The sequence below is a fragment of the Labeo rohita genome, chromosome 1, assembly GCF_022985175.1.
Source record: "Labeo rohita strain BAU-BD-2019 chromosome 1, IGBB_LRoh.1.0, whole genome shotgun sequence".
NCBI classification, from domain to species: Eukaryota; Metazoa; Chordata; class Actinopteri; order Cypriniformes; family Cyprinidae; genus Labeo; species Labeo rohita.
In genome coordinates this window covers 39,434,585-39,506,364 of record NC_066869.1, presented here as the reverse complement: position 1 = coordinate 39,506,364, position 71,780 = coordinate 39,434,585, and the positions used below count along the sequence as shown (strand labels likewise).

The 71,780-nt window shown below is 35.5% G+C and overlaps 6 protein-coding genes across 16 annotated transcripts in view; 3 read left to right on the top strand and 3 right to left on the bottom strand.

The window, feature by feature from the left end:
• rbpja (recombination signal binding protein for immunoglobulin kappa J region a) overlaps nt 1–6,064 on the top strand; it is an 8,479-nt gene extending 2,415 nt beyond the window's left edge. For both annotated transcript variants that reach the window (XM_051113969.1, XM_051113979.1), the window contains exons 5-11: nt 199–373; nt 452–589; nt 747–859; nt 1,077–1,217; nt 1,393–1,548; nt 1,647–1,750; nt 4,516–6,064. In XM_051113969.1, coding sequence (XP_050969926.1) covers nt 199–373; nt 452–589; nt 747–859; nt 1,077–1,217; nt 1,393–1,548; nt 1,647–1,750; nt 4,516–4,858 — 1,170 coding nt within the window. In that variant the 3' untranslated portion in view covers nt 4,859–6,064. The remainder of the gene's footprint in view (nt 1–198; nt 374–451; nt 590–746; nt 860–1,076; nt 1,218–1,392; nt 1,549–1,646; nt 1,751–4,515) is intronic.
• A 7,672-nt stretch (nt 6,065–13,736) lies between these two features.
• On the top strand, nt 13,737–26,147 carry stim2a (tromal interaction molecule 2a). Of its 3 annotated transcripts, XM_051111088.1 has the most exons (13): nt 13,737–14,033; nt 14,246–14,389; nt 14,583–14,713; nt 17,069–17,183; nt 17,283–17,394; nt 18,480–18,595; nt 19,047–19,224; nt 20,296–20,473; nt 20,551–20,712; nt 21,684–21,784; nt 21,946–22,184; nt 22,413–22,596; nt 23,389–26,147. In XM_051111088.1, exons 2-13 carry the CDS (start codon nt 14,272–14,274, stop codon nt 24,734–24,736), a joined length of 2,982 nt encoding a protein of 993 aa, XP_050967045.1. In that variant the 5' UTR covers nt 13,737–14,033; nt 14,246–14,271; the 3' UTR covers nt 24,737–26,147. The 3 variants fall into 3 exon arrangements, with proteins under 3 accessions (XP_050967045.1, XP_050967037.1, XP_050967053.1); XM_051111080.1 differs by having other exon boundaries at nt 13,737–14,389; XM_051111096.1 differs by lacking the exon at nt 23,389–26,147 and adding an exon at nt 22,967–23,073 and having other exon boundaries at nt 13,737–14,389.
• A 2,206-nt stretch (nt 26,148–28,353) lies between these two features.
• LOC127166088 (uncharacterized) lies at nt 28,354–29,980 on the top strand. Of its 2 annotated transcripts, none has more exons than XM_051111182.1 (5): nt 28,354–28,404; nt 28,497–28,874; nt 29,101–29,250; nt 29,371–29,408; nt 29,488–29,980. In XM_051111182.1, the coding sequence occupies exons 2-5, from the start codon at nt 28,544–28,546 to the stop codon at nt 29,599–29,601; spliced, it is 633 nt and encodes a 210-aa protein (XP_050967139.1). In that variant the 5' UTR covers nt 28,354–28,404; nt 28,497–28,543; the 3' UTR covers nt 29,602–29,980. The 2 variants fall into 2 exon arrangements, with proteins under 2 accessions (XP_050967139.1, XP_050967133.1); XM_051111176.1 differs by having other exon boundaries at nt 28,360–28,408.
• Nucleotides 29,981–32,790: 2,810 nt separating this feature from the next.
• On the bottom strand, nt 32,791–42,859 carry LOC127166038 (piggyBac transposable element-derived protein 4-like). Of its 7 annotated transcripts, none has more exons than XM_051111117.1 (4): nt 42,576–42,859; nt 35,751–35,936; nt 33,533–34,744; nt 32,791–33,389 (listed from the first exon to the last, which is right to left on the bottom strand). In XM_051111117.1, exons 2-4 carry the CDS (start codon nt 35,903–35,905, stop codon nt 32,870–32,872), a joined length of 1,887 nt encoding a protein of 628 aa, XP_050967074.1. In that variant the 5' UTR covers nt 35,906–35,936; nt 42,576–42,859; the 3' UTR covers nt 32,791–32,869. The 7 variants fall into 7 exon arrangements, with proteins under 7 accessions (XP_050967074.1, XP_050967102.1, XP_050967064.1 ...); XM_051111145.1 differs by having other exon boundaries at nt 35,751–35,933; XM_051111107.1 differs by lacking the exon at nt 42,576–42,859 and adding an exon at nt 36,247–37,541.
• On the bottom strand, nt 37,649–42,569 carry LOC127166078 (piggyBac transposable element-derived protein 4-like). The gene is made up of 4 exons (XM_051111164.1): nt 41,871–42,569; nt 39,624–39,814; nt 38,300–39,502; nt 37,649–38,200 (listed from the first exon to the last, which is right to left on the bottom strand). The coding sequence occupies exons 1-4, from the start codon at nt 42,048–42,050 to the stop codon at nt 37,969–37,971; spliced, it is 1,806 nt and encodes a 601-aa protein (XP_050967121.1). The 5' UTR covers nt 42,051–42,569; the 3' UTR covers nt 37,649–37,968.
• Nucleotides 42,860–62,570: 19,711 nt separating the features above from the next.
• Nucleotides 62,571–65,336, bottom strand: LOC127166568 (uncharacterized; the record flags this gene model as incomplete). Its single annotated transcript, XM_051111944.1, has 5 exons — nt 65,289–65,336; nt 64,225–64,279; nt 63,927–64,135; nt 63,554–63,791; nt 62,571–63,355 (listed from the first exon to the last, which is right to left on the bottom strand). Coding segments are annotated over exons 1-5 (1,335 nt in total), but the record flags the coding sequence as incomplete, so codon positions are not given.
• Between the last annotated feature and the right edge of the window lie 6,444 nt (nt 65,337–71,780).

Sequence of the window (71,780 nt, the reverse complement as noted above, 5' to 3'; positions counted from 1 at the left end):
ACATGACAATAATTGACCATTTTCAGCAGCAGTAATCAGCAAAATATGCGAGTTTTATTCAGTTCTGTGGCATTGTTTACGTTCAGTACCACCAATATGGCCGACTGATGACGTGTCGTGAAAACACTCTATTGTAACTGCCTTTCTAAATTAACTTAAAGACGGTAACATAATAGCTTTTGTGCTTTGCTTCTGCAGAATTTTTGCACAGCAAAAACATTGTACATTTCTGACTCGGACAAACGGAAGCACTTCATGCTGTCAGTGAAAATGTTCTACGGGAATAGCGCAGATATCGGTGTCTTCCTCAGCAAACGAATCAAGGTCATCTCCAAACCTTCCAAAAAGAAACAGTCGCTGAAGAATGCAGACCGTGAGTCAGAAGAATTTCTTGTTTGGGTCACTAAATAAGTCAGAACTTGTCCAGAATTTTCACAATTGTCTCTTACAGTGTGCATAGCTTCTGGGACGAAGGTGGCTCTTTTTAACCGCTTGCGGTCTCAGACTGTCAGTACGCGGTACCTTCATGTGGAAGGTGGAAACTTCCATGCTAGTTCACAACAGTGGGGAGCTTTCTACATTCATCTATGTAAGTTATTCAGCATCAAATATCTATTAGACACACTATATTAAAAACGGGGCCACACAGAGTTCATTACGTCTAATGAATGAATGACTTTTAATTTTTAAAATCAAGTTTTCTGGTAAACTATGAATTGGTAATTATGTGTAATTCTGAATTCCAGTGGATGATGATGAGTCAGAGGGTGAAGAGTTTACAGTCAGAGATGGTTACATCCATTACGGTCAGACGGTGAAGCTGGTGTGCTCCGTGACAGGCATGGCTCTACCCCGACTGGTAAGCTATTATCCACTTAAGCGTTCATCAGTCAGAATGACTGTGATTGTTCATGATTAAAAGGGTTGGGCTAAGAACTTGTGTCCTGTTCAATCAAGGAATGACATAAAGTTGTGACTCTGTACTGACGTTATATGTTTTCTTTGTATAAATATGTTTGTGTAACTACGTACGTAGCAAGGATTTTTAGGAAGTGAAATGTTGTGATTGTGTGTAGATCATTCGTAAAGTGGACAAGCAGACAGCACTAATGGATGCAGATGATCCTGTGTCCCAGCTACATAAATGTGCCTTCTACCTAAAAGATACTGAGAGGATGTATCTCTGCCTGTCACAAGAAAGGATAATTCAGTTCCAGGTCAGTCCAAAGATTTGAAATATGCACTGTAACTGGTGAAAACATTATATATTTGTTAAAATTGCAATTGCATGTTCTCTTAAATTAGTCTTTGAATTCTCATCTTTTTAATGATTTTGAGGTTCTGTAGCCTTTTTAATGGTAAACAATAAAAATATTTTCCTGCTACTCTCAGGCCACACCCTGTCCCAAAGAAACAAACAAAGAAATGATCAACGATGGGGCGTCATGGACAATCATCAGCACAGACAAAGCAGAGTACACTTTCTATGAGGGGATGGGCCCTGTACCCTCACCTGTCACACCCGTGCCTGTTGTTGAAAGTTTACAGGTAATGCATGACTACATATTACGTCAAACTGTTTTATATTAAAAGAGCATGGAAAAACTGTCATATCACAAAGTAACCTTAAACCCTTCATGTTGTAGCTGAACGGAGGAGGGGATGTTGCCATGCTGGAACTGACAGGACAGAACTTCACGCCTAACCTCAGAGTCTGGTTTGGAGATGTAGAGGCAGACACAATGTACAGGTGAAACCAACACGCCAATTACAGTGCTGTACAGTTCAGCAAATAGAAAAGCAGCTGGCAATAGTAAATCATACACATTTCAAAATAAGAGTCCCGATGCATGTTGGACTGACTTTCATAATTAAAAGTTCTGCATTATGCATATAATCTGATAAACAGCATCAAATCTGACATACTGGATTTACTAGGGCCCTATGAGTTCTGCAATGTGGAAAACGTGGACAATCGTGGAATCATAAAAATGGTGTTTACTGTATAACAGAATATCATAGAATTTGTCAGACTTTAAATGAATTAATCAAAAGGAGGTCATTACCCCTAAATCAAATTGCGATATGGACTAGTAACTTTTCAGTATTAAGCCACAAAATTACTATTTAAATAAGAATTCTGCATTTCTGTGTCCCTATGAATGAATGGCGCAGACGTGCAGTTTCGTTTATTTTACACGCATACTGAATCGCACCTGATGTGCGCTGTGATTTCAGTGTCTGCAGTCTCACTAAATGAGGATATAAATACATGAACACCATCTCCAGAACTGCTCTGAGACTCACTTCATGAGCAATTTACCGTTTAATTTGAATAAAAGTAGCGTCAGATCATATACACACAGAAATGGAAAGGTATTCAAGGCAAAGTTAAAGTTCCCTTTAACTTGAAGACATTGTGCCAGAAATACAGTATATAACTGTTGTTCAGTAGAATGTACATACTACTACTAGTACTAAAATGAGTAAAACTTTTTTTTTTTTTTTTTTAAGGAATAATCACACAAAATGTCTTTTAAAAAGTGTTTTAATAAAAAATAAAATTTGCTTAATTTCCAGTAAATAAAAGATAAATTAAATTAATGTTTTATGCTTTCATTTGATAACCATCAAAATACACAACACATAATTTCTAAAGGGGATTTTTTTATTTTTATTTTAATAAATTAAATTGTTTTTGTGCGTTCAAATAATAAGACATGTTAAAACAAAGAATGTGGTAACAAAAAATCATATGAAAAAAAAAATGCCTTTCACGTTTTAAAATTAAAGCAAAAGATGGATTCATTGTTATTAAAGCAGAACTCCACTTCCAGAACAACAATTCACAAATAATTTACTCACCCCCTTGTCATCCAAGATGTTAATGTCTTTCTGTCTTCAGTCGTGAAGAAATCGTGGTTTTTGAGGAAAACATTTCAGGATTTGTCTCCATATAATGGACTTCATTGGTGCCCGATTTTGAACTTCCAAAATGTAGTTTAAATGCAGTTTCAAAGGACTCTAAACAATCCCAGCTGAGGAAGAAGGGTCTTATCTAGCGAAACGATTGGTCATTTTTTTTTTTTTTTTTTTTTCGGAAAATAAATATTTTTATGACTTTAAGCACAGAAGCTTGTGTAGCACAGGCTCTGGGATGTGCGTTCATGATGTTACGTACTATGTTACGTATTGAATCACATCGAAAGGTCATGCGGAACTAGAGGCCCAATGTTTACAAAGCGAATGCGCAAAGACTAAGAAAGTGGAAGTAAGTTAGCAAATGCTGTTTACAAACAAGAAGGTACAACAGTGTCCTCCTCAAGTTTTTCGCCATACTCCTTACACAGACGATGAACTTACATGTGATTCATAGTAGTGATGGGAAGTTTGGATCATTTTACAGACTCAGACCTTTAAGTCTCGTTCAGCAAAATGAACAAATCTTTTTTTAGAGTCATTTCATTCATTTTAGCAAAATATAATTAAAATGGTACGTGTTACTTCCCTAACACATCTACTGCTTACACAAACAAGACAAAAAAGATTAATTAATTGTTTACCTGGGTCTTTAGTCTATGATTAGCTCACCTCACCTCTTGTCTGATGTCTGACAAGTTTTCGGGTTTGAGTCATTCGTTCATCACGTGACAGCCCCATAAGATGAACGAACCACTCGAAAAACCCGAAGACTCGAAACAGGTGAACTAATTCCTGGACAGAATCTAATAGGATGTTGCGCATGCGCGAATGAACAAATCACTCCCCGAGACGACTCGTTCTTCCCGAGTCACATTAAAGATTTGTTCAAAATGAAAGAATCATACAAGAACGACCCATCACTAATTCGTAGCATCATGGACGCGCATCCCAGAGCCTGTGCTACACAAGCTTTTGTGCTTAAAAAGTATACAAAATTATGTATATAAAATTGTTTCGCTAGATAAGGCCCTTCTTCCTTGGTTGGGATCATTTAGAGCACTTTGAAGCTGCATTTAAACTGCATTTTGGAAGTTCAAAATCGGGACACCAATGAAGTTCATTATATGGAGAAAAATCCTGAAATGCTTTCTTCAAAAAACATAATTTCTTTACGACTGAAGACAGAAAGACATGAACATCTTGGATGACAAGGGGGTGAGTAAATTATTTGTAAATTGTTGTTCTGGAAGTGGACAACAATAAAACAGTAAGCTACAATGACAAATTAGCTTACATAATGTTTATATTGAAAAACTGAATGAGGCATGGCACACACACCACATGCTGTATTATATACAGACTAACACATTAGGCCTACAGAAAGTTTAGCAAACACTGAGGAATCCAAAAAAAAAAAAAAAAAAAAAAAAAATTCTAAGAAAGCCTCCATAGCGTAACGTGAGATAAATAGCAAAGATAACAAGCTTTTCAAAATTAAAACAAAAAGAAAAGTAAAACTAACCTGGCAAAATCGTTACAAATATGTTTGTATGGTTGTCAGCAATTTATAGTTACACGTTCTGTTTCCTCCAGGTGTGGCGAAAGTGTGCTCTGCGTGGTTCCTGACATCTCTGCGTTCCGTGAGGGGTGGCGTTGGGTTCGGCAGCCAGTGCAGGTTCCTGTGACTTTGGTCCGTAACGACGGCATCATCTACTCCACAGCTTTGACTTTTACCTACACGCCGGAGCCTGGACCACGTCCTCACTGCAGCGCCGCGGGAGCCATACTGCGGGCCAACAGCACCTCCACCTCCCCATCTTCATCCTCCTCATCCTCCAGCCTACTTCTGCAGTCAGCCGTCGACAGCCAGGCAGGATACGCGGCAGCAGGAAGCGTGTCTTCATCTTCCTCTTCCTCGGCTATGTCTGTCTCCTAACCTGGGAATCTCGGTGTGTGTTTGCGTGTGTGAGTATGTGAGAGATGGTGATTCGTCCACTCGTAGACTCTCCTGCATAGATTCATGGGATACGGATCACAAAAACGGATAATGGTGCCACAGAGAGAGAAGAAAAGAGAGATGAGACTTCACACAAGGACTGGACAGAACAAATGAAGATGTCTCTTTTCTACTCTCTCTCTGTCTTTCTTTGTTGCGGTTCTTTTTCAATCTGCTTCCTCATGGCGGAGGAAGTGGCAACGGAAGTGAGTGTGCCGTGGATCAAGATTGCCACAGGATCAATGCATTAGCCTTACGTGAAAACAAAAAAACAATCAAAAACAACGGCTAAAACACTTTCTCTTCAAAACAAAGCCTTTTCTAAATAAGTGCAAGCTGGAAATGGCTTTGAGAGATGTTGTTTTCTACTAAAGGGCTTAATGCACTGGGCTTGGAAGAAAAGTTATCATAGTAATATAGTTTTTACGGACCAAGGAATATTATTATTATTATTATTATTTTTATTGATATATAATTTTATAAGCTTTAGCTAAGGTACATTTTTCACCTTTTTCAGTTTTATAACATATAGTAAACTTTTGTTACCAAATAGTTTTGTATATTTCTTGTGAGCGTTTGGGCTCAGAAGGAAAAGGTTCATGCATTTTAAAAGCCTGAACTTATAGCTGCCTTTACTCATCTTGGCAAATGCCTTAAGTCATCTGGAGTTTCACCAGACCCTTTCTGTTTTGTAATAATATTTTTGTCATGTATATTGGTCTTTTTCCCATTCTTTTTATTTTCTCAACTAAACCGAGATGTAATATCGATGCCATTTTTGCGTGTTTGGGAGAAGGTGGCTCTTCTGCTTTGTTAAACTTTTTCCTCATATGAAGTCTTTAACTCAAAAGCTTTAACTGACATTGCCGGTTGGCCTTATGCGCCGTATTGTACTTATCAAATATGCGTAGCCATTGATCTGGCCCTTTTTCATTGGCTATAGATGTTCAAGCTGCCAGCATAACAGTAGCCTATAAAAATCCCACACCAAATGGCTTACATTTTAGTTGAACATAAACGCACAAAATTATTTTTAATGGGTCAGTGATTTCTAATTGGTTGACTCAAATCCTGTGGCGGGGAAGGACAGGACAGGTCTCGTTTGCATATCATTCACGCTTTCAGTGTCATGATTATTGACTAAAATCAGAATTAGAAGCAGTAAAAAATTGCTGCTTTGCTGTCATGTGGTCAAACCGTATTGAGATGGAAGTATGGGGATTCTCAAGTACAGTCATGTTACAAGTAGCAAAGTTTGGATTCTCTGCGTTTCTAGATAGGGATGTGCAAAATGACTTATTTCCAGAATCAACCCATTTAGGGCCAGATTTACAAACAGCTTGCACTGGCGTGAACTCTCTTTTGGTGTTAATAACTATAGTCAGGATTTACTAAAGACACACAGTGGAAAAATAGATGAAAAGACATGGAAACGGTTATTTTTGTGGCTGATCTTTGTTACTTTGCAGTTGTTTCTTTTTAAGATACAAAATTAATGGGAAGAGAGTACTTAAGATTTGCGGTAGTCAGTTTACCACTTTTCAAAGGTGCTGCATGTAATTATTTGACTGTACCAGAGCATAAAAACACCATAATTAGGAAGCATGTTAAGTTCTCTGAAAAACAATGCTACGGCCAGTTATTCTACTTTAAAATGTGCATTCCATGTTGGAATTTCTCTCTTTTGATGTTAATAACTATAGTCAGGATTTACTAAAGAGACACAGTGGAAAAATGGATGAAAAGACATGGAAACGGTTATTTTTGCGGCTGATCTTATTACATATTAATTTGCAGTTGTTTCTTTGTAAGACACAAAATTAATGGGAAGAGAGTACTTCAGATTTACGGTAGTCTGTTTACCACTTTTCAAAGGTACTGCATGTAATTATTTGACTGTACCAGAGCATAAAAACACCATAATTAGGAAACATGTTAAGTTCTCTGAAAAACAATGCTACAGCCAGTTATTCTACTTGAAAATGTGCATTCCATGTTGGAATTTCTGTTGTGTGTTGGTCTGTGTGATTCCTCCCACTGCCAATTTAACCAATAGTATTTCAACACCCCGGGTTGCCAGTTAATGGATAATGCAGCATACTGAAGCCATGGAAGGCAGCAAACGAACTGACTCCGAGTCGGCATCCGTCTAAAAAGTTCTATGGGCTGCGCGATTAATCAAAGGCGATTGTCATGAGTATTTTTTTCAGTGACGTTGGTTGTGTAATCATAGTAAATCTCTAGCAGGTGCTTTCAGATGGAGCAGCATTTAGTACACAGAGCTGTAGCTCACTGAAAAGCTACGTATATCGCGTTCATTATTGCAGTCGATTTAACCGCGCGATTATGAAATCAAAAGAAATCATTTGCTATAATGACAGCTGTTTGCGTAGCTTCTCAGTGAACCACATTTAATAACATGGTTTTACTCCAAACTCACTTCATAGTGTCAGTCGAGCGTTTGAAATAAATTCTTCTGTGAGATGTTGTGCCTTTTTACACAGAATAAGGCACGCATAGTATTCATAGTATTCTAAGCACTGATAAAGGCATTGCATTATTATACTGTATTATAAGGAAAATTATAATAAGAAGAACTCAGATAAACCATACGTTGTCGTAGTTGTGTGCTTATAAGTCACGTTAAATCAATGAAAAGCAGTTAAATCTTCTGTTTATTCAGCTGTAGAGATCGTGATTTCTTGGGTGTCTTCGAGCATATTTGGAGTTTCTGCGCGAGAGCGCCCTCTGGCCTATGGATGGAGATGTACTGCTGATCAGAATTGTACTTCACTGAAAGATACGCATGACAATCGCAGCTTTTGATTAATCACGATTTATCGTGCAGCCCTAATGACCAGGGGTTTATTAAAATGTGCATGAATCGCTTGTTGCTGTTGCGTGTCCTCAATCTGGCAACCCGCGTGAGCGCCAAGTCTGAGGAGGAAGGGGCAGGGGGAAACCCATTTCAATTTCTAGCTGTTACTATTACATACTGCACCTTTGACACCCAAAAAAAGCTTTAACCTTTAACACCTGTTTTGTGCTTGACATGTCTAGTTGCTAATTTGCGCTGCTCTTGGTAGAATGTGTTGGTTATTGAAAATAATGTGGCTGCGTTTATATACATTAATTTGCACATTGTCACCCACAAAATTTTCCACTCCTATTGGCACTATTACGGTCTCATGCAAATTAACCATAGTAAATCTGGCCCTTAATGGATTGCCTGATCAGCTAGTTGAATTATCAGTCTTACAGTTAGCAATTTTTAACTTGTTCTTGGTTGCTCAAGTGGATGTTTGAATGTGTACGGTCGTACTAAAAATCTAGATAACTAGTCAACCTCACTAACTGACTAGCTTGTTTTTGGACCCATCCCTGCTTGTAGTCAGCAGTGTTGCCAAGTCTGCAATTTCCATGAGTTTGGCTGCTTTTATGTTGTTGTTTTTTAAGTTTGCGGGTTCATACTATCTATCTCATCCCCTTAGAACGAGATTTTGTCTGTAGAGGACCCACCGCAACGCGATTGGAGCCAGTTTAATAACCAATTTAGCAATTAGGCTGGTTTTATTATGCAGACCTGGCAACCCTTGTAATCAACTTGCTTATCTGTCACATTTAATGCAAAGAACCAGAAAAAGCACTTGCTGCGTGAAGATGTTTGGTTTGTAGATTACAGGAAATCTTATCCTATCTTCATATATTTTGATTTATGAGACGCAGACGTGGCACGGCCTTCATGAGCATCACTGCTACATACGAATGTGCCCTTTTAAATTGACGTCACATGCAATTTTTTCATTTTAAAATGTTTAGTACCAAATGTTCAGTTCTGTGATAGCTGTAGTCTAAAGCAAACTAAAAATGAGGCCTTAAACCACTACTGCTTAATAACAGGATCTGTTGGTAAAATATTACACTACAAATGATGTCCTTTTGTGAAAAAGGTGTGATTGTTTATATGTTTTCAGTATAGTTCACAGAGCAAAATGTCATCTCAATTCTGATCTTTCTGTGCATCTCTGCTTCTTTTGTTGTACTTTCCCCCCCTACACAACTCTGTATACATCGTCTGATCGGAGAGAAAGAGACACTTGTGAAATAGCACGCTCTGGAATTTGCTTTTAATCAGTATGGACTGCATTTTGTTACTCTTTGGGATTTCTATAGGTTTTGGTTCTTTTAATTTATCAGTTTCTACCATGGCTAATATTAATATATGAGTCTAAATGTTATATTGGTTATTTTATATAACATTCTTGTATTACAGTATGAAATATTCTTTTAATGGTTATGTTTATATTTCTAAATATTTCTTCCATGATTGAGGGAAAACTACTATGAAACTTGTTTTTGTATCTCATTATTTTAAGTAGTCAGGCCTTGTTTGGTCTGCATTAGAAACTGTTGCTTTGGAAGAAGTAAAAGCCAAAACCCAGTAGTTCTTGCAAAGCCATTAACTAGTATCTACTGTGAGCAATTCCTCAATCAGGGAAGAGTATATGAAAGCATACCTTGTGCAAGTGCTGAAATGGAAACTGCCAAACCTAAAGGTCAAATTGTGAAGGTCACGCATAACTTTTCCACTTATCTTGTGTTTTCAGTGTTATTTTCCTCTTGTCTTCCAGTGTGTTCGAGTCAGAGGACGTGATCAAGACTAACCATGTTGATTTTCATCAGTTCTATCACATTAGTTAGTTAGTTTGGCTGTCACCTGTGCCACTGTGCTTACATTGAACAGAAACTAGTGTGTTAGATCATTATCTTGTCTGTAGAAAAAAAAAAAAAAAAGGTGAGAATTGGTATCTGTTTTCTCAACCGTTTCAACGGATTGTTTTACATTTTGGAAGTTACCAGCCTTTGCCGAATGGCTACCAGCTGTTCTGGTTTTGAGTGCATGCTCTCTAGCAGATTTGAACTGTATTGGTGCTGTCTAACTCCTAAAGGGCCAGTGTATCTGTTGCTTTTGGAATGGATCACTAAACACTGTAATAGATTCAAAAAGTGTCAAGTTGTTTGTTTTTGTCTTTACTGTGCTAAATTAATTGCATGATACAAACCCCTCAAGGATGTGTGGTACGAAGACAGTACTGCCCTATGACTACTGTGTGCGTAAAGGGATAGTTTAGGCAAAAATGGTCATTCTGTCATCATTTGCTCACCCTCATGTCATACCAAAACTCTTTTTTTGTTTTTCTAAGGAACACAATGGCTGTTTTTGCCAATACAATGAAGGTCAGTGGGATCTGAAAAATGCTGGACCATTTTGCCTTTTATTGCATGGATTAAAAAAAAGAATATAAATTGTGTACATACAGTTGAGGTCAAACGTTTACGTACACCTTGCAGAATCAGCAAAATGTTATGTTATTTTTGACCTGAATAAGATATTAAACATAAAATATGTTTACATATAGTCCACGAGAGAAAATAATGGTTGAGTTTATAGAAATGACCCTGTTCAAAAGTTTACATACTTGACTCTTAATACTGTGTTGTTACCTGAATGATTCACAGCTGTTTCATGATAGTTGTTCATGAGTCCCTTGTTTGTCCTGAACAGTTAAACTGCCTGCTGTTCTTTAAAAAAACCTTTAGGTTCCACAAATTCTTTGGTTTTTCAGCATTTTTGTCTATGTTAAAACCTTTCCAACAATGACTGTATGATTTTGAGATCCATCTTTTCACACAGAGGACAACTGAGGGACTCATATGCAACTATTACAGAAGGTTCAAACACTCACTGATGCTCCAGATGGTAACACCCTGCATTAAGTGACAGGGGATGTAAACTCTTGAACATAATTGAGATGTGTACATTTTTCTTATTTTGCATAAATATCTTTTTTTTTTTTAACTTCCAAAATGAAGTTTAAATGCAGCTTCAAACGATCCCATATGCGGTTGTAAACGATCCCAGCCGAGGAAAAAGGGTCTTATCTAGCAAAACGATCGTTTTTTTTTTTTTTATTAAAAAATTACAATTTAAATACTTTTTAATCTCAAACGCTCGTCTTGTCTTACTCTCCCTGAACTCTGTGTATTCTGGCTCAAGACAGGCTATATCGAAAAACTCAAGACTGTATTTTCTTTCTCAACTTCAAAAATCATTTCAAAATCATCTTACATCGCTGCAGAAGTTCCAATCCAGTCTTTATAGTGAACATGCAAAGAAGATCAAACACCCTTAACAAAAAAGGTAAAACAGCGATATAGGATGATTTTGAAGTTGAGGGACAAAATACGGTCAGAGTTTTTCAAAATACCTTAACTGTCCTGAGCTAGAATGCACAGAGTTCAGGGAGAGGAAGATGAGCGTTTGACATTAAAAAGTATATAAATTGTATTATTTTTATGTAAATTACCGATCGTTTCGCTAGATAAGACCCTTCTTTCTTGGCTGTGATCGTTTACAACCACATTTGGGATTGTTTGAAGCCACATTTAAACTGCATTTTGGAAGTTCAAAATCGGGACACCATATTAGTCCATTATATGGAGAAAAATCCTGAAATGTTTCCCTCAAAGACCTTAATTTCTTTACGACTGAAGAAAGGAAGACATGGACATCTTGGATGACAAGGGGGTGAGTACATTATCTGTAAATTGTTGTTCTGGAAGTAGATTCTCCTTTAAGAATCAAGTGTGTGTAAACTTTTGAACAGAATCATTTTTATAAATTCAACTATTATTTTCTAATGTGGGCTATATGTGAACATCTTTTATGTGAAATATATTATTAAGGTCAGTACTAAATAAAAAATAACATGCATTTTGTATGATCCCTCTTATTTTGGTAAAAAAATATTTTACAGATTCTGCAAGGTGTATGTAAAGTTTTAACCTCAACTGTATATAAAACGTATAAACGCACACACTAGCTGTCAAAATTGTAGAAAAATTTGCATAATAATGATTTTAAAAGATGCTCACCAAGGTGGTATTTGATATTAAAAATTCAATAAAAATAATAATATTATGAAATGTTACTATTTTCAATTTGAATACATTTTAAAATGCAATTGAGCAGCCATTACTCTTGTCTTAAGTGTCACATGATCCTTAAATCATTTTGTTCTTTGTATTTAATGCTTAATTATGAATAACAGTTCTTATGTTTATGAATTATTTGCTGCTTAATATTTTTTGTCGTGGTACTCGTGAATGCATGTCAAAAACTGACATTGAAGAGAAGAAATTGTTGAAATTATTTTTGTTTTCTTTGAGCACAAAAAAGTATTCTTGTAGCTTCATAAAATTACAGTTGAACCACTGATGTCACATGGACTATTTTAACAACGTCCCTACAACCTTTCTGGGCCTTGAACCTGGTAGTAGCGTTGCTGTCTGTGCAGGGTCATAAAGCTCACAGATTTCATTAAAAATATCTTATTTGTACATTACATTTTTTTGGGTGAACTATCCCCCTGATGTTGCTTCATGTATACACACATTTTCATATAGTTCACAGTTTAAATACCTCATACATCAGAAAAAGTGTTTCCTAGAGATTTTTTTTTTTTTTTTTTTTTTTTTGCTGTGGGGGAATCCCCAGTTTAGTCATGCTGCACTCTGAGTAGCAGTACAGGAAACCTCATGGTAGTAGTGGTATAGTGATATACAATTCCGAACATAACCACTGTTTACCACTCTCACTGTGTGCAATATAAATTGAGATGCAGTCTTTACAGCAGGGAAGTGGATTGACTTACATTGTAGTGTGCCAAAAACAAATCAGACCTCAACACCACTAATACTCTTGAAATGATAATTGAGTTACACCAGTTTCTCTGTTCTTGCTCTACTAGTTATGAGAGATTCTGCAGCTATTGTGGTGGAATCCTATATGGTAGAAAAACATCAGACTGGCAGCTTAAAATGTGCATGCAACCAAACCCATGTTTTAAAGCAACATGAACATTCTGTGCTAACTGATACCTCATGAGAAGCAAAGCAGAATGTAATTTTCCCCCATTAAAGATTGTTGACATATACACCGGCCACCAGGGGCAGAAATGAGATGGTGTTTCTCATATTCACTTTGAAGTGAGTTTGCCCTGAATTACAATGACAGACACCTGTCACTTGTACATGCTCCAAGGGCCTAACATTTCCCCCACTGCTTGGCATCCACTCGGTCAAGCCCCAGTTTTATTTTTAGACCATATGGAGTTGTTGAGGTGTAACGTGAAACTTTCTTTCTGTTGCCGTTTCTGAGCATATGAGTCTTCGGCCATGTTAATCTGATAGGGCTCTAAATTTAATCCTGAGACCAGGATTGTGTGTTGAGTGTTTGTGCACTGAGTGTGTGTGTACATGTAGGCAAAGGAAAATGTGGTTTTTACTGTGAAAGCCCTCAAAATTAAAGTTCCTCATTAAATTTTATTCATAAAAATGGTCTGATATTATCTAACTAGCATTTCAAAATTCTATAGTTGGGTATGGAGATAAAAAAAATTGAAAAACTAAATTAAAATGACATTAAAAACCAAAATATTAGACTCGTAAAGACAAGACAATAGTTTAAACGTTTTTAGTCAACATTTTTAAGACATTGTTTTACTTCAAGCCACACAAATTAGCCGCATTTGTATTAGTTTTGACCAATATCCGTACCCGTTATTGAATAGTTTAATATTAATTTGACGTTTCTACTAAGTTCTTAGAGCGTCCAATCACATAAACTAATTAATATTCATACCTCTCAGCGAATCAATTTACTTGGCAAGCGCCACGCAATCTAATTAATATTCATGAGTCGGACGCTGCTTAAGGATTAGTGAATTCTCTTTGGCATTAGAAGAGCAGACGCACGCAAAATGCGAGCGCACAAAGTTTGGTGACATTTAATAACTAGAACACTTTCAAGTACACTCATTATCCAAACGTTCCTAAAGAGAAGTACCATCGCTTCTTCAAAAGTAACTTCGTTCATACGGAACCCGGCTTTCAAAAGGACTCTATTCTTTGTCGTGGTATTTTTGTTTTCGACTCCGTGGTTTTAAAGTGGAACATGTTCTTTTTTAAAGTCATGTTTATTATTCTGTTTATTTTGTTTTTCCTTTGCTTTGGAATGTGACAAGGAAGCCTTTTTGACAAAACCCAGCTTTTGGTATGTGTGTGCCCTTTTTAAACGCTTTGATTTATTTTTGGGGTTGCAAGCAAACATTACAAACAGCTTTTTTGTGATTTATTTTTTTGGTGAAATATCCACAGTTGCTTTTCTAACCGGCGCACCGCAGCTTTTCTTGGAGCTGGAGCTGTTTATAGCAACAATATCACATAACGTTGCGTTTGGATGCACATGTGTTTTTTAAATCATAGACAGTAAGCGGCACTTGAACCCTGCGATGCATAAGTTCTGCCTTACCGTACTACTCGTTCTGCGCGGGATCATCATCTGCGTCTGTTCCAGCGATGAACCGCAGCACTCTGGACTGTACAAGGACACGACTGTGACCTCAATAGGCACGTGTGCACGAGCATATACATAAAAATAAATAAAAATAATAATACTCGCTAAACATCAGAACATGCTTACTATGCATTCTGAAGATCCGTGACATTTTCAGTGAAATGGTAACCTGTTGACATTGCAAATGTTTACTGGGTGACTTAACCTCTCTGTCCTTAATCCCCCTCTGTCCACTTTTCATCCCAGATCCATGTCTGCAAGTGAGCCCTCCATGTATAACAGAGGCTGATCGCTTCAGCCTGGAGGCTCTTCAGCACATCCACAGAGAGATGGATGATGATCAGGATGGAGGCATTGAGGTGGAGGAGAGTGTTGAGGTAATCAACATTCTCACATGTTCACAAGAACACAAGTCAGAGAGAAGTTTTCTTTGTCATGGTATTTTTGTTTTCGACTCTGTGGTTTTAAAGTGGAACATGTTCTTTTTTAAAGTCATGTTTATTATTCTGTTTATTTTGTTTTTCCTTTGCTTTGGAATGTAACAAGGAAGCCTTTTTGACAAAAGCCAGCTTTTGGTATGTGTTTCCTCACACCCTAATGTGAATCCTGCAGGGTTTTCACACCTCCTGGCCATTTGCAGTCAGATGGATAATAAAAGAGCTGTTTAATCAGCTGATTAAGTATTTAATAGCTGATCATAATTTATTTTTGGAAGAATAATTGCAAAAATTGCAAAAAAAAGTTTTAGTTACTTTTCAAAGCCTTTAAACTAGGGCTGCACAGTTAATTGAAATAAAACCAAAATTGCGATATGGCTTGGTTATGGCTATTATATATTATATATGGCTTGGATATGGTGATTATTACAAAGGCTGCTATTTAAACTAAAAAATAACTAAAACTAACTAAAAAATAACATTTGAAACATTTGAAAATGATAGCCAAATAGTAGTATTGTAATTTTACAGTTGTAAAATAAAATTATATTATAATACTACTTAATAATACTTAAGTTATTTTAAAGTGTAAGTTTTGTTTTCTTTAGTCATTATTATTATTATTATTATTATTATTATTATTATTATTATTATTTTATAACCAAATTGATATATAATCACTAATATTGAAACATACAATATAGACATTTCAAAAGCATCTAAAATGTAAATGCACAACTTTATAAATAAAAAAAAATCTTGCAAATCCTTTATATTCTATATGTATTATAAACGTAAATAAATTACATACACTACCAGTCAAAAGTTGTTAAAAAGTAAGATTTTTAATGTTTTTTAAAGAAGTCTTTTCTGCTTTTGCTGTATCCAAAATACAGCAAAAGCAGTAATATTGTGAAATACTTTTCCTATTTAAAATAACTGTTTCTATTTGAATATATGCAATTTATTCCTGTGATCAAAGCTAAATTTTCAGCATCATTACTCCAGTCTTTAGTGTCAGTGACATTTATTATCAATATTTAAAACAGATATGTACATTTTTTTCAGGATTCTTTGATGAATAGAAAGATCCAAAGATCAGTATTTATCTGAAATAAAGAGCTTTTGTAACATTTTGTACACTATACCATTCAAAAGCTTGGAGTCAGTATAATTTTTATTTAATTAATTAATTAATTTATTTATTTTTTGGAAAGAAATTATAGAAATTAATACTTTTATTTAGCAAGGATGCTTTCAGTGGATCAAAAGTGATAATAAAGACATTTATAATGTTATTTCAGATAAATGCTGTTCTTCTGAACTTTCTATTAATCAAAGAAACCTGAAACATTATACTCAGCTGTTTTCAACATAATAATAAATGTTTTAGAAGGATCATGTGACTGGAGTAATGATGCTAAAAATTCAACATTGAAATCACAGGAATAAATTACATTTTAAAATATATTTAAATAGAAAACATTTATTTTAAATGGTAAAAATATTCCAAAATTTTGATGTTTTTGCTGTATTTTTGATCAAGTAAATGCAGGCTTGATGAGCAAAAGAGGCTTTTTTAATAAAACAAAAATCTTACTTTTTAACTTTTGACCTTTAGTGTATACAGATAATTTTGAGCCTTTAATCCCAAACTTACCCTAAATAAACCTCTTCTAATCAGTTAAAAATGTAATAATTTTTAAAACACAATTTGGTATTTCATGACATGAACTTAACTATCCTCAGAATTACATACTGTTGCTACTAATTTGAACAAGTGGTGGAGTAACACAAACGTATTAGTCTGAGGACAAGCTCAGCGTTACCATTTTGGTATGTCTATGTGATGTTTGTGTAAGAGCTGTTTTGCCAAAGCACCCTTGAGTTTCTCTCCTAAGCCTGTTGGTCAATTTAGAACACATGTTTCCATCCAGCACCTAAGACACACTGTTCAGGCTTGGCACATAACATAACAGGGTGGGATGAGTTTCTAAGTAATGTCCTGAAGTGCGTCAGTCTCTGGTATTGGGTTACTTTTCCTTGTTGCTATAGATATGTTTTAGGTAGATCGAAGCAACGAAGAAGCCTGGAATCACATGGTTGTCTGATTACAGCAGAGACAGATACCAAAACACATTCACAGACACTTGAGCTCTTTTGATGTTGAATGTTTACTCAGCTGTTGTTTTAAGTGTGTCATTGCATTTGTAGGATTTGTGTAGGGTGGTCTTCTTAAGTTAATTTAAATTAATTACTTTTGCACCCACATCTCTTCTTTGTTTCTTACTGTAGTTCATCATTGAAGATATGCAGCAGCAACAACAGGCAAACAAGCATAGTAAACTCCATCATGAAGACCAGCATATCACTTTGGAGGAGCTTTGGAAGAGCTGGAAATCTTCTGAGGGTAAGATGGTCTCCATAACTGAGTTTTGCCATGTTCTCAGTATAATCACTTTTTTTTCCCCTCTTTTGACTTTTTCACTGCTTTCTTTCACTCTGTCAGTTCATAACTGGACTCAGGAGGACGTATTGAGGTGGTTAAGAGAGTTTGTCGAGTTGCCTCAGTATGAAAAGGGCTTCAAAGAGCTACATGTCAATGGGAACACCTTGCCCAGGTGAGACAAATCACCTTTTGGCAAGTGCCTTCTCATATCAGCCTGATGTCATTAGTGTTCATTCATAGGTATTTGTACTTAACATATACACAAAACATTTTCTGTGTTTAGGTATATATTGACACACACTAGATGTTTCAACAGCATCTAAAATATGTGACCCAGGGTCACAAAACCAGTCATAAGGGTCAGTTGAGAAATTGAGACTTTTGAGAAAATGTCTCAATTGAAAAATTTAATAAGCTTTCCATTGATGTATAGTTTGTTAGGATAGGACAATATTTGGCCGAGATACAACTATTTGAAAATCTGAAATCTGGGGGTGCAAAAAAATCAAAATGTGATGAAAATCACCTTTAAAGTTGTGTAAATTAAGTTCTTAGCAATACATATTACTAATCAAAATTTAAGTTTTGATATATTCATGGTAGGAAATTATATATAAGGAAAAAATATATATATTAACCGTTCAACACTTTATAGGCATATCAGTTTACAGTGCAAATTATTTAGTTACAATATTATAGATACTGACAGCACTCACAGAGAACAGAATGAAAATGTAAAGTTATAATGTAAAATTAGGTTAGTGCGCTAAATAAATGTGATACCTTTCAAAAATACAGAAAAAATGTAAAATATTAAAATGATTTAAAATTACTTGTTTTATTTTAATATATGTAAAAATTTAATTTATTCCTGTGATGACATAGCTGAATTTTCAGCATCCATAACTCCAGTCTTCAGTGTCACATGATTCTTCAGAAATCCTTTTAAAATGTAGATTTGCTATTTAAGAAACTTTTTTTTTATCGCTATTAAAGCTGAAAATTGTTGTGTTGAAACTGTTTTGTGGAAACTATTCTTTGATGAATAGGAAGTTCATCAAACTTAAAATAGAGCTCTTTTGTAACATAAAATATAAATGTCTTTCCTTTGATCAATTTAATGCATAATTGCTCAATAGAATGATTAAGTTGTTTAAAAAGCAAATTTCGCTGACCCCAAACATTTTAATGGTAATGTATTTAGTGAATCTAATTGATTAAGTAACACAGCTTGTTTGTTGCTTTTTATATTCACAGGATTGCTTCCAATGAGCAATCATTTATGAGCACATATTTGAAGATTCAGGACCAGCAGCACAAACAAAAATTCAAGCTCAAAGCCCTGGATGTAGTGCTGTTTGGCCCACCTACACGTATGTTTACATATTACATATATTGATATAAAAATGTAATGATTTTTAAACAACCGTGTTTCAAACTCTGTTAAACACTATGACTATTTATGAACACTATGGATATACACATTTCAGTCTCTGATCAACACGAGCTGTTTTTCATTGATTGAATTATATGCGGTGTATGCTTCAATTACAAATCAGATCATTAAATGACAGAATCCACATTATAATGAATTCTGATCAAACAGGTGTGGCTTTTAAAATGTCATTATTAAATATAGATCTGACTGATGTGTATCATTTGCACACGTGAAATCAAATATCCATGCACGCCTGTTGAGAACAGACATAAGAATGACTGAGTGTAAAATATATTCAGCAGATATCCAGTCAGCATGCAAAATAAACACAAAGTCATCACATAATATTTCTGTCTGACTAATATCCCCATGTACCTTTGCTCCAGGACCCCCACACAACTGGATGAAAGACCTGGTTCTGATAGTGTCAGTCGTAATGGGGATTGGTGGATGCTGGTTTGCCCGAGTACAGAATAAAGCATCTAAGGTACATATTTCAAAGATGATGAAGGACCTGGAAAGCTTGCAAAGAGCTGAACAAAGCCTCAGAGACTTACAGGAGCAGTGAGTACATCATCTAGATTTCTGAACGTTCACATTCAGCATGAATGAATCTTATGATTATTCACATAAAAAAAAACCTGTTTGATTCATACATGATTCAACAAGTCAAAGTTCATAATATTACATAATTCAGTAATCCAGTAGTGGTTATTACTGCTATATATATATATATATATATATATATATAAATTAACCATCTGAAAAACTTTTGATCAGTAGTGTATTTATCATGTCAGAAATGAATCCTCATTAAACCTAAACATAAACTGCAAAAAAAAAAATTAATTATTTAATTATATTTATTTATATATATATATATATATATATATATATATATATATATATATATATATATATATATATACATATATATATATATATATATATATATATATATATACATACATATATATATACTTCACTAGACTTCAACATTGTCCGGACAGGGTCGTAAAAATTCTGTCATAATCTATTATTACCAGTCATTGTAATTTTCATATTGTAAGTAGAATAACACATTTAATTGCTTTTATTTTTGTTCACATTTTCGTTTTTAATCATGAACCTACAGGATAACAGCGCAGTGTTTAAAAACAACAAAATACGCTAGGGCTGGGTAAAAAAACAAAAAAACAAAAACGATTTCTCGATTCTCATTTTAATTAACCAATATCAGTTCTTAAATAACAATCGATCTCTTGGTCTATGCTGTTTTCAGTTGATGAATGAACAGTACATAGTGCGTCTTCCTTCCAATAAATAGCAATAGGCTAGGCTTTGTGTTACTTTTGATATGAAACAAAGTCTCAGATTTCAAATTCTATCAATTTCCTTAGGAAATTCAAGCAATAAATACCGTTTTGGCAATCTTTAATGTGGCCTTAATAGATCTTGTAGCGACCTCTGATATATATATATATATATATATATATATAAAATTAGCTTTTAAACCAGTTCATTTAAATCATAAGGAATCCATTCACAAAAATTAGACTTTCTAACACAACATACAGGAGAGAGCATTTTTTCAGGATCTTACAGCACAAACATTGCAATTTATGTGTTTGAAAGGTTAGAAAAGGCTCAGGAAGAGAAGCGCACTGTGGCTGTAGAGAAGAAGAATCTAGAGGAAAAGATGAGGGATGAAATTCAGGGTGCTCAGGAAGAAGCTAACCGCCTGCACAGACTCCGAGATGGAGCCGTGAGTGAACTCTCCCGTCTTCGGTATGCAGAAGAAGAGCTAGAACAGGTAAGGATCTGCATTTTTCAGTGTTAAACATCTAACAAGACTCCATCCATTCATGGTTCTCTGGGCTCCTTTTGCAGGTGCGTGATGCATTGAAGAGGGCTGAGAAAGACATGCAGTATCTATGGTCAGTTCCTGAATCTTTGCAGCTGTGGCTACAGCTCACCCATGAGGTAGAGGTCCAGTACTACAACGTCAAGAAGCAAAAAGCAGAACAACAACTAGTCACAGCTAAAGATGAGGTATTTTAGAGATGAATGAGTCTCAAATGTGTTATCTTGCATGGAATCAAATACAGTGTGAATCATATTTTCAGCCAGGTTTCAGTTGTTTAGCCCTTTGAGTTGAGTTTGAGTATCAGCTCACTTCCAAGATAAAAATGTACTTACCGCTATGCCATCCAAGATGTTTATGTCTTTCTGCAGTCAAAAATAAATTAAGGTTTTTGAGAAAAACATCCCAGGATTTTTCTCCATATAGTGGACTTCAATGGGAGCCAACGGGTTGAAGGTCCAAATTGCAGTTTCAATGCAGCTTCAAAGGGCTTTACATGATCCCATTTGAGGAATTTTCTAAAATGAACAGTCATTTTCTAAAAAAAAAATGTATATCCTTTTAAATACAAATGCTCATCTTGCACTAGCTACAGGTACAACTATGCATTATGTAATCACATTGGAAAGGTCTCGTGTGGTTAGCTCTTCGTCTGTGTATTTTGGTCCAAAAAGGTAGGATAAGGCAAAAAACTCCATCTCATTTTCTCCTCCAACTTCAAAATCGGCTGACATCATCGTTTTATCTTTTTGTAAATGGCTTTCTCTGCATGTTCATGATTCTGTAATGTTTGAAGTCGAGGACGCAGAGCTAGTGCAAGATGAGCATTTGTGATTAAAAAGTATTTTAAATTATTATTATTATTATTTTTGTAGATAGATAAGACCCTTAGTCCTTGGCTGGGATCACGTAGAGCCCTTTGAAGCTGCAATGAAACTGCCATTTGGACCTTCAACCTGTTGATGTCCACTGAAGTCTACTATATGGAGATAAATCCTGGAATGTTTTCCTCTTTATTTCTTTCTTTACTTTATTTCTTTTTGACTGAAGAAAGAAAGACATAGGGGTGAGTAAAGTATTAGAAAATTTTAATTCTGCAGGGAACTAATCATAATGTTTAGAATCTATAATTATCCAATCACTTTGTATTTTTGCACAGGCTGAGAAGATCAAGAAAAAAAGGAGTTCTGTGTTGGGTACGCTTCATGTTGCACATAGTTCCTCATTGGATCAAGTGGATCAGAGAATTCTGGAGGCCAAGTAATTTGTTTATTCTCATATAAAACACTCTAAAATAATGCAAGGAAAAAAAATAAATAAATATGGATCCAAACAATTTCGGGGCTAGTGTATCTATGCTAAATTTCAGATTTTAAGGAAATATTTGAATCATGAGTACACTTGCATGTATTTTGTTAAAGGAATGCACTAGCAGAGGTGACTGCTTGTCTACGGGAGCGTCTACACCGGTGGCAGCAGATCGAAGGCTTGTGTGGTTTTCCTGTGATGAAAAATGCAGGCCTACCCAGTCTCACTGCTACACTTTACCCAGACCCCAACTGGATGCTAATGCCAAGGGCTGCAATGCAGTCCTATCAAGTGCCTGTTTCGGTGGAGGACATGGAGGAAGAAATGCCACAGATTATACCACAGATTCCTGGTTGGTACTTGGGTTTTTCTTTCTTAGTTGAATGCATTTTCTTTCTTCATATACAAAGTTTTCATATACAAAGTGAGATTAACATGTCATCCAATTGGATATCAATTTAATATCATTTTATGTGTGGTATCGAAAAAAATAGATTACAACACATTACAGCACATTTAAGTAATTTCAATGTTAGATTTTTGAAATGGACATTAAATATATATATATTTTACTTTTCAGTCACAGTTGCACCTCTGAAATGTTCTCCACGGTCTCTGGTTCGCTCTCGCCGATCTGGGCATATTGTGTCATCACCTGTCATCGTATCACCTGACCCAGACCTCCTGATTCCCATACGAACTCCACTACGTCGATATGGAGATGAAGAAGAAGAGCATATCAAATTCACCCCTCTTGTGAAACAGTATGTCATCCGGCCTTTTTTTTTTTGATATCGAACTGCATAGAAAAGAGCACCTTAAAGATTCTTAAAGGGGACATTGCATGCAAAATCCACTTTTACAACCACCCTACAATGACAAAAAAAACAAAACCTAAAAAAACCAAAACAATCTGAATTATCGAGTATGAATATGACTTCATATTGCTTAAGCTCCTCCCATGGGTACTGACAGACTGTCCCATATTAGCATATTTTCGCCTCAGCCAGTTGTACACTGTCTGCCATTTTCTCCGCACTCGAGCAGCTGTAGCGACAACAATGTCTCATAAACAATGCTGGACTTTTCGATGTAGAACTGAACATAACAGTCTTTATTTTCTCCCAAAATCAGAGACACTGAGGATGCAGTGGATTCATTTTGTTTTTGATGATAATGCACCACCAAATACACAATAAACAGAAGGGAGGGATGGGGTGAGCGAAGCTCACTAGCATTTAAAGAAACATGCACGGAACAGACAGGTCAGTGCAAACACAGAGCTGTTTTAGACAAGGTAAAAAGGGTGTTGTTTTACATCACCATTGATGAATTTAAACCAAAGTATGTTGCAGACATTTCATAAAGACCCTTAAGAATCATACCAACTTGTGGAAAATGGATGTTTGATGTCCCCTTTAGAAATACTCTTGACACTAATGCATTAGATATCATGAACTAACAATTAACAACAATTTTTACAGCATTTAATAATCCAAGTTAATGTTAATTTATTTTTGGGATGAACATTTGCTGAGTGTCCCTCTCTTTGACAGGGAGTCTATGGAAACATCTTCAGATACAGATTCCATCGGGTCGTCCATCAGCAGAATGTACAGCACCCTTGATGTCCCTCCTCGAAGAAAATATATTTTCTCTGATAAAATGCCCCGAAGGATCTCCCTGGATGAAGAAGACAGTCCCTCGCGCAAAATCTCAGAGGAGGAGACGGACGAGTCCTTGAACACCTCAAGAAAAGTTTCGCGAGAAGAACTGGACATCAATACTCCATCAAGAAAGACATCTAGAGATGAACTAGAAGCCTCTGTTGATCCTCCTAAACATTTGAGTAGAGGAGAAAGTGAAGCTAGCATTGATTCAAGGAAATTACCCAGGGATCTACCTTTAGATTCCACAATGAGATACTACTCTACAGAAAAGATTTCTCCAGCAGCGATTAGCATAGATAGTCAGAGACAACGATCACTCAGAGAAAGAAAAGATCATATGGACAGCCTTTCTAGAGTGATGCCAAAAGCAGAACTTGATATAGATACCACAAGTGGAACTAGATATTCAGATGCCCTAATGAACACTTCCATTAAACACAAAGAAAACCTGGATTTTCCAACCAATATCCAGCGAGGAAGAGCGTTTAGGGAAAACTCCTCTGATGCCACTTTTGACAGTTCAACAGAAAGCTCTAAAAAATTTAGGATGTTAGGCAAAACAGAGTCCTCGAAAGATATCCCTTCACGAATGATGGCACAAGATGAATTTGTTGTGCCCACGGATTTTGAAAGACTGAAAATGAGAGACATTTCCATGGACACTGCTGCAAGGAACATAATAAAAGAGGAATTTGAGAGAAGCAAGTCCTTTAAAGAGAGCAGGGACATCCGCATGGAAATTCCCTCCAAAAAATTCTCTCGAGACGATCAAGAATTGGCAATGGAGACACAACGGATACAACGCAAGATAGACAGCTCTGTGGAAATTTCCAATGGAAAAATACAGAGAGAGATTGTGGGTCTATCTGTGGAGGCTCCAAGGCGCAAGATATCACAGGAGGAGTTTCTGGTTGCAAACCCAGGACAGTTTGGCCCGCCTGACCTCACTGTCGGTTCCCTAAAACTCTGGAAATCAGCTTCAGACTCGCTCAGCACACTAGTGTATGACGGCATTCTAGAAAAGTCCTACGAGAACCCTCTTTTGCCTAGTCCTGGGGATTTCAGTCACACGGCTTCAGTGTCTTGCTCTACCCAAAGCCTGCTTGGAAATGAAGGTCAATCGGCTAATGTGTCTTCTTCAGAATCCGGCGGTAAAGACAAGGGCAAGAAATCTTCAAAGCTCAAGAATATATTCAAAAAGAAAAAGGAAAAGGAAAAAGCTAAAGACACATAAAGGTCAACAAGAAGTAGGAATTCAGACACTTTTAAAAGGCCCAAGTCTCTTCTTGGAAAGCTGCATTGTAAACTATAACATAAGCAAAGCTTAACATGCTGAATGGAGTGTCCTTGGATTTTCTTGTAAAAGGCCTCAGCTAAATGGATGCAATCTTGTAAAAGAAAGGAGCAGAGCTGCGCTTTTTCAAGTTGGATTCAGAGCAACTGTATGGCGTAAGATGTTCTGTCCAGTGAAGCTGTGGAATGAGATATTAATTGCACATTTTTCTTTCGTTTTTGAGGATAAGCTCATCATTTGAACAATTTATGACATGGACATGTGAACTTTCTGCTCCGATGTATTGAGACTTTTGCATATTAACAGATCATTGTAGCATTGAAGAAATGAACGCAACATGCTTCACTTTATTTATTTGATTTACTTTTCACAAAATGTCATTAAAAATAATTCAGACAAAAGACAGAACAAAACCAAATAATTACTAAAACTAATATACTGAATTTACTACAGGACGAGCAATATTGTATAAAAATTAGGCTATTATTAATAAATGTGGTTTGGTTTGTAATTAATTGCTATTTAATACATGTTTATTTATTTATAGATTTATTTACAATTTGGAGGGTTTTTTTTTGTACAATTTTGCTAGTCCTCCATATTATGCAGAGTTTAACAGCTGCAGTTTAATGAAGGAGGATGGTATTTGTATTTAATTATATGTTATATCAGGCATCCCTAGTAAAATATATATACTAAAATGTATTTACAATACATTTATTTCATGCTAAGTACACTACAAATAAATGTACATATTATGTACTTAATAAAAACACCCTGCAATTGTACTTTTAGTATACTAAACTGTTATATTTAAAATCTGCTAAATCGGAGCAACTTATTTCGCACTCAATGCACTTTAATTGTGTGGAAGTGGTGCTGAAGTCCAACTAAAGATATACGTAAGTGTATTTGATTGTGCTAAAGTGGAACTATTGCAGGTATACTTTAGGTACACTTGAGAAATTTTACATTTAAAGACTGATTTTATTTAAAGATCATACGATCTGCATTATCAATAGTGACATTAAAACATATTTTAGGCTTAATATTAAGAAATGTGCATTGTGCACAAGCAGTACTCCAAATATGATTTAGTTACAATTTTTATATCAGTTTTGAGCAATATGTAAGTAAATATGTTAATAGACTTATACTATGCTTAGTATAAAATAAATGAATTTTAAATCTATAACTTTTTTACTTGGGATAAAACACTGACATTTATTTTCCAAAATGTAGTTTACAAACCTTGACCTTGACACAGATTGTATGACTTATATATGTATTATGGTGGTGTCTGTCTGATTTTATTGTACAGCATATGGGGCAACATTTTTTTTTTTCAGTATGCAATTTTATAAATTTGACTGGAGAAATATTTTTCTTGAAATTACATTTATCCTAATGCCATTTCAGATATTTATGGAATCCCACAACTTGTGAAAATTGATATTAAAGAAATAGCTCACCCAAAAATTTAAATTTGCTAAATATTTACCAGCCAAGATGTAGAGTTTGTTTCTTCGTCTGAACAGATTTGGATATTTAGCATTACATCACTTGCTCACCAATGGATCCTTTGCGGTGAAGTATTTATAAGAAACAAATTCATCAACGTATTTAACTATAAACCATTGATTCTGTCCAAAATATTAGTCCATAATCCATAATAATGCTCCTCCAGTCAAAAAGTCCAGCCCCTGTTGTCCTCTCAGACAAAAACCTAAAAAACATATTTGTTTAGGACTGTTTAGGACTGTTTAGGACTCACTTATAAATGATGTTTAATCTATGCATATTTCTCTCCTGATGACTAGTTAAGTTATAACATCTTTGTGATGGATTTGTTTATTACAAACCCACTGCTTTTCATTTTACAAGACATAAATTGATGGACGGGAGTCATGTGGATTACTTGTGGATCATTGTGATGTTTTTATCAGCTGTTTGAACTCGAGAGGATCTACTGGTGAGCAAGTAATTAATGCTAAATTTCTCCAAATCTGGTTAGATGAATAAACAAAACTATATCTTGGATATGTGAGGGTGAGTTCACGTTTAGCAAATTTTCATTTTTAGGTGACCTTTTCCTTGACTGCACATTCGAGCAGTCAGGGGTTTACAGATCTTTATAACCTTGAAAATAACCAGGCTTCTACAATGATACAATTAGTGTCTGGATTTGCCAAACTTTGCATGATTACTGACAATAAATGTCTGTGAATATTTTAGATAAAGATTAACATTGAAAATGATCTGACATATAATCTGAAGCAACAGCAAATAAACAAGATATTCACAAACACATCCTTAGGCCTATTTTTGTTTCTAGAGATATGTAGTTAAAATGGTCTTGAACGTCTTGACACAACATCTAACATTTTTTTATTATTTTTTTATTTTTTGTTGTCATTGTTTTGAATGGTCTTAGCTTGTAGCATTGGTTATTTAAAGTGTCATGAATCTCCCTAGTTTGATTCTGCATTTTTCTTATCAATTTTAGAAATGTTTGATCTAACAAAAAGGGTGTTTTCCAGAATCTTTGATGATTTTATGCTGTTCACTGGTACTTGTAAAGTGGTAACTCATTCTTTAATGTTTTTTTTTAACCACAGATGTTTCTAGTGGTAGTTACTGTTTTTTTTATTTGTTTGTTTATAGCTTTATTTACTTTATTTTTATTTTATTTTATTTATTTATTTTTTTTTTTTTAGTATACGCAGGATAATCAATTGCACATTTGAGGTTAAAGTGTTAACCTGCAGAGACTGTTTTTTAAAACTAACATTTTAAGAGGCCATGTTAAACTGATTTATGCAGAAACAGGAAAACCGCAACTTTCAGATCTCACTGCGTCAGTGTGTAACATTTACAGATTGTTTAGTTTACATGACAAACCTAAATGGAAAAAATATGTGGGTTGAGGTTATGGTTACGGAAACGTATGTACATCTTATCAGGCTCCAGAGCAATACACATCACAAGCAAATAAATCCTCACAAGAACACACAAAATTATGCACACATTTAGTAAATTCAGGCATTTAGTGGCCAAACCAAACATTTTGACGTTCACTGAAGAAAGGTGTCAATGAAGCTGACAGAACTTGAGAAGTGACTTGTGTAACAGGATGTGACAGTAGGTTTCCTGTTATGGCCTACTTAAATGTTACCTCTGAAATTCTTCTAAAGGCTTTTATAACAACAGGTTATTAAACCTCAGCATGTTGCTAGTTACAGTATTTCAATTCAGCTTCCTTTAGACATTAACTGATTGCCACAAATGATCTGTGATATGCTGACAACAATGTAACATTTGATACATTTTAAAAATTGTAAGCTACTTTATATTAGAATGAAAATGTATTTTTTACTTTGAGAGTTTTACAAAATCAAACTTTGGCGATAATGTAGACTAATTAAAATACTAATGAATTGGATAAAACCCTTAATCTAAGTAAGAGAAAAAAAATCCCCAACCTCAAAGCCCTTTGTCAGAAATCCCTCCCACCACTGTCAGACAGATGACATTTACATTGAAGACCCTTTCCTTTTATCCTATCAGTCACTGAGATGGAGCAAGCAATAGTTATTGTCTTCATGCTTGTATGTAAGTCCATTTTTGCCATTTTTGTTGCATTCCTTTGATTTGATTGACAGTCATTTTCATGTATTTGCACTCGTATTTGCTTTTGCAGGTGTTTTGTTCTGTGAACAGCAGAGAGTGTTTGGAACAGAAGTGGACATGAGAGTTAAAGCAGGAGACAACATCACTCTCTACTGTGACTGTGTTGTGCCATATGGATCACACATTTTTTGGTGGAGAAACTGCTCACATGAGCATCAACCATCTCTGTTAATAGAGGCTACTAACCTGTTCATGGGGATGTTTTCACGTTTTAATTTTGTGCTCAACAGCTCCAGTAACTCCTATGATCTACATATTACAAACATCAGTATCTCTGATGAGGGACTGTATTTCTGTGCAATAAAAGAAAGAAAAGCACATGATGTGAACAGCATCACAAGCTCGGAGTACAAGTTTGGAAACAGAAGTACTCGACTATCTGTTTTGGGTAAGAAAATATTTCTGTTTATATTGCTTCGAAAGGCTATATTTGACAAACCCTGTCATATATCTATATAGATGCCAGAAAACCAAAAAATTAATTTGAAATGCAAAAAGCTACGTTTACAAGGTAAACAAGATGTACAAGATAAATTCACTGTGGCAACACATAACACAAGGAATGCTTAAAAATATATAACTGAGTAAGTTACTTTCACTTACGTTTCATGTAGAGCCAGTGTCTCCTCATGTCGAGAGGTTCAACAGCACCTTAACACCTCCTGTAACAGACCTCTGCTGGAAGCTGCTGTTCAGTGTGTGTCCAGTCTGTGTTCTTCTCTTCTCCATCTGTGTGTTCTGCCTCTGTCAGAGAAAAACTACAGGTGATCATTCATTCCTGAACTTGCTTCATCAGAGTTATGACGTTCCAGACAGCAGATTTGATTATTCCATTGTTGCAAAATTTACATTCTGAACTGTTATTTTCGTATAATGTCCTACAGTTTCTACAGCTACGCAGACGGAGAGCAGACATTATGAGGTATTACATATGTACATCCTGACATCGCAGCAGGCCATGTTTATGTTAAGTAGCCTACATAACATTTTTCCCCCCACAGAGTGAAGATGAAGTGTGCTACGCATCATTGAACACACTTTCCATGCTGAAGAAAAAGACACTGCAGAATTCAGACTTTTGTACTTACACTGAGGTCAGAACAAAAAGAACATAAGCTAAAAAGAAGAGGATTCTGGAACTCTCGTTTACCCTTGGTCATTCTAAACCGCGATTAGACACACATTTCAGACTGTTCATAATTAACCCGAAGTTGATAAACCCTGTGTATACAGGAACGTAGGTTTCACCCGATACATCCCTAGGTTGCGTTCTTATTTGCATATTTGCAGTGTCGGGGACATTGATGGGAGTTTTTCCTAAATGGACTTTCGAACTATAAAGGTAAGAATGAAACGGGCTCTTCTTTACCTCTTCATTGACATGTTTTTTTTTACCATTTTATATTTTTTTTAGACGCCTGTAAAACCCAGGGTTCAGCGCAATGTGAAAAGCCCAAATCATTAAAGATCAGTGTTAGGGGTTCGGCATTACAAGTAACGCGAGTTACGTAATATTATTACTTTTTTCAAGTAACTAGTGAAGTAACACATTTCTTTTTAATTGACAAGAAAATATCTGAGTTACTCCCCCCCCCCAACCCCCATTTACTGATTAAAATCTCTCCTGTCCCCATGTTGAAGAGAAATCGGGTGTAAGATGTTAGTTCTAGAATAAAAGTGAACATGCATTAATTCATCTCACTCACAAAAAACAGATTCAGTATTCCTCAAAATGAATAAAAACAGTGAAATTTAACTCAGAATATGACGCAAACCTGCAACAATTAAATATGTTAAATGATACAAATACCCTTTATGCATTTAATCCCATTTTATTATGCGATGTCTGTTGCTGACCTTCGATGTTCCAATTCAACCATACTAATAAGCAAAAATTACTCAAGATAATGTAACATTTTTTTTCCTTTTTTATATTGCTGAAGAGTTGACTTTTCTTTCTTCTGCGGTCTGCTGTACAGACGTGAATTTACTTTTCTAAGGCTTTTGGTGTGAAAAGGCTTTTACATTTGGCAAAAATATAACTTTTTATATTATAAACAAACAAGCAAGCCCTGCGCAGATTTAAAAAGTAACGCATTACTTTCCATAAAAAGTAACTAACGTAATTAGTTACTTTTTTAGGGAGTACCTCAATATTGCAATGCATTGCTTTTAAAAGTAACTTTCCCCAACACTGTTAAAGATGTAATGCTACAACGTTTTTATATTTACTATCATTACCTGTTATGTTACATAAATGTTTATCAATCTTGACTGTGTAAATGTAGCCATTGTGTATGCACATTAGTGTTCAGAATCAGCTATTTATGTAAAATAATGTTCGGAACGTGTTTTCTTTTTTTAAATGAAACAAGTATGTAATCATGTGTACTTACAAAGTCTACTTTTCAAGCAGTAGTGCTTTCTTGTTTTTACAGTGGAGCACCATTACAATACAAACCAACAGTTTCCTCCCTCACACAGATGCAGGGCTGTTATAGAAAAACACCTAGAACAAAATGATTTAGGGTACAACGGACTAAAGGCGCATATGATATATTTTTCCTTTAAACTACTAGATTGCGTAGCACTTTCCAAAACATTCGCTTTTCAAGATGCACATGCAAATTTGTCTGATCCTTGATGGGATAGCGGGCAGCAGCGCAAAGTTTATTCTGTGCTTACTTGATCTAATATTTGATGTTTTTTAAAATGTAGATTTAATTAGCAAATGAGAATTGCTAAAATGAATGCATATATTTTGAGACAATGTCTTCTTAATGATTTTCAGTTTTGTTTAAGATAACAATATGGTATTTGGGATAAAAAACTCCCCTGCTGTTGGGGCTAAAAGGCACAATAATTAACATGATAATTAATAGATGGCTGACTTTTCCATTTGTTGACATGACATGGTTAGATTCAGATGGTAAATATCATATATTATGTGCACATCTTAGAGATAATCACCATGTTTAGAATGGAACCATCATATTTAAAATCATGATATTAATTACATCATATAAAAAATAGCATTTGTTGCTACTACTGTAAATCTGTTTTAAATTATTATCTTTAATTTCTTTTATTTTTAAAATGATTTTATGTACTTTAAAATATATTTTGTATATTAACATTTTAATGCAGTATATTTATTGAAAAAATTCAAAATAAGCAGAAAAAAGTACAAACTTTGCTAAAGTGATTGTTGTGAACAAGTATTAACTTGAACATTATTTAAAAACCATTTTAGTTAAAGTATTTAAATCAATACTGTGTGCCTTTTGCCTCATGTTGATGAGCCTTTTCCCCCGTGTGTGGGGTAACAGGCCCCTCACGCCAGCTCATACATTTATACGATTTTAAAACAAAAATAAACAACTTGTATGATTGATTGTCACACAAAATCATTTGCTCTATAAATATTCAATACATACATATTTTTTCTGCAATTATACATTTTAGGCACAGTGAATAGCACATTTTTTTCTTAAGGTGTGCACTATATGTATGTATATATATATAAAGTTGTATTTTTATATCTTTGAGTGTGATTTTTTTTTTAATTGAGTTCCCCAGAAAAGCCTCTGTGTTTAGACTCCTCTGCATGTTGACATTCTCAGTTTTGACTAATTACAGCAGAATGGTTTTTCATTCTCAGTCAGGAAGGAAACCAGAAAGATTTCCACTTGATCATGCAACAGATTGGGGTCACACAAATGTGTCATTTAACAAATGTGAAAACTAGTTTGCCAAAAATAGAACAAAACAGAGTTAAATGTATGGTACTGATGCAGATGTGACTTCTGAATATATCAATGATTATGCAACATTGAAGACTGTAAGAAATGGCTGCTAAAATGCTCACTTTTTCCATCAGAGGAATAAATTAGTTTTTAAAATATATTAAAAATATGTTATTGTTTCACAATATTACTGTTTTGACAGTATTTTTCCATCAAATGCAGCCTCGGTATTAGAAACTTTTTATAGACATATATAACTTTTTTATATACATACATACATACATACATACATACATATATATATACACACACATACATATACATATATATATATACACATACATATACATATATATACACACGTATATATATATATATATACATATATGAATATATATATATATACACACACATATATGAATATATATATGAATATATATATATATATATATATATATATATATATATATATACATATATATACATATACATACATATACACATATACATACATACATACATACATACACACACACACAAAATACTACCCTACTTATTTCCATTTTAGAACGAAACTTTTATTTGAATATTCAAATAAGTGTCAGGAGATACAAACATCCATTCAAATTTAAAACCGTCATGATTCAAAAACCTTGCTTTCATGCCACTGATTAAAACAGTCACGCTTGGGTAGAAAGCACAACGGCACTTCGCAAGTCACACACATGACTGGAGTTTTCATTGGGCAGAGTTTGCACTTGCGCCTACCGACAGTACTGTCCGGCACAAAGTGCTTGGGTCTGTGGGATCCTTCAGGAAGTGATGACTCTGGAGGTGTGGGAGGAGCTGAGACAGTGGTAGAAAGAGCCGGGACAGGAGTGGAAAGGGAAGACGAGACAGGAGCCGCTAAGGAAACTGGTGCAGATTCAGACTCAGCATCCATTTCTGTAAGCTCTAAAACAAGCATCTCAAGGAATGCCTTCCGCGTCAGAGCTTTTTGTTTGTTTGTCTCAGCCACCAGTTCATGCAAAATGAATGCATTCTCTACGGCGATGTCCAAAAGGTGATAAAAAACACACTGATACCACTTCTTTGGTTTATGTAGAAGTCTGTAATGTCCAGTGATGAAATTGGATGGTTCCACTGTTCCCACATTCCTGGATAAAAAGTGAAAAGAAAAAAAAACATTTTACATTTAAAAGGTAAATACTGCATCATTTGATCAAACTAAACTCAAACTTACCTGCAGACAGTGGCTTTATAAAATAGGCGAACGGAACTTCACTGAATTTCTACTAACCTGTTGTAGTCCAAGACCACAGCTGGAATGGGAACCTCCACAAGGGTCCGGTGTGCATCACCCTTCACCTTCCTCTGCACAGTATCACCTTCATAGGCTTTATGGAAGGTGGAGCACATCTGCACTTCCTGTGAGTCTTTCCACTCGACAAACAGAAGATCGTCATCCCTAATCCAACGCATGGTGCCTCGTGTAGCGTTCTTTGACAATCTGTTCACTGAGATTTTTGGGAAACCTTTCCTGGTTGGCAAAACGGGACCACAAGCATAGATACTTTTACCTAGAAGGTCCCTGAAGAGTGTGGGGCTGGTGTAAAATTTATCCACAAATAGTTTGTACCCAGAACCCAACAGATTTTCATCCACTAACGCCATAACAGACTCATAGCTCAGGCCCTCGTTCTGCGACGCACATGAATTCCCCTCATGAATAAAGAAGTCCCATGTATAGCCGCAGGAGCAGTCTGTCAGTGCAAAGAGTTTGTACCCTCTATCTGAAGATTTGTTTTCCATAGCTTTGAGTCCAGTTCTACACTGTGGTGTCACTATTCTTTCATCAATGGTGAGGTTTTGAAAAGGATGAAAATAGGTCTTGCAGGCCTTCCGAATGAGCTGATACGGAGGTAGAATTTTACCTAACCGTTCATAGGCTGCTGTTCCCTTTTTTGAATGATTTTGCTCATCCTCCTTTGTATTGCTGAAATGAAGAGTATTGCCAATTGTCATAAATTTTTGATAAGACATGACTTGTGCAGGAAAGGATGGACTGAAGTACCGGGACTCCCTCCAGTATTCTGTCAGTAAAGAGCACTTCAAAAGACCTGTGTAAATTACAAGTCCTATGTACGACTTTAAGTCTTTTAGAGAAATGTAGCGCCAACGCTCAATCACATCTTTGCACTTGGTCCCATAGACATTTGTGTGTCCTACAATAGACTGCATCATTATTTTTGGAAACAACAGCTGAAAAAAATGCAGAGGACTGCTACATGTGTTCTGTAAAACCTTTGGACCAGGTACTTGAACAGGTGTGAACTCTAGCTGAAGTGGTTCAACGTCTGTTTCATCTGAGCTACGCCACCTTTCTGTTGATACGCCATCGTTTTCATTCTCCCTGCTAAAGGCAGATGACAGACGGCATCTCTTTCTCTGCTGTAGGTTGGCCTCTGAATCGCAGTCCTCTTCTGGTGTGTAAATGTCAAGTGAAGGCCTACTGCAAGGCACAAGAAGAAAACAGTAATGTACTCTGTTGATTAAATGCCTCAACAACTTTACAACAAAATTAAATACCACAACAACTATCCAGTCTGATTTTTGCATGCTATTTATCGGTTTAGACCAATGCGTAAAAACGGCAGATATTTTGTTCACGAGTTTTACGTAAAATCAGTGAATCTGGGCATGTGACCAAAAGCATGTATCTTATTGGTTGGTCTGTTTTCTTAGATGGAAAAGAGATCAGACCACCTCTGTGTGAGAAGAAATTATAATGTTTATCACACCAGATTTTACCCTGACTATTCATCTTGGTGTAATGAGGCCTTTAAGACGTGTTTATGCTCAAGAGAAGCCTCAAGAAAATTAAAAAAAAAAGTCTCTGCTTCATGCACCTCCAACAGAGTGTTTTTACAACACGTCATCAATGTACACTGAACGTAAACAAAGCCACTGAACGGAAAGAAACTTCCATATTTTGCTGATTATTGCTGCTGAAATGGTCAATTATTGTCATATTTTGGGACATACTAATTGGTCTGACTGGGAAAAAACATTTGGAGTACCACAGACTGCTAAAATTTAATAAAAATCAAGGAAAAGAGTGCAAATAAAATGTCTGAGGAACAAAAGGCTTTTGTGGTTGGCCAAACTGAACCAGGATTTCCAGGGTAAGAATTTTGACAACATTCATGTTTGTTCTTATCAATTGTGACATAAGGCTCTATGTGGTATGTTGCTGCCGGTGTTTTAGAACTTTTATGGAAGTGCAGCATATTGCTGTTATCACTATGGATTTTATGATTATAAAAACTGTATTATTTGCTGTGGATCTTCACTGATTTCGTCAGACCACCTACTTACTACAACTGCTGTTATGATGATTTGCTCCACACATTTTTTTTTTTTTTTTTTTTTGCATCAAACATAATATTTAACCCACATTAAATGTGAACGCTCATATACAATGTTACAAGAAAATATGTAACCTTAGAAAAACTTACCGATCTAGAACAGGGTCAAGACCATTCAAAAAAATTTCCTCTGCTATACTGTCCACACTGCTGGCCACACTGTCCTGGTCACAGATATAAAGATCTTCACCAGGACTGGCTGTACTGTCCTCCACGGCATTCTCGGTACTTTTATCGGGATCCATCGGAGAGTACTAAATATCAATCGGTTTGCTGCTGAATAGAAGGCGAGTAAACAGTGAATTTGTGGCCAGTTCATGTTTTATGGTATGCAAACCAACCAGCCGTTGTAAACTCGATTTCATAACATATTTTTTATTTCAATTTTGTATAAAATGCCCGACCTTTTAGCACTCTAATCATATAGAGATCATATACATACTAGTCTGGAGAGACTATGCAGTGCATGAGTGGCGTTGTTGACTACAGATAGTACTTTAAACTCATTCTGCGTCTTTATAATCTGACAGCACCGCAAAAAACAATATTCAGATGTTACGAAGATCGGCTATAGAATTTAACTCACGTGCTAGGGATGTAAGCAATAACGATTCGGTTCATTTGTTTTTCCGCGCGAAATGACAATTCCTGAAGGGAAGTATTTCCCGCGAATCAGTTCGTTTAAAAGGATCAGGGGTGTGGCAGAAACGTTCTAACCCCGAATCATATCCTGTTTTGTAACTATGATAATTTTACTTAAAAATTAAATTAAATGAGCAAAAATTCTCAAGAATGTAGAGAGGACGTTTTCGTAATACATGTCCAAGACACCATATGAACATTGTGAGCAACAAGATTACATAAGATGTTTTATTAATAAGGTGATTATTCACCTAGTTTCGACTAGGATTTAGTTTATTAAAACAAAGTAAACCACCCAAACAAATCTGAATGATAAAAAAACGCCAAGTAAATAAAATAAATTACCAAAATCTTGGGGAAAACAAACAAACAAACAAAAAAAACAAAAAAAAAAAAAACAACAACAAAAAAACAAAAATCAAACTCAGGGGGCTTGTCCGCTGTCAACGCTGAAACCACGCCCACTCGCGGAAAAGCTGCCGCCCCTCTAATACCACTGCAACCTGAATGGATGACTGAGCTGTTTTGTAAACCACGTAATGTGCATTTACTTGATGAAAGCATATCTAGCTAGCAAACTGTACCTGTTATAACTAATAATAATGACAGTAACTTGCAAGTGAGGGGGTGAACCACTGATGCTAATGCGCTCTAGTTATTATAGTGTTAGGGGAGGGGCTGTGCTCTGTGGCTCCATTACATCATAAAGACATGATTTCAGGCCCACCCAAAAAATGGAGAAAAACTTTAACATGTTTAACGGTGTAACTCCACAATTCAATACTATTCAGTTAACAGTCTTTGTAATGTGTTTTCAGCAGTACATTTCTAACATTTATGTGTTTAAAACTATTTTCTGAATTGCCTTTACATAGACTTTAAATACAGCCTAATTGTCATAAATTAAACAAAACAAAAATGTATTGACATATTTTGGCGGAAAACGTTTTGCACGTTTTAATGAAATTCTATTTAGCGAAACCAAGCCCGTTTCATATGTGTGTTGACAAAAATGTCACATGACGAATACAACTCCAGTATGTTTTATGACTTTGTATGAGATTTTAAACTTTCCTCCTGCAAAACTAATTGACTGACTCCTAATATAGTCACTCTACCTGTCGGCCATCACAGAAAGGGCAACTGACATCAGTCATCACAGTAGATCTATATATAACTCTACTGGGAGGATAGCGGAGATGCAATTTTTATTTTAAGAGAATGTTTTTTTTGTCAGTGGCAGATAACATGTATGTGGCCAATAACCATAGCATTATCTCCAAAATACCTTAGAAAGAGTGTGGAACCACAACAAGATTTGACCAAATAAAACACAGACCATTAACCACTGAAAACTTATTTATTCCAATGTAACGTATTGCATTTAAATATTCAGATTTTTTTTTGATGCACCTTGAATGAACAGCAAAAATACCCTTAACACTGTTACACTCATTGAAGCCATAAATCAAGAGCCTTTCTCATGCCATCAATAAAATGATTCCTCTTGGCCTGAAAGCACATCACATTAGTCTCAAACGTGTCTGGAGTTTTCTGGCTGCACTTTTGCTTACCGGCGCTGTCCGCTTAAGGTGCTTTGGCTTGTGGAATAAAGCAGGAACAGTTGAGGAAGATCAGATTAAGAGGGAGCCGAGGGAACTGGTGCTCAGTCCTGAGAACTCACATCTGTAAGCTCTAAAATAAGCTCCTGCAAGAATTCCTTTCTGGTTAAAGGCTTCTTGTACTTTACCTTCGCTATTAGGTCCTGCATGATGAATGCATTCTCTACGACAATGTCCAAAAAGTGGTAAAATACACACTGATACCACTTTTTTGGTTTATGTAGAGCTCTGAAATGTCCAGTAACGCGATTCGACGAATTCACTACTTCCGTGTTCCTATGTAGAAATATAAAATGCATATTTCAAACTCTAAAAAGCAAACACATTAAAGGCACGAAGTAAAACAAGGAACACCGCTAAATGTATTCTACTAACCTGTTGTAGTCCAAGACCACAGCTGGAATGGGAACCTCCACAAGGGTCCGGTGTGCATCACCCTTTACCTTCCTCTGAACTGTATCACCTTGATAGGCTTTATGGAACGTGGAGCACATCTGCACTTCCTGTGAGTCTTTCCACTCGACAAACAGAAGATTGTCATGCCTAATCCAACGCATGGTGCCGCATGAAGCGTGCTTTGACAGTCTGTTCACAGTTGTTTTTGGAAAACCAGTCCTGTTTGGCCAAACAGGGCCACAAGCATAGATATTTTTACCTAGAAGGTCCCTGAAGAGTGTGGGGCTGGTGTAAAATTTGTCCACAAACAGTTTGTACCCAGAGCCCAACAGATTTTCATCCACCAATGCCATAACTGACTCATAGCTCAGGCCCACGTTCTGCGACGCACATGACTTTCCCTCGTAAATAAAGAAGTCCCATGTATAGCCGCAGGTGCAGTCTGTCAGTGCGAAGAGTTTGTACCCCATATTTGGAGATTCCTTTTTCACGCCTTGCTTGAGTCCAGTTCTGTCCTGCGATGTGACCATTCTTTCAACAATGGTGATGTTCTGAAAAGGATGAAAAATGGTCTTGCAGGCCTCCCTAATGACTTGATACAGAGGTTGAATTTTACCCAGCCGTTCATAGGCTGCTGTTCCCCTCCTAGAGCTGTTCTTCTCATCCTCCTTGCAATCATTTAGATGAAGGGCTTTGGAGATTAACAGAAACTTCTGGTAAGACATGATTTTTGCAGGAAAGGGCAGACTGAAGTGCTCAGACTCGCTCCAATAGTCTGTCAGTGAAGAGCACTTGAACATATCCATGTAAATCACCAGTGCTATGTACGACTTTAAGTCTCTTTGACAAATGTATTCCCACACCTTGCCCTTTTTCTCTTTGCACTTGACCCCATAGCCATTAGTGTGGGATACAATGGTCTGCCACATTTTTTTGGGAAACAACAGTTGAAAAAACTGCAGAGGACTGCTGCACCTATTTGGTAAAATCTGTGGGCCAGGTTTTTGGACAGGTGTGAAGTCTAGATGCGGTGGCTCAACATCTGCGTCATCTGAGCTATGCCACTTTTCATTTGAACCATCATTTTCAGAAGATGTGGAAGACAGACGGGCTCTCTTTTTCTGCTGTGGGCTGGCCTCTAAATCGCAGTCCTCCTCTGGTGAGTAAATGTCAAGTGGAGGCCTATTGCATGGCACATGAAGACAGAATTAGCAATTAATTAACAGTATGCAGTTAAAAAAGTCATTTTATTCAAAGCATGCTTGCATCTTGTTCTTAAGTACTAATTAAAAATACAGCCTACCCATCTAGAACAGGGTCAAGACCGTCTATAAACATTTCCTCGGCTACGCTGTCCACACTGCTAGCCACACTGTCCTGGTCACAAGCGTCAAGATCTTCATCACTCCTGAATGCAATGAGTTTCATAAAGTTTGTAGTGTTTTTCTTGGGACCAGCAGCAGAATGCAGATGATCAGCTGTTGCAGATGTTAGCTGTGACATTTTAGATGGGTAAACAGTTTGTTAGTGGCTTTTTTTCTGGAAGCCAATTATAAACAGCATAAACCAAAATCCAATTTGTACACATTTAATCACAGGCCAACTGTTTTTCCTAATCATGTTATTTTAAAGGTTGTTGTATTCCTCAAATATAAGTCCCTTTGGATAAAAGTGTTTGCCAAATGAATAAATGTAAAATTAACTTGCATATGGTTAGATTGTTCCATGTTTGGGGGGGTGGGGTCCATTTAAATTAAGTCCTAAAATAAGTGTTTTATGAATGAATTAATGTTAACACAGGGATGCAAACTTTAAACTAGTAAGACAATTAAACACACTGACAATATGCCAGAGGTAACAGTTAAGAGAAACCATTTATTGGTCTACATGGCGACATACATAATCAATCACTCATGTGTTTAAATTCAAATTGCCTTCACTTTTTGACCAACCCTTTTATATTGAAAGTCTACATATTTTCTTGTTTAATATTCTTTCTGAATTTACAGAATGTGTTTATAACAAGTTTGACTAGTATATGTCACTTATTTTTTATAATATGGAAGTCGGTGGCTACCAGCAACTGTTTGGTAACCAACATTCTTCAAAATATCTTCTATTTGCTTGTTAAGTTTGACGTCATGTGTCACCTCTTCCGTAAAATAGGGGTCCAAATGCTCTATCAGATGACACGAGAAAAAAACAAACAGTGCTAATTATACACTCACAATGTGATATAACACTACCAAAAAAATTATAATCCTAATCTTGAACTCCATACCAAAATGCCAGATAGCCAGACAATCAAAAAAATAAATATAAATATTATTTGTTTGGGAAGCTGTGAGCACGGAGACTGCAGTGTACACCATAAACCTGAAAACGTTCAGCTTAAATGTTTAATATAAATAAACAGTGAAATGAGTTGGGGCTTGGACCTGGAAACAGCATTCGTTGGACGCATTACGTCATCACTTAACAAGCTGATTGTGTTTAGCAGAAGAAAGAAATTCAGATTTAGAACAACTAAATGACCACAATATTTCATTTTTTTGTGCAAACTATCCCTTTAACAATTAAATCTGACTTAAATTTATACCATGTTGACAGCTTCATGTATTGGAAAAACATTAGGCTTTGCAAGTTTTCAAACAAAGAGAATGTTAAAGTGCCTATTATGCTATTTGAAAGGTTCATAATTTGGTTTTGGGAGTCCCGACAGGTTTACATGCATGCAAGGTTAAAAAAAAAAAAACACACACACACACTGATTTTTCCTACAGTTGAACTCAAAAGTTTACATACACCTTGGAGAATCTGCAAAATTTATTAAGTTTTAAGGATTTTTTGGGAAAAACAGCAGGTAGTTCAACTGCTCAGGACAAACAAGGGACTCATGAACAACTATGGCTGTGGATCATTCAGGTAACAACACAGTATTAAGAATCAAGTGTATATAAACTTTTAAACGGGGTCATTTTTATGAATTCAACTATTATTTTCTCGTGTAGACTATATATGTAAACGACGTTTATGTAGAATATCTTATTCAGGTCAGTGCTAAATAAATAACATACATCTGTATGATCCCACTTATTTTGGCAAAATAATTAACATTCTGCAGACTCTGCAAGGTGTATGTATACTTTTGACGTCAACTGTAAAAGCATTTCACTTTAACGTTACTTATCAACGTCTCTCAATAAGTTCTTTGCTCAAACGATTCGTTCGAAGATTCATCTTTCCAAACACCTCCTAAGAGTGAGGCTACTCTGCTCTGATTGGTCAGATACATGGAGTTCTGCTAAAGCACTGTAACGTTAGTTTGTAAACCAACGTATTGCTCCGTCCTTTATCATGACTCCAAGTAAAAAGAACGACAGACATTCTATATCAGTGGACACATTTTAGACAATAGCGGGCCCACTGCCGATTAGCAGAACTAGTCAACCGGAGACCTACAGCTACACTGAGTGTATAAACAACACACAGAACTACATATTTTGCACGCTCGACAGAACATCAAACAACAGTTATTAATTATACTTACAGGTTGTGATTCGGAAGAGCAAGCTGGTCCAAACAAACTGGGCAGTGACCCCTCTTTCAGGAGCAAACGGTTTACGAATCCCGCTTTGAACTCGCGGAGACCGGGGAAGCAGTCGTCAGTGAAATGACGGGAGCACAGAAAAAGGTTGGGAACATACTGCTCTGGTATCTTAGTAAACATGAACTTCAACCACTGATTCTTCACAGCCTCATCCTTCGGAAGCGAAAATAATACGAATTTTTTCACAGCGCAGAACACAGCGTCTTCTCGACATTATTGTTATCCACACGCCACAAACCAGTTACAGTGTTGAGGGGTTCAAGATTTCGCTGGATGTTCACGCAGAACGTAGGCGGGCATTATGCAAATATCTTAACTTGTGAACTTCCTGTAAATGGGATTCGAATTAGGAACGATCGGTTAAACGGTTCAGAGTCGACTCTTTATTTGAAAAACATGATGCACTTTCGGCTTTACAACTATGCATACTGTTTACATTCACATACAGCTACATAACACGCTGCATGAAAAGTAATTTTCAAAAATCCATAATAGAGCCACTTTAAGTGAATTATGTTTCAGTTTTGAAAAACATAGTACTCAATATTTTCCCCAGCTGATGTGAGGTTTACATAGTATGCAACACAAAACTACGCATTTTGAACAGTCGGTAGAATATCTACATAAATAATCAATCAAACTTACAAGTCGTGATTCAGAAGCGCAAGATGGTCCGAATAAAGTGGGTACTGGCACTTTTTTTAATAATATATAAGCATTTTGCAAATCCCGCGTTGACCTCACCAAGATTTAAAGCAGTCGTCAGTAAAATGACTGGAACAAAACGTAAGTTTGGGGTTATAGGTTAACCACTGTTCCTTCACATCTTCATGCTTTCAAGATTTGCTTTCGTACCACAAATTAAAAAAAAAGAAAAAAAAAGCGTCTTTTAGACTTGACAAACCAAACTCTTCCGGGGTCTCAGCTACACCGACAGTGTTTGAGGGCGGGTCAAAGCACATGTTGTTTACAGAAAGCCAATGAAAACGATAGGCGGGCATTATGCAAATTTTATATAAACCTTCCACAGTTTGTGCAGAGTCGTTGAAAAAGCTATTTCCATGTGTCTGGGAACCGGTGATAATATCCGAAAAAGCATAGGAGCACTTTAGCCGTCATTGGGAATCTGACTCATTTCTGAGAATCGGTTCTTTCGAGCTGTTAATTTAAAAATGAAAAAACACGAAAACAGGTTGAATTTATAATAGCACACCACTTCTATCATCTTTTTGTGTGTGCCGGTCTCAGCACATATAACAACAGAGTTTTGGTATATAATAAATATTATTTGTATTTAGAGTAAATAGGTTACTATCATTTACTATCATTTATGTTAAACAAAACTAACTCTTCATATGCGTGTTGACAAACCTAACACACAATCAAGTTGTAAACATATTTCTAGTATTTTTATGTTGCATGTCATAATTTAAAAATAACTGGCTGAGCTCTGTTTTGTTTTTGGTCTAACACCCATTAGAGAACATTTAAAACGGTACATACACGACCAGTCAAAGGTTATAAAACAGTACGATTTTTATTTTTTTTATTATTTTTTTTTTTTAATTCTCTTCTGCTCACCAAGGCTGCATTTATTTGATCCAAAATACAGCAAAAGCAGTAATAGTGTGAAATATTTTTACTATTTAAAGTAACTGCTTTCTATTTGAATATATTTTAAAATGTAATTTATTCCTGTGATCAAATCTAAATTTTCAGCATCATTGCTTTAGTCTTCAGAGTCACATAGCTAGTCCTTCAGAAATCATTCTAATATGCTGATTTGCTGTTCAAGAAACAATTAAAAGCGTTTTTTAATTTATTATTATGATTAATATTTAAAACAGGTGAGGATTCTTTGATGAATAGAAAAATCCAAAGATCATTTATCTGAAATAATTAGCTTTTGTAACATTATACACTATACCATTCAAAAGCTTAATACTTTTAGCAGTGTTGCTTAAATTGATCAAAAGTGATGATAAAGATGTTTATAATGGACTAAATATAAAGATTTTAGTTCACATTATTGCTGTTCTTCTGAACTTTTTTATTCATCAAAGAAACCTGAAATTTTTTTACTTAGCTGTTTTCAACATATTAATTATAATATTTTTTTGAACAGCAAGTCAGGATATTAGAATGATTTCTGAATGTAACTGGAGTACTGATGCTAAAATTTCAGCTTTGAAAATACTGGAATAAATCACATTTTTAAAATGTTTTCAAATAAAAAAGTTATTTTAAATAGTAAAACTATTTCAAAATTTTACTGTTTTGGATCAAATAAATGCAGGCTTGGTGAGCAGAAGAGACGTCTTAAAAAATTAAAATTAAAAGATTAAAAATCTTACTGTTCAAAAACTTTGACAGAACAAGAACAAGATTATGCTGTTGTAGAAAGAAGGAGTTTCGGCAACCTGTGTTACTCGAGAGATTTTTGGCTACTTATATTACTGACCTGACTCCATCAGAGGAGAACAAAACTGCTAAATTAAGCTGGATGATAGCATGGATGAGTCATATCTTGCAGCATCAACACGGTTACTGAATTGAATTTAATCAACATTGACTCAAGCTAAATAACAAACAACATCGCTGTCTTTTATAGAACTGCTTATACCAAAATTGACTCGGTTCAAAATTGATGAACTTCACACACACACATTGATCTGAATAAACCAACACTGAACTGACTTGAGCCTAATAATGACACAACGTTTTAATTAAATGATAATTATATTTATGCTGACATAGGGTTGCAGTAGAGCGGTTTTGATTTTTATACTATTGCACTCTTTTGTGTCAAAAGAAAAAAAGAACAGCGGACGTGCTTACACTTATATAAATATAGTGGGCAAACTGGTAGCGAATAAATGTGCAATAAGCACACTGTTTTGAACTTAAGATATGTGTAACAACACAAACAATTTACATGCTTTTTTCCTTCTTTTGCGAGATTACCGTGTTTAATTATGTGCAGATCACCTCCTATGCTGTGCTGGTGTGTGAGTACATTTAAATCTAGGGATTGCATGCAGGATAGCCTGCAGTTCACTCTGGAGTTCAATCAGTTCCTGATCATATAGGCATTGGAGACAGATGAACAGTAATCATATCATTAAACTTAGGTCAATCACTGGCCTACAGCCCACAGCGGTCCAGTCCATGAAAGATTTATTTGTTTTGGTATTCTGTCTGCTGTATTTGGAAGTTGGACTGAAGTATTTGGATGCTGCATCACATCTTGGTGGGTTTGAATCATGAGTTTGAAGTGTTTAAATCAAGACAACAACACAAGACTCAATCAGTTTCATCTATGAGTTTATTGCATTTCACTGAATATGATTTAATGTATTTTGAACTCTTTGGTAATTTGTTTTTTTCATTACTTTAAATAAGTATTTGATTTCTATCTACTCATATGGTTTATAGCAGGTGTTAACAGTGATTAACAACCATTAAATAAAGGACAGGGTTGGGTGGGGTTGCTATAAACCATTAAAGCGCATTTGATTAGAGAGAATAACAACCTCGCCCTCCTGTTGTCAATCACCGTGTCACACCCCCCACCACACACAATGCACTACACCACACTGGTCATTTACGAGTCTACACAGCCCCCCCTGCACACCTACAGACCACCACAGCCTAGCAGGGGGGGCAACTATACCGACTTAACCTACTTTTATATACCACAAGGGATCTGCATGTAAAGCTGGATGCAAACTTATGCAGGTCAGCAGATAAAAAGTAACACAGAGTTACTACAGAGAAACAATCTGAACTTACCAGGAGTCATTTAGAACGCTTCCTTCCAGCTTGCTTTATGACGTCATATTCAGTCGTCTCGGAAGGCCGTTTTCTCTACAAGGATCACAGTTACATAATTGCAGAAAACAACTTACTCTTGGGGTCAGAAAGCCTAAAAAACAGCCCCTACATCACCACATGTTGTTTGGGAGGGTTTCAAGGAAAAAAAACCCAAAATAATCTCCAGCATATTCAGCTTTCAGACTCTATGGGATCTTCAAATGGGACTTGGTTCTACAGTCAGTTCAAACTAAAAATTAGTTTTTAGCAGCAAACACTCAAGTTTTGTTGCATGCTGAAATAAAAAGTACCCAATGTGAACAATGAAATACACTGCTGGATGCTGGATTTAAAATTGTGGGCCTATTTTGCTGCCAGAGGTCCTGAACATCTTGTTCAGACACATGGAATCATGGATTCTATTAAATACCAACAGATTTAAAAAAAATCAAAACCTGACTGTCCCTGCTAGAAAACATATAATGTGCCATGTTTGAATCTTCAAGACAATGATCCAAAAACAAACATCAAAATCAAAACAAAAATAGGTCACTGCAAAGAGTCTACCTTTGCCCAGTTCCCTAATCCGAACCCTACAGAAAATGAGTGGGGTGAAATTGGAGTGGATGAACATGGATCTTGGAATTTGAAAGATATGGGGGGAGTCTGTCCGAAGGAATGGTCTCTGATCTCTTGGAAGAAATGGTCAGGTGATCTCTCAACTCATCAGGCAGTATAGGAGAGACTTAGAACTGTTATTTTGGCAAATGGAGGTTTCAAAAAGTATTGAGTGTTAGAGAAAACATTTATTTCATAATGAGATTTCCCCCTATTTTTTGAGTTGTTTAACTCCAATGAAAGTTTGTGTTTTTGTGTTTTTTTTTTTTTTTTTTTTTTTAAATAAAAAATCAAAAGGATTAACGATGCAGATTTATTTTTACAGGCTTCCTTGTTCACATTTTCTAAGCGGTGCCAATAATTTTGGACACGACTGTAAACACACAAACACAATGGATACTTTTTAAATATTGCAAAGAAAATATAATTTTATTGTAATAATAACTGTAATATATGTATACACTCTGAAGACCCTCACATTTATCAGTCACTGAGATGGAGCAAACAAGAGTTACAGCCATGATATTTGTGTGTAAGTCCATTTTTTGTGTGTGTTTAAATTATGTTTTAATGCCATGTATAGATTTGACTGCCAGTCCTCTTTCATGAATTTGAACTTGTATTTGCTTTTGCAGGTGTTTTGTTCTGTGAACAGCTTAGAGTGTTTGGAACAGAAGTGGACATGAGAGTTAAATCAGGAGACAACATCATTCTCTACTGTGACTGTGCCATGCCATTGGGATCACACATTGTTTGGAGGAGAAGCTGCTCACATGAGCATCAACCATGTTTGTTCATAGATACTTCAAACATGTTTAAGATGACGTTTCCACGTTTTAGTTTTGCGTTCAACAGCTCCAGTAACTACAATGATCTACATATTACAAATGTCAGTGTCTGAATGTCAATTCGTCTGTCTGTCTTGGGTAAGAAAACATTTCTAAAAATGAAAATAATATTAATAATGCTATTTTATTTATGTGCACAGTTACGTTACAAGGGTCATAAAAAGATCGTAAAACACCAGTAGGCCAAGTTTTAGTATAGAACTGTAATAAGCTCACGTTTAGATGTTTAGTTTCTCTGAGTTAAAGGAGTGTCTCTGAAATATGAATAAATCTTAAAAGAACAGGAAACGATGACCACTCAATGGCTCCATCTAGTGGCTAATAGTCCAAACTGGTCTTAAAATGACAGAGAATGACGTCAAAATAACTTGCCCAAACTAATTCATCAGGACCAATTCTTGATAAGAAGACGTAAGTCCAGAAATGCCTTTATGAAATGTAACTGACTAATAGAATTGAAAAATAAATAAATAAATAAATAAATAAAAATAAACACGAAACCACATCCAAATTTCTAATTATATTTAGGTTACACACTGCTCAAGATGAGCATGAGAAGTAAGCCATTTATGCTTAAAAAATGCAATTTATTTTTGAGTGATACATTTTACTGATTATTTACAGATATATACACATATATGGACTATATATCTATAAATCCTCCTTCTGCATTATCCACAGGTCACAAATCAACTGTGCACCTGAAATAACTTTACAGGCTTACACAAGGATCAGGAAGGCAGGAAGTCCTCTTGTGATGAACTGTCAAAATCTTGGTTTGATAACAGAAGTTTAATGTCCTAGTCTTCAATTGCAGGGCAGAGACAGCATTTGTTTGAGGAGACTGATACAGGCATAAATTGTTGACACTGCATGTATGTGTTATATTACAAAATGCAAAGCTGTCTTTTTGATGCCACAGGATGTAAGAAGTGGTTTTTGTCTATGTGTGAATTCAGTGCTGTTTACAGGTTGTTGTGGTAGTGAAGAGTGTCCAACCATGTCATTTTTTTTTTAAAGGTAAGAGTCAAAACCACAAATGTTTCCAGTGGTCTTTGTGACTGCCCTCTTTCGAATGTTTACTTCTTGTTTAGTCATGTTTTGAACAATTTTTCTATAAATCTGTTTATTTTACAGGTTAAACAATTTATTATTTATATATATATATATATATATATATATATATATATATATATATATTTATTTATCCATTTTTCATTCAATCAAATGATTTATTTCAAATGTATTAAATATTATGTAAGATAAATATGAATTTTATTTGCTAAGACAGGAAACCACAACCTCATGATTAAGTGCACTAGTAAGTCAATGGAACACTTTGTGGTTAAAGCCAGAGACAAAAATAGGTTTCCAAAAACTTTTCGAAACCTGGGGCAATAAACGTCTGAAGTAAATGCATTCTTATACAAAAAAAAGCACCTTCACACATACCGGTAATTCTGAGGGCTTTAGAGATCAATGAAGTTAAAATGCAATGTAATAAATGCGTCAGAATGTGTTTATTAAATTAAAATTAAAAAGTGTGCTAATATTTATTTTATATTAATATCTTATGTAAACAAGACACAACTATCAGTTTTAAAGTGTCAGTGTATTGTGATATAACAGCATGAGTTATATTAAATCGATATATATAAATCAATATATATATATATATTAAAAATGGTTACTATGCATATTATTTTGATTCACATTATTAATATAAAAACTTAAATAATGTAATAATTAATTAAATGTATTTGATATGTATGTCAGCATTTAGGCTCACTAATGTATTTTTTTCTTTGTTGTGCTGATACTGCTGATGCATGCTGTAGTGGTTGTGAAAAGGAGGGTGAGAGTACAAACCACAAATGTTTCCACTTGAGCATGCAAGAGACTAAACGTCATAAATGTGTTTGTGTTCAAGCTGGTGAGGCTACTGGACATGCACATGAATGTAAGTGTGAAAACTGTAGTTAGACAAAAACATAGAAGCATATCGGAAAACGTTAACTGCAAGTTGTTACTAGAAACTTAAATCAGGAAATTCTTCAGATACTAAGGAAATTAGACACACAATTACATTTTCTTGTCATATTTTCTTGTTTCTTGTCATTTCTTGGAAAATAGTAAAGTTAATCAAATTTTTAACAATTCTAAAATGTGTGGAGAATCAGTATAAATTCAGCACATTGGACAGCTCCCAGTGCTGAACATACTGAATCACAGACATCTGCTGAATATTTACTCAAGAATATGAGACTGTATCTCCATAGTATTAAGAAAAAAATTAAGAGAAGCCACATCTGCATTAAAAAAAAACATGGTACACGTGTGTTTAAAAAGTACACTTTGGAGTCTTTGCCAGACTTTTAAATAAAATGAATGAATGAATGAATGAATGAATAAATGAAAATATTAGTACATTTGGTCAGTTTGTAACAAAATATAACACTGTGTTTGTATGAGAGACTAATATTCAGTTGAATTCTTACTTTATTCCAATATTTATAAGAACACATAGAAAATACCTAGTGCATAAATTAATGTCAGCTAAATGCATTAATGCAAATACATGCACTTTAACCAACACACAAAACCGAACAAAAACCAATGGAAATATTTTGCTTGGTGACCAGTAATCTACAAGCAAGGCGACATAAGAGTTTCAGGGTGTCTAAAGGCAAAATACGTGAGAAGGTTGTAAGTGGTCTGAATGAGGCCTGTGGGTTTCCTGTTTTGACATGTTTAGATGTTGTTGCATAATAGTTTCTTATTTTGACCCAATACAATAAAACAAAGAACCACATCAATTGTACACTAGTTGTCCAGTTCAAAGTTCAAGAATTTACTGATTGCATGTCAAATGTAAAGCACATAATATTGAATTTATCTGCATGTCTGTATCCCTTCTGAAAACAATCCTCTCTATAATCAGACAAACAAAAGTTACATTTTAGCTTTAAATATTGTAGCCTGTCTGCGCATCTGTCCGATAAAAAAAGGTTAAAGTAAGATTTACCTGATCACAAATCCAAATCAGAGCAAAAAAGTAAATGCAAGTTGACCAATGATCAGTTAATACTGCTCTCACTCTTCGTTCACACAGTAACATAATTTACTGCCAACCCCTCATGACGCAGACAATTTTAGGTAAAACTTTCCATTGGTGTGAGCCAATCAGATGAAAGCTGACATCTGCATTAAGACTCTCACCAGTGTCAGTTATTCACAATCACTCACTGAGATGGAAAGGCCAAGACTTGCTCTCACTACGCTGATGTGTAAGAAAACATATACTTATTCAGATGTCTTTCAGATGTTTTGAATGAAAATGTCTCTATTGTGTATATTTTTGTATAACACCACAGTTTGAAGTGCTTTATAGTATTTTACTATTTTTTTTATTTTTATTTATTTATTTTTTACAGTTTTACTGTTACATCAGAAAAGAATCTATGGAGAAGAAGTGGAGATGAAAGTCAGAACAGGAGACAACATCACTCTCTACTGTGATCGCTCTCTAACTCTTGGTTCCTTCATTGTATGGATAAGAAACTGCTCTCATGAAAATCAACCCTCTCTTATTATAGATTTTAGGAAAATGGTTGAGGAAATATTTCAGCGATTCAGCTTTATCCACAACCCCTATAATAATTCTCATGATCTATATATTACTAACATCAGTGTCTCTGATCTGGGACTGTACTACTGTGCAGAACTAGAGAGAAAGGTAAGCAAAGATGAAAAAGGCATCATCTCTCAATCTGAGGTGTACAATTATGGAACCCGAACAACTCGTCTCTCTCTGGAAGGTAAGAAAACACTTCTGCTAGTTATATCATTGCTTGTGTATAACATCGCTCTCAGTGAAAAAGGAAGATGAACATATTTTTTATTAGCATTCATTGGTACATTTGTGTTTATTTTATCTTGAGCAAGTGACTTCCTGTTCTGAACCCTCTGCACCTCCTGACTGTCTGCTCTGCTGGATGCTGCTGTTCAGTGTGTGTCCAGCGTGTTTCCTCCTCTCCTCCATCTGTGTGTTCTGCTTTTGTTGTAGAAAAACTACAGGTAATTTTTTTGCACTGCTATACAGTTTTACTGGTCACACTTTATTTTAAGGTCTAGTTCTCGCTATAAACAAACCATTAACTACGGCTTTTGCCTCAATAAACTCCTAATTTGCTGCTTATTTAATAGTTAGTAAGGTAGTTGTTAAATTGAGGTTTAGGGTAGGATTAAGGTAGTAGAATATGGTCATGCAGAATAGGTGCTTTATAAGTACTAATAAACAGCCATTATGTTAATAATAGGCATGCTAATAAGTAACTACTTAATAGTGAGAATTGTTCCCTATATTACAGTGTTACCTTTACTTTAATGTACAGACAAGCAGATTTTGTTATTGATCTTTTTTTTTTTTTTTTTTTTTTCAAAACTGCATCAATTTAAATGTTTCAAATATTCAAATGAAGAGTTCAGATGCAAAAGCCTCTAAATCCATCTTCCTTAAAATGAGCATTTATTTCTAGCTCCTTTTATATGTGTCTGTGTGTGTTTCTATGTAAGTAGTGGCACTTCTGATTGAGCTGAGGCTGGAATTTAGCGAGTCTGAAATAAAAGTATTTGATGGACAGATAATATGTGTCAGGAGCATTCACTCAGTATCATTATCTCATTTTTGACCATGATGGCTTTTAGCTGGTTTTGCATCTGAACTCTTCAAATATTCCCTTTTAGATTCTGCAACTGAAAAAAAAGACAAGCTGAAAACTAGAAACATTGTTGAGGTATGGCTTGCTGAAGTTAATCTACCATATGCAATATTTCAACCACAGGCTCCTTTTTTCTAATTTTTAAATAGTTTTGGGTAACTCCTTACAATAAGATTCCATTTGTGGAAAAAAAAGTGTTTACTTTAGTTAACATAAACTAACACTGGAAAAATACTTGTTAAGCATTAAGGTAATGTTATATTGTTATATGAGATAATGTTAACTATATATAATTATATAACTACACACACACACACACACACTGCAGTTTAAAGGTTCAGGATAAGTACGATATTTAAAGTTTTTATTTTTTTTTTTTTTTAAAGAACTCTCTTTTCCTCATCAAAGGTTCATTTATTTGATCAAAATTACAGTAATATTAATATTAAAAAAATAATATAAAAAAGTAATATTCTGAAATATTATAGCAATTTAAAATAGCAGTTTTTTTTTATTTTAATATACTTTGAAATATAATTTATTTCTGTGATGCAAAGCTAAATTTTCATCAGCCATTACTCCAGTGTCACATGATCCTTCTGAAATCATTCTAATATTCAGATTTATTACTTATATTATCAATGCTGGAAACAGTTGTGCTACTTAATATATATATTTATTCAAAATATAAATCTAAAAATATAAGTCTTTACTATCACTTTTTATCATTTTAATATGTCCTTTCTGAAAAAAATAAATAATTTCTTTTAAAGAAAGAAAGAAAGAAAACATTTACTGAACCCAAACTTTGAATGGCAGTGTACATTGTTACAAAGATTTCCATTTTAAATAAATGCTATTGTTTTTAACATTTTATTCATTAAAGAGTAAAACAGCCCCCGAACAACTGTTTTCAACACTGATAATAAATCAGCATATTAGAATGATTTCTGAAGGATCATATGACACTGGCTGGAGTAACGATGCTGAAAATTCAGCTTTATTCACAGGAATAAATTTACTTTAATGTATATTAAAAATAAAAACCCACTATTTTAAATTGCAATAATATTTAGCAATATGCCTTTTTTTCTGTATTTTTAATCAAATGAACACAGTCTTGATGAGTAGAAAAGACTTCTTTAACAAACATTAAAAATCGTACTGATCTCAAACACACGAACACACAAACAGACACTGCAATAAACATGTTATATATAATAATAAAATCTAAATATTTTATTACAGGAGAATGATGATGAAGAGGTGTGTTATGCATCTGTAGATGTGATGACCAGGAGACAAAAACAGCACAGGGAAGCGCGAGTGCAGATTTCAGATTACACTACATACACTCCTATCAGAACAGAAACTAAATAGATTAGAAAGTGGCAGAAAGAGTTATTATCATTAAAACATCATGTTTTTGTGATTAAATCATAGACAAATATATGAAACAAGAATTATAATGCTTCTTAATAAGCAATAAAGTACTGACAAATAAAAATAAAAAATTTTCCTTCAGTAAAAGTGTTTTAGTATGTTTCCATACTGTCTTTGTGGACGCACAGTGATGACCTGGTTCCTCAGCAGGATGTGGAAGTGAGTTTCCTGTGTTAAGCAGAGTGTAGTTTAAGGTGTGTAAAGTTCTCTTCAACTGGATGACCACCACATTTATCTGACTCATTTTTTAAGACACTTAATCAAATTTTCCTAAATCACTCTCCATGCTGGATGAAAAATAAACATGCTAGGCCTGCTAAGTAGGTTAGTGTGTTTGAATAACAGCAAGCAACAAGCAGACAGACAACATGAGAATGTGCAAATGTCCAGTGCGTTGAAAAATAAAAATCAATTGCTAATCTGATGTCCTAGAAATTGTAAAGGAAACTAGAATATCTACATTCATGACCATTTGGAAATTAAAATGAAATGATATAGAAATACATTATTTGAAGTTTTTGGCATGGCATGTTCACAGACTGGTGTTTACTGTTCCAATATAGCTACCCATAGAAACAGCCACTAATGATGCATCTGTATATATCTATGACAAGGACACGTTGACCATTGCAAGATGGTGAGTGCTTTGATAGTTGTGTCCCAAATGACACACACATTCTATGCACTATGTACTCAACCATCTAGTGTATGAATTACATAGTTGGTTTGTCAGCCAACATTGAACCACATAATTAAAGCGATGACAGCTGATTGGTAACTGACAGTTGAAGAAGTGCATCCAATATTCCAAACTTCTTTTTTTCCCAGTTATTTAAGTCATTTGTCAGTGTGAACACACTAATCACTCTATATATACTAAAAAAGGGCAAAGAATAGTGCATAAGTACGTTAATTGGGATAAAATTAATTGGTATGTCCTCGGTTATCACTTTCACCTATTAAAATCTGCTGCAAGCATTTTACTCAAGAACTAATGGGGTTTTCATACTATTTCCTCAGCTCACCTTCTCCATGTCAAGAGCGTTCACTGAGCAGTGCATATGTAAACACATTCTCACTTCAAGATCTCCCTGCGTCACTTTTTAACTCAATGGGCATGGGAATATCGTTATGATGAAATGACATCCTGGAGTATTAAAAAAATACCTGTAAATAAATATTTATACAATACACAACTGTGATTTTGCCTGTTAGGCCTAAGTATTTTATGTTGTTGAGAAGTGGGAAGGTTCTGGGTAGGAGTGGGATTAGGTGCTTCAATATTAAGAAAGTATGAATATTTATACATGCTCAATTTTTTACCCTTTTTAAAAAATGTACTTAAAAAATATTAAAAATCTGATGCATACACGGCAGAGGGACCAGTGAGGACAATAGTTTGATTTAAAAACATGGAATTCATCCTATAATAATATGAACTACTGATACTTTTATAGTTATCTGGAGCGAATTAATGATGAGGAACTGACAGAATTTTTACTGTTTATTTTTACAGAATTTTTGCTCCTTTTTAAATTTTAATCTTTTCTGGGCATAAGGGAAATCACATTGATTTTTTTAGGAAATAATTTTTTTTAAAAAAAAAAGAAATTCAGCACATTGGACAGCTCCCAGTGCTAAATGCATTGAGCAACAGACATCTGTGTCATTTGCATAATGGCCTATTTGTGGTTGTGCTTCCTGTTTGTTGAGGAAGTATTAAGAGAAGCCACATCTGTAATAGCACCACCAGAAATATTTAGCAATTTACACCACATAGGTATGTTCATTCAAATCATGTTAGCTCTTAATATTATTTTTAATTTTTAGCTAATGTTTTAATGTTATTTGCAAATATCTTTTAAAAACATTTTTAAATAAATCATTTTATATAGGCTATACTTTGTTCATGAGGTTTTTTAAACTGGGAAAAAATGCTGTCAGGGTTTCTATGCTTTCTGCAATTTCCTGTCTAACACAAGTTTAACAATAAGAAGAATGGAACGAATGCATGGTTCTTCACTTCTTTTTATATAAAAAAATAAAAAAAAAAGTTGTTTTCATATTTTATAACCTGTTTAACATAAGGACCAGTTAGTCTTGCTAACAATGCACTTTTCTTTATAGTTTATATTGGGCATGATTTACTGATCTTCACTTGTATGTCAATATATGTCTCATAATTAAATGTAGCTAATTTCAGCTCAGTGGACATCCGTCAGTGTCAGTTTAACCACAGTATAGAGCATTAGCCTGCAGTTATTTTAGCAAGCTTCCCTTGTGCAAATATGTGCACTTTTACCTAAACACAAAACCACACAAAGGCTAATGGAAACATTTGTGCTTGGTGACCAGTGATCAACTAAGAGATGTGAAGTGAGAGTTTCAAGGTGTGTTTCAAATGTGTTTGTAAGTGGTCTGAAAGACTTGTGGGTTTCCTGTTTTGACATGTCTAGATGTTGAATTGAACCCATTACAATAAAACAAAGAACCTTATGAATTTTATAGTTGAACTTTGATTCAAAAAACTTTGACACTCATGACAGACATGAATTGACTGGTTGAATTTGAAATGTAAAGCACAAAATGTCTCAAATAAAGATGCTTATCTGAATGTCTGAATCAAAGATATAGTTAAACATAGTTAAACATCTCTATCAGATATACTAAAGTTATTTTAAACATTTCCATTTTATGAACCAATTAGGTATCTGATCACAAAGCCAAATCAGAGCAAAAAAGTCTAAGTTACCTGGTGATTGATTAAAAATGCTCTTACAACTTAACAAACAAAAGTTTACCGCCAACCATTTATGAGGCAGACCATTTTAGGTAAAACTTTCCATTGATGTGAACCAATCAGATGAGAGTTGACGTCTGCATTAAGACCCTCATTAGTGTCATTGTCAGTGTCACACACACACAATCACTCACTGAGATGGAGGGGCCAAGACTTGCTCTCATCGCGCTCATATGTAAGAAAAGATATATTTTCAGCTAAATTAAAAATGTCACTACTATGAATATTTTGGTATAATAGTACAATTTGAAGTGCTTCATAAAGTTATTTTGTGCTTTTACAGATGTCTTACTGTTCCATCAGAAAAGGAATCCATGGAGAAGAAGTGGAGATGAAAGTCAGACCAGGAGACAACATCACTCTCTACTGTGATCGCTCTCTAACTCTTGGTTCTGTCATTGTATGGATAAGAAACTGCTCTCATGAAAATCAACCCTCTCTCATAATAGATTTTACAAAATGGGACCTAGAGATACTTAAGCGTTTCAGTTATATCCACAACAACTACAGTAAATCTTATGATCTACAAATTACTAACATCAGTGTCTCTGATCTGGGACTGTACTACTGTGCAGAACTAGAGAGAAAGGTAAACAAAGATGAAAAAGGCATCCTCTCCTCATCAGAGGTGTACTATTATGGAACCCGAACAACTCGTCTCTCTCTGAAAGGTAAGAAAACACTTCTGTTAGTCATTATTACATCATTGCTTGTGTAATTATGGAAATCTTTTTAAAAATGATTATTAGTAATACTAATTTGTACATTTGTGTTTAGTTTATTCTGAGCAAGTTACTTCCTGTTCTGAACCCTCTGCACCTCCTGACTGTGTGCTCTGCTGGACGCTGCTGTTCAGTGAAGAGGTGTGTTATGCATCTTTAGACGTGATAAACAAGAGACAAAAACAGCGGAAAACAAAGCGAGTGCAGAGTTCTGACTTCAGCACTTATGCTCAGGTCAGGTCCTAAAACAGAACTAAAGTGGATTCTAAAACTTTCCAAATATAAGAAAAGTTGCAGGTTTTATTGTCATGAAACATCACATGTAATCATGCAAGGTTTCTACAATTACATCTGAATGTAAAAGATATATAGTTTCATATTTGATACTTGATTTTTTTATGAGCTAAAAAATTCAGACCTGTAAAGTTGTTGCTCTGGTGCTCAGTGCAGTACAAGGTTTTTTTTTTCATCTCTAATAAAAGTGTTGGTATAGTCTTTGTGGACACATCGTGATGATCTGAATAACAGGATGTACAAGTAGGTTTCCTGTGTATATTTCTCTGAATGACTGCAAAATTTATCTGACTCAATTTTACAGTTAGCCCAATTTCTCCAAAACACCATGCTGATTAGGTCAGTGTGTTTTAATAACAGCTTGTGACAAGACATTGAAACTGTCTATCTTATTACTAAGGCAGATATGCCTATTTAATTATTGTGCATTTGTTGAACAGTTCAAATCAAATGGAAATCAAAGCAAATTTTAATTAAATATTCAAAGCATCAGAGTTTCTCGTCAAAGGGGTTTTACTCAATCACACTGTCTGTGTTTTTCTCAAGAAAGGGTCTTGTTAAATAAAATATGAATCATAACCTCAAACTTTCCATTCAGTTGCTTGTATGCTTATGAGATAGAAATAGGTAGCAGAGAGGTTGATGTCTGTAAATGCTCATGTGGTGAGTTTGTGGTAAATTTGGTTTGTATGCATGCAGTGTTTGTAAAAGCCTTTCTCTAGCCTCTGGTGGATGAGGAAGTATCACACTGACTGCATCTCTCAGAATGAAGCACAAAGAGCAGGTGTCAGTTTTTGCAAGACAGCACTTTGGACATTTCCGTAACACTGTGGCAATGTACACCATGTGACAACTCAAATTATGTTCAAATTATGCACAAGATAATCTTATACCATTTAAAAATAATATGTGTAAGAAATATGCTTCTTCTACCTGTACATGTACTTGTCATTGTATTTAATTGCATGAAAATGTATATTTTGTCCATTATCTGTCTGAAAGCGAATCAGTCAGATCACTCAGTGTGTTTAATTTTACTAGTGGGCAGATGGGGGCAGTATGAGTTTGCTTTTGTAAAATCTGAGAAAATGTCTAAAACATGTCCAAATGCTTGTTACATTGCACATTGATTTAATTATTATTTTTCAAAGCACATTTTTATGTGAAAGTTACACAGCAAATAAAAAAAGATATATTAAATATAAGTGACAAAAGAACATATTCATGTATTGTTGTTTATGTGGTGAGTAAGTGGATATGTATGCGTGTTTCTGGCCCTATAAGAAACGTCTTTAAAATTACCAGCAGGTGGCGCTGATGGCGTTTGTTAAGGAACACGAGTGATTAAGGTTTAAGGTAAGAGTCAAAACCACAAATGTTTCCAGTGGTCTTTGTGACTGCCCTCTTGCGAATGTTTACTTCCTGTTTAGTCAAGTTTTTAACAATTTCTCTATAAATCTGATTATTTCAAAGGTTACTGATTTATTAAGTTTTTATCATATATAAATTTTTCATTCAATCAAATAATTTATTTCAAATTTATTAAATATTATGTAAGATAAATATGAATTTCATTTGCTAAAACAGATACCCACAACCTCATGATTAAGTGCACTAGTAAGTCAATGGAATGCTTTGTGGTTACAGCCAGAAACAAAAATAGGTTTCCAAAAACTTTTCAGAACCCGGGGCAATAAACATCTGTAAATGCATTCTTATACAAATAAACAAAAGCACCCTCAAACAATAGCTATGCAGTTAAAATGTAGTGAAATAAAGAAAACCCACAATGATGATTATCAACACTTCAGGTTATCTCCACTGTTATATAGTAAAATATATAATAATAATAATAATAATAATAAAAAGTTATTATGATGTTAATAGACTGTCAGAATGTGTTCATTAAATTAAAAAGTTTACTAATAATTTTCATAATTTTATTTTTCCAACTTATGTAAACAAGACACAACTATTAGTTTTAAAGCGTCAGTCCATTGTGATATAACAAACAGCATGCATTATATATTTAAAATGGTTACTATGCCTATTATTTTGATTCATATTATTAATAAAAAACTTAAATAATGTAATAATTGATTCAAATGTATTTGATATATGTCAGCCTTTAGGGTCAGTAATGTTTTTTTTTTCTTTGTGGTGCTGATACTCTGACGCATGTTGTAGTGGTTGTGAAAAGGAAGGTGAGAGTACAAACCACAAATGTTTCCACTTGAGCATGCAGACTGAACGTCATAAAAGTATTTGTGTTCAACCTGGTGAGGTTGCTGGACATGCACATGAAAACTATAGTTAGACAAAAAATGGACAAAAAAAATGCATATTGGAAAAAGTTAACTGCAAGTTGTTACTAGAAATGCAAATCAGGAAATTCTTCAGTTACTAAAGAAATTAGACACAGGCCACAGATGTGCGCCCTGAAGGCCTTCCATGTCTCCCTGGGGTTCCAGTCTCCAGGGCAAGGTCAGGGAGCTCAGGGAGCCATGGCAGGTCAGACAGTTCGGGATGCCATGGTGGATCAGACAGTTTGGGGAGCCATGGAATTAGGGTTCTACAGGCCTGGGAGAGTTCCCAGGCATGGGCTCTGGAGGGTGCTCAGGAGGAGCGGACACTGGAGGACGCAGGCTCTGAAGGGCGCTCTGGAGGAGCAGGCTCTGGAGTGCTGGACAGGACCAGTGGAGAAGTAGGAGATGAAGGAGGGCTGGACGGGACCAGCGGAGACGTAGGAGATGAAGGAGACCTGGATGGGACCAGCGGGAAGCATGTGCACTGGAGGGTGCAGGCTCTGGAGGGCTGGACAGGACCAGCAGAGACGTAGGAGATGACGGAGGGCTGGACGGGAATAACGGAGACGTAGGAAACGAAGGAGAGCTGGACAGGACCAGCGGGAAGCATGGGCACTGGAGGGCATGGGCTCTGGAGAAGCGGGCTCTTGGGGGCTGGACAGGACCAGCGTAGATGTAGGAGACGAAGGAGGGCTGGACGGGTCCAGTGGGAAGCATGGGCACCCGAGGGCGCGGGCTCTGGAGGAGCGGGCAATGGAGGGTTGGACAGGACCAGCAGAGACGTAGGAGACGAACGAGGGCTGGACGAGACCAGCGGAAACGTAGGAGACAAAGGAGGGCTGGACGGGACCAGCCAAGACGTAGAAGACGAAGGAGAGCTGGACGGGACCAGCGGAGAAGTAGGAAACTCAGGAGATGCAAGAGAGAAGATAGGTGCCAAAAACTCCTGTGGGAGTGCCATATCCATAATGTCCATAAACTCCATCTTGGCCGGGAACTCAGGCGAGGCGGCCATCTTTTCTGAGCTGAGAACGAGGGAGGAGCTTCGGAGGACTTGGGGAAACGTGGAAAGAACAGAGGGAGCTGTATGTGGAGGGTGCTGGCTGGCAGTGAGATGGAGCGTGCGCATGCTTCCGGATGGGAGGAGGATTAGACAAGTTCACATCAACAAAAAACTCTGAATTACTTAGATCAAGGACATAATTAATAAAATCCACAACGGGTCTGTGGCAATCATCAGGAGTCATAAAGTAAAACAAACTATCATCATCTAGTCCCATCCGGAAGCAAGCGTTGATCATGGAATCGCTCCATCTCATCAGATGTAGGAGGCTCAGGAACTCCTCCACATAGCGCTCCCTGCTGGAACTCTAGAATAGAGTCCTCAGCCCAGTGCATCTTTATGGTCCTGACTTCTGTCATGGTGTGTTGTAGAGAGCATGCGGGAGACAAAGGAAAATAAACTTTAACAGACTTTAATAAAATAAACAATGCGGGTAAACAAACTAAGGAGCAGGCTAACACAAGAACAACCTAGTAACAAAGTAGACAGGACGATGAACTCATAGGAAACAGGAACTTAAATGCAATGAATAACAGATGGAGGAGTAATCAATTAACTAAACAAGAACAGGAAAATGACCAAATAAGGAAAAGGAACTAAGGCTGTTTTCACGTTCATTTAATGTGTGGAGAACCACAGCACATTGGACAGCTCCCAGTGCTGACTAAATCACAGCAAGTATATCAGGCTGTCCCTCCACAGTATTGAGAAAGTAATAAAATAAGCCACATTTGGATTAGCACCTTACAGACATAGCTATAAAACATATTCAGCTTTGATAATAAATCACACACCGCCGTGTACTTGGCCTCTGGAGGTTGCATTTGTTGGCTGCATACTTTATTGAGTACGTCTCGTATGAGAAAATTAAACATAAAATTGACCATAATTCTTCATGTAATTTTTTTGTTTCTTTTGAATGTAATGGTTACTTTTCTGAAATTAGTAGAAAAATTACATAATGTATGTGGCTGACAAATGCGACCTCTGGGGGGCGCTCAGCAAGAGACTGCAGAGTCAGAACCATTGGTGAGCGAGTGATGTAATGCTACATTTCTCCAAATCTGTTCCAAGGAAGAAATTAGCTCATCTATATACTGGATAGCCTGAGCATGAGCGTATTTTCAGTAAATGTTCATTTTTTCAAATGTTTATAAACTATAAGAAAAGCGTCTCTAATTAAATTAAAGAAACATTCATATTTTAGACGTTTGGTTACTGTTGAACAACTGCTGAAAAATATTAAAACTATCATTAATATCTGGCCAGTTTTATTAGTAGTTCTGTAGATTGACTAATAATAAATTGAATAAAATGTGTTATTTAATAAAATGTGATATACTGGGATTATATGGTACACATGTGTTGAAGTGCACTTGTTTGGACATTTTGTCTGTTCTTAACAAAATATAACATTGTGTTTATATAACAGAGATCAATACTAAATTGAATCAATACTTTATTCCAATATCTATAAGAAAACTTTACCTAGTGCATGAATTAATGTGAGTGAGATGCCTTCATGCAAATACATGCATTTTAACCAACACACAAAATCAAACAAAGGCTAATGGAAAAATGTTTTGCTTGGTGACCAATGATCTACAAATGTGGATACAAAAAGTGCAGCAAATGTGGATACTAAAAAAGTGCAGTGTTCAGATTTTACTACATACGCTCGATCAGAACAGAAACGAAATAGATTAGAAAGTTGCAGAAAGAGTTATCATTAAAACATCATCTTTTCGGTTAAATGTGATTAAATCATAGACAAAAATATGTAACAAGAATCATAATGCTTCTTAATAAGTATTACATTTACATTTACATTTATTCATTTAGCAGACGCTTTTATCCAAAGCGACTTACAGGTGGGGAATACATCAAGCGATTTGTCCTAAAGAAGCAAAACGACCTACGAAGTGCTCAAAATACCATATAACAGGCATTGTTCAAATAAGTACAAGCTAGAAAGGGAAAAGAGTAGAAAAGGAAATTTTTTAAGTCAAGTAGTGTCGAAAGAGATGGGTTTTCAGCAGTTGCTTGAAAGTTGTTAGGGAGTTGGCATTCCGGATAGCGGTGGGAAGATCATTCCACCAGCCAGGAACGGTGTAAGAGAATGTTCTGGAAAGTGACTTTGTGCCTCTTTGTGATGGTACAATGAGGCGTCGCTCACTGGCGGATCTCAGAGTTCTGGAGGGAGTGTAGATTGGTAGCAATGAGTGGAGGTAGGCGGGCGCCGAGCCTGTGGTTGTTCTATAAGCAAGCATCAGTGTCTTGAATTTGATGCGAGCTGCAATTGGGAGCCAGTGCAGGGTGATAAAGAGAGGTGTGACATGGGCCCTTTTGGGCTCGTTGAAGACCAGTCGTGCTGCTGCATTCTGAATCATTTGTAGAGGTTTGATTGTGCATGAGGGAAGACCGGCTAGAAGAGCATTGCAGTAGTCCAGCCTGGAGATGACCAGGGCCTGGACAAGAAGTTGTGTGGCCTGCTCAGTTAGAAAGGGCCTGATCTTTCTAATGTTGTGTAGGGCAAACCTGCAAGATCGAGCAGTTTTAGCAATGTGGTCTTTGAAAGTCAGCTGGTCATCAAAAATAACACCAAGATTTCTGGCAGAACTTGATGGGGTAATTGTTAAAGTACCTAAGTTGATGGTAAAATCATGTTGTAGAGTTGGAGTGGCAGGGAAAATAAGGAGCTCAGTCTTTGCCAAGTTGAGCTGTAGATGATGTTCTTTCATCCACTCCGAGATGTCCGCCAAGCAGCCTGAGATCCGTGCAGCTACTGTTGGATCATCTGGTTGAAATGAAAGATAGAGCTGCGTGTCATCATCATAGCAGTGGTAAGAGAAGCCATGTGCCTGTATGATGGGCCCCAGTGATGTAGTGTAAATGGAGAAGAGGAGGGGTCCAAGAACTGATCCCTGAGGAACCCCAGTGGCCAGATGATGTGCTTTGGATACCTCCCCTCCCCAGGCCACCCTGAAAGACCTACCTGTGAGATAGGATTCAAACCAGCGAAGAGGAGTCCCTGTGATACCCAGTGATGAGAGGGTGGACAGGAGGATCTGATGATTGACTGTGTCAAAAGCAGCAGAAAGATTCAGCAAAATGAGTACCGATGATCTGGAATCAGCTTTTGCAATCCGCAAGGCTTCAGTGACTGACAGTAGTGCAGTTTCAGTTGAGTGGCCGCTCCTGAACCCTGACTGGTTAGCATCCAATGAACTGTTCTGCGCGAGAAACAGTGATACCTGGTTAAAAATGACTCGTTCCAGTGTTTTTGCAATGAATGGGAGGAGAGAGATCGGTCTATAGTTATCTATAAGTGAAGTGTTTAATGTAGGTTTTTTGAGCAGTGGGGTTACCCGAGCCTGCTTGAATGCAGTGGGGAAAGTGCCTGTGAGGAGAGATGTGTTGATGATGTGTGTAAGTGCTGGTAAGAGTGTAGGAGAGATTGCTTGGAGAAGGTGAGAGGGGATAGGATCTAGTGGGCATGTTGTAGGATGGCTGGAGAGGAGAAGTTTGGATACTTCTGCCTCAGAGAGGGGACAGAAGGAGAAGAGTGGGGTGTTAGCTGTGGATGTTGTCGGTATTAGTTCCAATAAAGTATTGACAAATAAAAACATTTTCCTTCAATAAAAGTGCTTTAGTATGTTTTCATACAGTCTTTGTGGATGATGATGACCTGGTTCCTCAACAGGATGTGGAAGTGGGTTTCCTGTGTTAAATAGAGTTTAGTTTAAGATGTGTATAGTTCTCTTCAGCTGGATGACCACAACATTTAACTGACTCATTTTTTAATAAGCTTGATCAAATTTCCCTAAATCACAAATAAGCATTCTGGGCCTGCTAAGTAGGTTAGTGTGTTTGAATAACAGCAGGCAACAAGCAGACAGACAACATGAGAATGTACAAATGTCCAGTGTGTTGAAAAATGAAAATCAAGTACTAATCTGATGTCTTAGAAATGGTAAATTAAACTAGAAAACCTACATTTTGAAATTTAAAATGAAATAATGTAGATAATAATGTTTTGAACTCTGAGTTTTTCTTCAAAGTAGCTTTACTCTCCTCAAAGAAAGGTCTTGTCTTATCTTAACCACAAATGTTTCCATCCAGTTTGCTTACTGGGTACATATGAGAAAGAATTAGAAAGGGTAGAGGTTGGTTGTGTCTGTAAATGCTTATGTGTAGAGTTTGTGTTGAATTTGGTTTGTATGCTTGCAATGTCTGCAAAGGCTTGGTTTCTCTACACCCTCTGATAGATGAGTAATTGTTTGGAAGTAAGGAAGTAGCATCTCTTAGAATGAAGCACAGATCTAGTGGTTAAAGCTCTGGGATGGACTTCATACATTCCAATCACAAGATAAGAGAAAACTACTGACACTTTGATAACCACATTTAAGTCACTGACACACTTGACACAATGACACACTTTACATATGCACTTATTCTATGCACTATGTACTCAACCGTCTAATGTATGAATTACATAGTTTCATAGCGATGACAGTTGATTGGTAATTGACAGTGTCCATGCATCCAATATTCCAAAATTCTTTTTTCACGGTTAAGGGTATCAGCCAGGCATTTTTTTTAAAATTGTCAGTGTGAATTGGGATGCAATTACTTGGTATGTCCTCGGTTATCATTTTCACATATTAAAATCTACTGCAAGCATTTTACTCAAGAACTAATGGGGTTTTCATACTATTTCTTCAGCACACCTTCTCCATGTTAAGAGCGTTCACTGAGCAGTGCATACGTAAACACATTCTCACTTCAAGATCCCTCTGCATCACTTTTTAATTTGATGAGCATGGGAATATTGCTATGATGAAATGACGTCCTGGAGTAAAATACCTGTGAATAAATATTTATACAATACACACCTGTGAAGTATTTTGTGTTGTTGAGAAGTGGGTAGGTTCTGGGTAAGAGTGCTTCGATATTAAGAAAGTATGAATATTTATACATGCTCATTTTTTTACACTTTTAAAAAACGTAATTAAAAAAATTAAAATCATGGCAGAGGGAGCAGTGAAGACAGTTTAAAAACATGGAATACATCCTATAATAATATGAACTACTGATACTTTTATAGTTATTTGGAGCGACTTAAGGATGAGGAACTGACAGAATTTGTACTATTTCTATATACTAACTATATTTTTAGTTATCTCTAATCACATTGATTTTTTAGGAAATACTTTTTTTCTGAGAAGTTCAGCACATTGGACAGCTCCCAGTGCTGAATGCACTGAACAACAGACATCTGTGTCATTTCTGCAACGGCCTATTTGTGGTTGTGCTTTCTGTTTGTTGAGGAAGTATTAAGAGAAGCTTATTATAAGCACCTTGCAGAAATATTTAACAATTTACACCACATAGGTATGTTCATTCAAATCCTGTTGAACTCTTAATATTATTTGTAATTATTTGCTAAAGTTTTTGCAATCATTTGCAAATATCTTGCACAAATCATAAAATGTATTTAAAGTAAAGTACATTTTAAATAGTCTAGGCTTGGTTCATGAGGTTTTCAAAACTGGGGAAAAATGCTGTCAGGGTTTCTATGCTTTCTACAATTTCCTGTTGAACACAAGTTTGACAATAAGAAGAATGGGTTCTTCACAAAAAAAAAAAACAAAAAACTGTTGTTTTCATATTTACTATAAATTTATTTGACCCATAGTGACCAGCTAGTCTTGTTAACATTGGACTTTTTTTTTAGTTGTGCATTATTTATTGATCTTCACTTGTGTTATGCCAAATTACACTGTCTCATAATTAAAGCTAATTTCAGATCAGTGGACATCTGTCATTGTCAGTTTAACCACAGTATAGAGCATTAGCCTAGTTATTTGAGCAAGTACTCTCATGCAAATACAGTATGTGCACTTCTACCTAAACACAAAACCACACAAAGGCTAATGGAAACATCTGTGCTTGGTTACCAATAATGAGCTAAGAGATGTGAAGTGAGAGTTTCATGACGAGTTGCAAATGTGAAGTGTTTGTAAGTGGTCTGGATGAAAGACTTGTGGGTTTCCTGTTCTGACATGTTTAGATGTTGAATTGAACCTATAACAATAAAACAAAGAGCCCTATGAATTTTATAGGTGAAAAAAAATTTGACCCTCATGACAGGCATGACCGATTGAATTTGAAATGTAAAGCACAAAATGTCTCAAATGTGGATGCTTATCTGTATGTCGGAATCAAATATATAGTTAAACACATAAATCAGATAAACCAAAGTTATCATTAACTTTTAATTCATTTTATGAACCAATCAGGTTCCTGATCACAAAGCCAAATCAAAGAAAAAAAGTCTAAAAGGTAACTGTTGAAAAACGCTTTCACTTTTTGTACTTCCAAACAAGAACTTATTGCCAACCCCTCACGACGCAGGCCATTTTAAAACTTTCCATTGCCGTGAACCAATCAGATGAGAGTCAGCGTCTGCATTAAAACCCTCACCAGTGTCATTGTCAGTGTCACACTCACAATCACTCACTGAGATGGAGGGGCCAAGACTTGCTCTCATTGTGCTCATGTGTAAGAAAGATATATTTCTTCAGCTAAATTAAAAAATGTCACTACTATGAATATTTTGGTTCAATAGTACTATCTGAAATGCTTCATAGTTATTTTGTGCTTTTACAGATACTATCTTACTGTTCTGTCACAAAAGAATCTGTGGAGAAGAAGTGGATATGAAAGTCAGACCAGGAGACAACATCACTCTCTACTGTGACCGCTCTCTAACTCTTGGTTTCCTCATTGTATGGATAAGAAACTGCTCTCATGAAGATCAACCCTCTCTCATAATAGATTTTACGAAATGGGACCTAGAGATACTTAAACGTTTTAGCTCTATCCACAACAGCTACAATAATTCTTATGATCTTCATATTACTAACATCAGTGTCTCTGATCTGGGACTGTACTACTGTGCAGAACTAGAGAGAAAGGTAAACAAAGATGAAGAAGGCATCCTCTTCCAATCTGAGGTGTACCATTATGGAAGGCGAACAACTCGTCTCTCTCTGGAAGGTAAGACATCTTATGAACAGTTAAATGCCCCCCATTGTGCAATAAAAATATGTGCAATAACCTTATATTTATTTGTTACCACCTACATCCCAGTACATCCTGGCATCTCATTCTATTCTATTCCTTTTCTATCATCCGTAGCACAACTGTATATACAATTTATTTATTTTTTTTTAAACTTATATTTCAAATTTTGTCAATTTATATTTACATATGTGTGTTTTTTTATTCTCATTTTATTTTTATTGTCTGTGTGTTGTTGTCTCTGTGCACTGGAAGCCTGTGACACTGAAACAAATTCCTTGTATGCGCAAGCATACTTGGCAATAAAGCTGTTTCTGATTCTGAGTCTGGTTCTGAAAAGACTTGTTAGTCACTATTACATCATTGCTTGTAAATTTCTGGAAAACATTACCTTCTTACTGAAGTGACTTTTTTGTTTTAATTAACAGTCATTAATACATATGTGTTTATTTTATTCTGAACCCTCTGCACCTCCTGACTGTGTGCACTGCTGGAAGCTGCTGTTCAGTGTGTGTCCAGCATGTTTACTCCTCTCCTCCATCTGTGTGTTCTACCTCTGTTGTAAGAAAACTACAGGTAATCATTCACTAATTCACAATCTTTTGTGTTTCCACTTGATGAGCAAGGCCTGTGCACAAAATTTGTAATGTTAGAAACTGAAATGTTACACATAACCAGAATTGCATGCACTTTAAAGCAGTTATGTATGCAAGTGATATTATAATGCAACAATCTGTTGTAGATACTGTGACAGATCAGAAAGACAAGGCAAAAGATAAAAATATAGCTGAGGTATGAACAATATGAACATACACATTCATTACAGACATTAGCTTATTTTCTAAAAACCAAAACATGAATTTATTAATTTTCATTTCAGTGTGCAGATGAAGAGGTGTGTTATGCATCTTTAGATGTGATAACCAAGAGGCAAAAACAACGCAAGACAAAGCGAGTGCAGAGTTCTGACTTCAGTACTTACGCTCAGGTCAGAACACAAACTGAATAGACCTAAATCAGAACTGAGGTGGATTCTAAAAAATTCCAAATATAAGAAAAGTTGCAGGTTTTATTGCTGTGTAACATCACACGTAATCATGCAAGGTTGAGGAGTTTTTTACAGGTCTGAGAAAATTTAGACCTGTAAAGTTGTTACTCTAGTACTCAGTGCAGTACAAGATTTTTTTTCCACCTCTCCATAAAAGTGTTTTGGTATAGTCTTTGTGGACACACAGTGATGATCTGAATAACAGGATGTGCAAGTAGGTTTCCTGGGTGAAGTGATGTTTAGTTTAAGGTGTGTATGTTTCTTTGAATGACTGCAATATTTATCTGACCCAAAACACACTCTATGCTGTGTCAATGTGTTTAATAACAGCTTGTGACAAGACATTAAAACTATCTACATTCTTTGTTTTTCTTTTTGTTACTTTCCTTCAGACTGGTGCATGTTAGATCTGCTTGTTTAATAATTGTGCATTTGTTGAACAGTTCAAATCAAATGGAAATCAAAGCAAAATTTAATCAAATATTCAAAGCATCAGAGTTTCTCTCCAAAGGGGTTTTACTCAATCACACTGTCTGTGTTTTTCTGAAGAAAGGGTCTTATTACATAAGATATGAATCTTAACCACAAATTTTCCATTCAGCTTGGTGCCTGTGTGCTTATGAGACAGAAATAGGTAGCAGAGAGGTTGCTGTGTGTAAATGCTCATGTGGTGAGTCTGTGTTTGCAAAAGCCTTTCTTTAGGATGAGGAAGTATCACATTGACTGCATCGCTCAGAATGAAGCACAAAGAGCAGGTTTCAGTTTTTGCAAGACAGCACTTTGGACATTTCCGTATCACTTTGGCAATGTACCCCGTGTGACAACTCAAATGATGTTCAAATGATGCTCAAGATAATCTCATACCAATTAAAAATTGTATGTATAAGAAATATGCTTCATCTACCTGTACATTTACTTTGTCATTGTATTTAATTGCATGACAATGTGTATTTTCATTTTATCTGTCCATTATCTGTCTGAAAGCTACTCATTTTGGTAATCAGATCAGTCAGTGTGTTTAGTTTTACTAGTGGCCAGAGGGGGCAGTATGAATTTGCTTTTGTAAGATCTGTGAAAATGTCTAAAACATGTCCAAATGCTTGTTACGTTCTACATTTGTTTAATTAATAGTTTAAAAGCACTTTTCTATGTAAAAGTTACACAGCAAATAAAAAAAAGATATGTGAACCTACACCACAAAAAATCATAAGGGTTAATTTTTTTTTTAAAATTTGAGATTAAAAAAAAATCTAAATATTGAGAAAATCGCCTTTAAAGTTCTTAAAGTCCAAATGAAGTTATTAGGAATGCACATTACTTCTATAAAAAGTTTTGACATATTTATTAGGAAATTTACAAAATATCTTCATGGAATATGATCTACACTTAACATCCTAATGATTTTTGGCATTAAAGAAAAATGTATCATTTGACCCATACCACGTATAGTTGGCTATTGCTACAAATATACCCGCGCTGCCTAAGACTGGTTTTGTGGTCCAGGTTCACATAATAGACAATTAAAGATAAGTGCCAAAAGAACATATTCATCCATTATTGTTGGTTATGGGTGAGTAAGTATATTTGTGTGTTTCTGACCCTATAAGAACGTCATTAAAATGACCAGCAGGTGGTGCTGATGGAGTTTCTGCAAAAACGTCACTTGTCAGCTAGCAAGCAAAGTTCTAGAGCAGCCTTTTCTTCTGTCCTGTAATATCATTCACTGTGTAGTATTATTTTAACCTCAAACATAATTTAGAACTTAGGCTGTCTGTAGAGGGACATAAAGCTCTCAGATTTCATCAAAAATATCTTAATTTATGTTCTAAAGATGAACGAAGGTCTTACAGGAGTGGAACATCATAATTAATTACAGGGTTTTTTTTATTTTTATTTTTTATTTTTTTATTGCAAACTATTAATATTATTTTTTTTTTAATTTGGCAAAATACAAATTACAAAATACTCAAATAAATTTTTAATAAATATTTAATTAAAATACTGCCCATCTCTGCTTCTAGGCATTTTCTGGTGTTACGGGTTACGTTATTTTGGTTTTGTTTTGTTTTGTTGTTTTGGGTTACCAGGACAAGATCCACCTGTTCTTAATTGGGGAACTGGGTATTTAAAGAGATCCATTCTTGTTTGGGGGGCAGCCTGGTTCTTTTTGTTTTTTTCTGTTTATTATTTGTTTATTTGCTATTGCTAATATAATAATGTAACCCCTTGATCAAATAAATGTTTTGGTTTAGAATGATAGTTTTGGACTTGCCTCCTAAGTTAGCTTCCTCAAATGCATGCTAAAAGCTAAGGTTTGTATTGTGTTTAAGTCTGATAAGGAAATGTATATTAGACATTCTTTGGATAATGAGAAAATAACATTTTCTTGTTGTATCACACACTAACCTTACAATTATGGAATATAGTTTGACTCTTCATGTTCATTAAATGTGTGGAGAACCAGTATAAATTCAGCACACTGGACAGCTCCCAATACTGAATCACAGACATCTGCTGAATATTTTCTGAAATATGAGGCTGTCCCTCCATAACACTGAGAAAGTATTAAGAGAAGCCACATTTGCATTAGTATCTTACAGACATAGCTATAAAGCATATTCATCTTGTATCTGTCAACAATAAATCACACACTGTGCATTCAGCCTCTAGAGGTTGCATTTGTCAGCTGCATACTTCATTGAAAATGTCCCGTATCAGAAAATTAACCATTATAAAATTCTTCCTCATTAGGCAGGAAATACTGTAATTTTTGTTTCTTTTGAATGTAATGGTTAGTTTACCGGAACTAGTAGAAATATGATATACTCTATGCGGCCAACAAATGCAACCTCCAGGGGGCGCAGCATTTGAAATGAGACCCGGCAAGAGACTGCAGAGTTTCTCCAAGGAATAGGTCACCCAAAAAGTTTCCTGAACATTTCCTGAACTTTTACTCACCCTTACGCCATCTAATATGTAGCTGTCATTTGTATGTCTTTAATCTTTATTTAATTGACTAAAGTACAAAGAAAAGAATTCCAACGTTTTCACTGGCCAGCTTAATTTTATTTTGTAAATGTAACAAATT

Coding starts and splice junctions, on each gene's coding strand:
- stim2a (XM_051111088.1), top strand. CDS start 14,272: ATGCATAAGTTCTGCCTTACCGTACTACTCGTTCTGCGCGGGATCATC. Junction 14,714..17,068: donor AGGTGGAGGAGAGTGTTGAG/GTAATCAACATT, acceptor TTCTTACTGTAG/TTCATCATTGAAGATATGCA. Junction 22,185..22,412: donor GATTATACCACAGATTCCTG/GTTGGTACTTGG, acceptor TTTACTTTTCAG/TCACAGTTGCACCTCTGAAA.
- LOC127166088 (XM_051111176.1), top strand. CDS start 28,372: ATGGAGCAAGCAATAGTTATTGTCTTCATGCTTGTAT. Junction 28,409..28,496: donor TATTGTCTTCATGCTTGTAT/GTAAGTCCATTT, acceptor TTGCTTTTGCAG/GTGTTTTGTTCTGTGAACAG. Junction 29,409..29,487: donor CGGAGAGCAGACATTATGAG/GTATTACATATG, acceptor TTCCCCCCACAG/AGTGAAGATGAAGTGTGCTA.
- LOC127166038 (XM_051111117.1), bottom strand. CDS start 35,905: ATGGATCCCGATAAAAGTACCGAGAATGCCGTGGAGGACAGTACAGCC. Junction 34,745..35,750: donor CTTGACCCTGTTCTAGATCG/GTAAGTTTTTCT, acceptor TGTGCCTTGCAG/TAGGCCTTCACTTGACATTT. Junction 33,390..33,532: donor GTGGTCTTGGACTACAACAG/GTTAGTAGAAAT, acceptor CTTTTTATCCAG/GAATGTGGGAACAGTGGAAC.
- LOC127166078 (XM_051111164.1), bottom strand. CDS start 42,050: ATGTTTACTAAGATACCAGAGCAGTATGTTCCCAACCTTTTTCTGTGC. Junction 39,815..41,870: donor GCTCTTCCGAATCACAACCT/GTAAGTATAATT, acceptor AAAATGTCACAG/CTAACATCTGCAACAGCTGA. Junction 38,201..38,299: donor GTGGTCTTGGACTACAACAG/GTTAGTAGAATA, acceptor ATTTCTACATAG/GAACACGGAAGTAGTGAATT.